At 54.0% G+C, this 69,276-nt stretch overlaps 3 protein-coding genes across 5 annotated transcripts in view; 1 reads left to right on the plus strand and 2 right to left on the minus strand.

The window, feature by feature from the left end:
• Nucleotides 1-9,593, plus strand: part of CHRNA5 (cholinergic receptor nicotinic alpha 5 subunit) — an 11,470-nt gene extending 1,877 nt beyond the window's left edge. The window contains exons 2-5 of one of the 2 annotated variants that reach the window (XM_040969331.1): nucleotides 3,285-3,329; nucleotides 4,406-4,515; nucleotides 5,255-6,086; nucleotides 9,432-9,593. In XM_040969331.1, coding sequence (XP_040825265.1) covers nucleotides 3,285-3,329; nucleotides 4,406-4,515; nucleotides 5,255-6,086; nucleotides 9,432-9,593 — 1,149 coding nt within the window. The remainder of the gene's footprint in view (nucleotides 1-3,284; nucleotides 3,330-4,405; nucleotides 4,516-5,254; nucleotides 6,087-9,431) is intronic. The other variant, XM_040969330.1, reaches the window with a different exon arrangement.
• A 3,191-nt stretch (nucleotides 9,594-12,784) lies between these two features.
• On the minus strand, nucleotides 12,785-29,366 carry CHRNA3 (cholinergic receptor nicotinic alpha 3 subunit). 2 transcript variants are annotated; one of them, XM_040969189.1, is made up of 6 exons: nucleotides 29,300-29,366; nucleotides 27,983-28,122; nucleotides 27,775-27,819; nucleotides 27,349-27,458; nucleotides 20,341-21,358; nucleotides 12,785-12,913 (listed from the first exon to the last, which is right to left on the minus strand). In XM_040969189.1, the coding sequence occupies exons 1-6, from the start codon at nucleotides 29,364-29,366 to the stop codon at nucleotides 12,785-12,787; spliced, it is 1,509 nt and encodes a 502-aa protein (XP_040825123.1). The 2 variants fall into 2 exon arrangements, with proteins under 2 accessions (XP_040825123.1, XP_040825124.1); XM_040969190.1 differs by lacking the exon at nucleotides 29,300-29,366 and having other exon boundaries at nucleotides 20,341-20,482; nucleotides 20,528-21,358; nucleotides 27,983-28,119.
• A 2,388-nt stretch (nucleotides 29,367-31,754) lies between these two features.
• On the minus strand, nucleotides 31,755-44,674 carry CHRNB4 (cholinergic receptor nicotinic beta 4 subunit). The gene is made up of 6 exons (XM_040969372.1): nucleotides 44,620-44,674; nucleotides 40,650-40,798; nucleotides 37,025-37,069; nucleotides 36,720-36,829; nucleotides 35,285-36,269; nucleotides 31,755-31,877 (listed from the first exon to the last, which is right to left on the minus strand). The coding sequence occupies exons 1-6, from the start codon at nucleotides 44,672-44,674 to the stop codon at nucleotides 31,755-31,757; spliced, it is 1,467 nt and encodes a 488-aa protein (XP_040825306.1).
• Nucleotides 44,675-69,276: the final 24,602 nt, after the last annotated feature.

Here is a 69,276-nt window from a genome sequence, read left to right on the forward strand (position 1 = left end):
GCATCTGTGCTGGCAGGAAGTTAGAGTTCAGGGCTGAAGCCGGGAACCCAAGTCACACACCCTGACGTGGAGTGTGTGGTCTCAGCTGGGGTTGTCAGTCACTGTAATTTCTTCATGCAGCCTGCTTATTGTTGGCAGAAGATTGTCCCCAGTCTTCTTACTCTGAGTGACAAAAATGTTGTCACTGTGTGCCTGGATGTCTGTATTTGTCCTTTCCATGAACCCAAGAGCCTGTGGAACTCCACTGATGTGTCACTTTGTTGCTTCCAGAAAGGCCGCTGAAAATCCTTGGGCCCTTGCCCAGCCCTGTGCTGGACACCATAAACACAAATGGGTAAGTAGAAGTCAGGGCCATGGCTCTTGCCCTTACAATTGGGGCTGTTGGCACCTATGTGACCATGCCCCAAGGAACTGCGAATTCAGCTTTGAGGACTGAGACAGTCTAAGTGGGCAGCAACTGCAGAGGGGGCACCTGAGCTGGCCTCGTAGGCAGCATAGGGCTTGATAACACACAGAGGAACAGTTCTTGAATATGATGCAGCCGTGTGATCTGGAGCCTTTTGGTGGAGCCCCACAGCACTAGGGGCAGTCTGGCAATGGCGCCTGCCCTGCCACTCACCATGCCCTCGTGCCAGTCTTTTTCTTGTACTTGGAGAGCCTTCCTGTATTCTAAAAGGCCAACTTCATTTACCAGATAAAGACTTCCCAGACTCCCTAAGACAGCAACTCCTCAGCCTTATTCTCTTGCACAGTGCCTGGGGCCCAGGCACTCTGGCCTGGCATCTGCCACGCAACACAGGCAGCTTCTCACCCTCATGTTCTGTCCCAGAGCCTGGCGCAGTGTCTGGCTTGTTGTTTGTTTTTTTAACTGGGCATTCGGGAAGTGATCTAATTGGGAAAAGCAGCACTGGAGGACTGGTGGTAATATACCTAGCGTGGAGTGGTGGTAAGTCAGGGTTCAGCGGGGGCAGGAGGTACAGTGGCTTAAGAGGCGAGTTGGACGACCACACAACAGGGACAGGACTTGCTCCAGGGGATGGATGGAGGGAGTGTTGAATCCTGAGTGACAAGCAGCGAGGTACAGCAGACATTGGGAACATGGTCAGTGGTTACATGAGCTCTCGGTGGTGAGCTTCAAGGTGACCATTCTGGAGACCTCAGAAAGTCAAGGCGGCGCTGAGCTAAGAGGGCAGGAAGTCAAGGTCGGCGTGTTAGGGCTTTGTAAAGCCAGGAAGGAGAGGAAGAAGAGAGGGACAGACTGTCCAGGAGGTCAGGGGCTGAGGCCCCTGGAGAGCGGGGATGGAGCACTCACTGCAGTGCTTCTGCAGTGTTTGATCTCTGTATCACTGAAGTCGGTACCCTCTACTCTGTCATCATTTTGGATGGGTTTTCCTTGAATCTTCCTCAGATCTCTACCTTGTTCCCTTGAGGTCACATGGTATGAGGTCATGGCCAACTGCTATGTCTTCAGAGGAATTTGAAAACTTAGCTGTTTTTCCTTGATTTCTGTTGCTTTTTGAACTGTAAACATTGCCTGGCCCTCAACCCACGGAGCAAATGTTATATGCTTTCACATTATTTCCTGGGGGAGGAGCCCGTGATTTTCATTAGATTCTCAAAATTGACCTCTTGCCCGACCATCTCGTGGTGATGGGCTCACCAGGACTTTCTGAGCTGTGAAGGCCTCTGCCTAGAACCTGGCCTCTAATGGGCAGATTCTGACAGAGGGGTTGTTAGCTGCTTGGCGTGACAGGTGGCTGGGGTTGACTGGTAGAGCAGGTGCTGTAAGGTTTTTTTAGGAGTTGGTGTGGTTCTAGGCAAGTCGCCTCCCTGAGTCTGTTTCTGGATCTGTGGAATGAAGAAATCGCTAAGACGTCAGAGTCCTCGCCAGCTCAGGGTTATCATCAAGGACGACTGCCTTGTGGGCTCCAGCGGAGGGGAGATGGCCTTGCCAGGTGTCTAAGCACACATTCTCCCCCTGCTCCGAGGGAGCCCTCCCAGGACTGGAGTCCTGTGCCCTGTGTCACCACCACTTAGCTGAGCTGGCTGCCCCCATCCTCCTGCCCCATGCTGTGCCCACACTGTGTCATCCTGCATGAGGGGTGTGTGTGTGTATGTGTGGTGGGGTGACCATGACAGACTATCACTGGATCCCTGGGTTCCACGAGACTCCAATAAGATTTCATGGAAGAAATGTCACTCCACTTAGGCCTTGACCATCTGGGAAACTGTGGGTATAGCATTGATCGGGAAAGGATAGGTGACACATCTCAGTGGTTCTGGAAATGGAGAAAAGCTGCATGAGGGCTCAGATTGGTTACTCGTTCTCTTATAAGCTCCGGGATCCCATATGAGTACCAGTATATATCCCGGCTGTTCCACTTCCCATCCAGCTCCCTGCCTGTGTCCTGAGAAAGCAACAGAGGATGACCCAAGTGCTTGAGTCCCTGCCATTCACTTGGGAAACCCCAGTGGACTTCCGGGTTATGGCTTTAGCCCTGGCTGTTGTGGGAGTAGAATGGATGGTCTCTGTCTCTTCCTCTCTCTGTATCACTTTGCCTTCAAACAAACAAACAAACGAACAAACCAGTAAACAAATACATCTTTTACAGATGTCCTGTATTTAAGGCTAGTTCACAGTTCATTGGCAAGCTCTCTCCCCCTTGCGGTGTTAAACACATAAGATTGTGCTACCCTCCTATCTGGAATTGCCTCTTAGGTTTGAGAAAATGTAGTAGTTTGCACCGTGAATGACAAATCTGAAACTGACCCCAGAGTGGGTTGGAAGGAAGCAGCTGGGCTGGGAAAGGATCCTGCCTTTCTCGCAAACCAGACTGGATGCAGAGTGTGGGCATCATGGCACAGAGCTGTTTGCGGAACACGTGGGCATTCTAATGTAGAGGACTGTGTAGGGCCCGGCACTGTGGCCTAGCGGTTAAAGTCCTTGCCTTAAACACGCCGGGATCTCATATTGATGCTGGCCTAATCCCGACAGCTCCACTTCCCATCCAGCTCCCTGCTTGTGGCTTGCAGCTGAGGACGGCCCAAAGTCCTGGGACCCTGCACCCACGTGGGAGACCTGGAGGAAGTTCCTGGCTCCTGGCTTCGGATTGGCTCAGCACTGGCCATTGTGGTCACTTGGGTAGTGAATCATCGGATGGAAGATCTTCCTCTCTGTCTCTCCTCCTCTCTCTATAAAAATAAATAAATCTTTAAAAAATAAAAAAGAAGGTCTGTATTTTTCACGGGCATCAGCAACTCTATTTATAATTTTTATCTTTCAGGATGAAAAAAACCAACTAATGACAACGAATGTCTGGTTGAAGCAAGTATGTATGAAGTTCCCATGGGTCCTCAACTGGTGACAGGCACGACTGGTGACTACAGGGAGGGCAGCCCCAAGCAGCTGAGCTATGTAGTCTGGGTGGGCTGATGGGATGCAGACGGGGTGGGGGTGGATGTGGCTCTTTAGTCTGAGTGCCAGCTACCCTGCCAGGGCAGGGGATGGACATAGAGGTGAGCTACGGGGAGGAGTCTAGGATACAGGGAACAGGAAGCTGAGGAGTGGGGGCTGCAGAGTCTCCGTGGGAGTTCCAGCTTTTCTGAGTGACAGGGGCATGAGCATGGCTATAAGCGAACACTGGGCTGTCCTGAGTCCCTTTTCTATGAAGTGCTTTCTGTGAGGGACCAACATACATGAGTCCACCACTGTTGTCGGGTGTTCCTCTGTTCTGTCATCATCCCTGATCGTCAGACCTGCTGCTGCCAGTTCCCTAACCCAACTCCTCAAAGGCAGGTGGACTGGCCAGGTGCGGAGGGGACAACTCTTTTTTGACAAAGCACCCATCCACTGATCCACTCTCTGAATGCCTGCAACAGCCAGTACTGGGCCAGGCCAAAGCTGGAAGCCAGGAACTCCATCCTGGTGGGCATTCCCCATGCATATCAGGGATCCACCCACTTGAACCATCACCCAGTGCCTTCTCAGGGGTACATTAAGAAGGAAGCCAGAGTTGGGGGGCAGAAGCAGGACTTGGGCCCAGATGCTGTGCTGTGGGAAGCATGTATCTCCAACAGCATCTTAACTGCTGGGCCACAAGCCCTGCCCTGGGTGCAGCTCCTCCCGTGGTCCTTGTACTTACACGCAGATTGAACAGGAGGTTAAATATATGGAATGTGTAAGAAATCTAGCTCCCCCTTTCCTGAACCATTCCAGCCCACTAGGGTGGAAAAGAGAAATATTGTGCTTGAACCTGGGCTAGAGGGTCCTGTGGCTTCAAGGCCATGGACACACCCAGCTGTGTGCCCAGGACCATGGCCAGCATCCCTGCAGAAGGAGACAGGGCTTTGCTCTCTGGCCATCAGAAGGACATTGGCCACTGAGGCCAACTTCTGTGTCTTAAAGCAATGGATAGATGCCAAGCTCCGGTGGAACCCCGAAGACTATGGAGGGATCAAGATGATCCGGGTGCCCTCGGATTCCCTCTGGACCCCAGACATCGTGCTGTTTGACAAGTAAGTTCCACTGTGAGCATACCCCGTGCGTACAACTTGCCCTGCAGACGGCAGATGAAGCCAACTCAGGGAGCAGGAATGCCTCCTCTCTTTTGGAAACGCCAGACCTGATACAGGCATTTCGTGTCATGAACCTGCCAGTGGGATCCATGGCTTTTCTCTTCCTTCTTGGTGTCCTGTTTGCAGTTCACAAAAATGATTGCTGATTTCTGAAAGCAGCAAGAGATGCGGGGAGTACAGAAAGACGTAAGGAAGTTGGGAGGAATGGAGGAGGAAGTGGAGGAATGGAGGAGGTGTCACCTGTGATGAACCCCTCACCCCCTCACCCTGAGTCACACAGCTGACCCAAGCGGCCGACTCGTGTCGTGGCTGGCCTCAGGTGCTCATGTCCTCCTTACAGCCATGTCGTGGACTGAGCGTAACCACGTGTTTTCCAGTAAGGAGACAGAGGCCAAGCTCACATTACTGGCAGGCGGGTAAGGAGGGCTTCACACCACAGCCTCGGATAGCCTATGGACCTTCTTAGGGACAAACACCCACTTCCAGGTCTGGCGAGGGTATTTTTCAAAGCTCTCCGTTCTGGTAGAGGGAGATGTTTAAAGAAGATGTTGCTAGGTAAGAATTTTAAAAATGATGCCATCTGTTACAGAATCTGTTACATGAAGCTTGTAAAATGCAAACTTCGGCTTATTAACTTTCTCCATTGTTATGTGTGTGTGTGTGCATGTGTGTGTTTTAGTGCAGATGGACGTTTTGAAGCGGCCAGCACAAAAACCGTGGTCAGGTACAACGGCACCGTCACCTGGACGCCACCAGCCAACTACAAGAGCTCCTGCACCATCGATGTCACCTTCTTCCCGTTCGACCTGCAGAACTGCTCCATGAAGTTTGGCTCGTGGACCTATGACGGCTCGCAGGTGGACATCGTCCTGGAGGACCAGCATGTGGACAAGAGGGATTTCTTTGACAACGGAGAATGGGAGATCGTGAGCGCCACGGGGAGCAGGGGCAACCGAAGCGACAGCTGCTGCTGGTACCCGTATGTCACCTACTCCTTCGTGATCAAGCGTCTGCCCCTCTTCTACACCCTCTTCCTCATCATCCCGTGCATCGGCCTCTCGTTCCTCACCGTGCTCGTCTTCTACCTGCCCTCGAACGAGGGCGAGAAGATCTCCCTCTGCACCTCCGTGCTCGTCTCGCTCACCGTCTTCCTGCTGGTCATCGAGGAGATCATCCCATCCTCATCCAAAGTCATCCCGCTCATCGGCGAGTACCTGGTGTTCACCATGATCTTCGTGACCCTGTCCATCATGGTGACCGTCTTCGCCATCAACATCCACCATCGCTCGTCCTCCACGCACGACGCCATGGCGCCCTGGGTCCGCAGGCTCTTTCTCCACCAGCTGCCCAGGCTGCTGTGCATGAGGAGTCACGCCGACCGCTACCGCGCACAGAGGGAGGAAGCCGAGAGCAGGGCCGCGCCCCGGGCGCCCAGGAACACCCTGGAGGCCGCGCTCGACTCTGTCCGCTACATTGCCAGACATGTCACCAAGGAGAACGACATCCGGGAGGTAAGTGGCGTGTGTCTCTCACAGCTGACCTCCTGTGTCCACGCTAGACTGCACAGTGCCACCCTAGGAGCTAAGCATATAGCTAGGACCTGTGGACCCGCTTGGCTTGGCTTCCTTCCTTGTTTTTCAAATTTATTTGTCTGGAGGGAGGGAGAGACCGTCTTGCTTGGTTCACTCCCCAGATGGCTACAATGCCCAGGGTTGGTAACTTGTTGTGGGTCTTCCACGTGGGTGTAGGGACCCAAGCACTTGGGGCATCTTTCACTACTCCCCCAGACTCAGCAGGGAGCTGGATCGGAAGTGGAGCGGCATCGCATATAGTGGCTTAACGTTCTGTGCCACCATGCTGCTCCTAGGCTGCTTTCTAGAAAAGTCTTTTTATCAAAAAGTGTCTTATTAAGACCTCTACACAACAGGGCTTTCTCACACACCCCCTCCCTTCTCCCATCAGCATCTTGCCTGGCTCTGAGGAAAGTTTGGCATTGGCATTCTCAGGAACAGCATCTTGTCATGTTTTGGGTTGTGACAATAAGGAACTGATTTATCTTTGCCTTTTTTTCTGAACCTCACCAGTAATCTGCAGGCACAGCTAACTGCATTATAATTTATCAAACATTCTTTTCTAAAGAATGGCCCGAATGCAGGCTCTGTAAAATAAAGCTAATAAAGTTTTCTAAAATAAATCACTTTACCGTTCATCTGCAAGTGAATATGAGGCAAGTGAAGGGGAGTGGGTGCTGTCACGCACTGCGTCATGAGAAGCTTAGTAACACGCTTCACTTGCTTACAGAGCAGAAATTTGCAGGACCTGTGTTGTGGCTTAGCAGGTAAAACCTTTTGCCTGTAATGCCAACATCTCATGTGGGCACTGGTTCAAGTCCCAGCCTCTCCACTTCCAGTCCAGCTCCCAGCTAATGAATCTAGGAAAGCAGCAGAGGATGACTCAAGCGCTCAGGCCCCTGCCACCTACACAGGAGACACAGAAGAAGCTCTTGGCTTTGGACCTCCCCAGACCTAGCCATTGCAGTCATTGGAAGAGTGATGCATTTTCAGAACACTTGAAAGCCATGTTTCCTGGCCCTTCAATTCTGAGTAGCACCATGCCTTTGGGCCTAGTTGTTTTGGGGAACCTGTCCTTGGAGGCTCGGGCAGGGGAAGCCTTGGTTGGGGCAGGGTGCTGGTAGGAAGGGAAGCTGCTGGCACCCAGTTGCTAGGCTCCGCCCACCTCTCCCTGCGGGGAACCTGCTGAGTCAACCTCTGTGAATGTTGCCTCCAGGGCCAGCTGTTCTGTCCCCATGAGTTCAGATGAAAATGGTGCCCAGGAAACCCAAACACAGGTCAGGGGAGAAAAGCAGAGTAATAGGCTTCTCATGCGAATTGTTCTGAGCCAGCATTTCACGTGGCATGAAGTTAACCTTAGCCAGAGTCTCTTAAAAAGTTACCACCCCTGGGTGCTGCACAGTGGCCTAGTGGCTAAAGTCCAGGCCTTACACACGCCGGTTCTAATCCCAGCGGCCCCACTTCCCATCCAGCTCCCTGCTTGTGGCCTGGGGAAGCAGTCGAGGATGGTCCAAAGCCTTGGGACCCTGCACCAATGTGGGAAAACTGGAAGAAGCTCCTGGCTCCTGGCTTTGGATCGGCGCAATTCTGGCTATTGCGGCCGTTTGAGGAGTGAATCAACATACAGAAGATCATCATCTCTGTTCCTATCTGTATATCTGCCTTTAATAAATCTTTAAAGAAAATTACCACCACTGAGTGTAAGTCACATAAACAGCTGTAATTTATTATCACCTTGTATTATTAGAAAAGATCCAAATAGTAACTTTATCTTTTTTTAAAGATTTATTTATTTTTATTGAAAAGTCAGATCTACAGAGAGGAAGAAAGAGAGGAAGATCTTCCGCCCATGATTCACTCCCCAAGTGACCGCAACGGCCAGTGCTGAGCCAATCCAAAGCCAGGAGCCAGGAACTTCCTCCAGGTCTCCCACATGGGTGCAGGGTCCCAAGGCTTTGGGCCGTCCTCAATTGCTTTCCCAGGCCACAAGCAGGGAGCTGGATGGGAAGTAGAGCTGCCAGGATTAGAACTGGTGCCCATATGGGGATTCCAGCGTGTTCAAGGCGAGGACTTTAGCTGCTAGGCCACAGTGCCGGGCCCCCAAGTAATAACTTTATTAAAAACATATTAAGACCAACCATACCACCTGTACTACAAGTTGATGTGTACATAAGCAAATCTCATAGTATCTTTTTAGATGTACTTTTTAAAGATTTATTCTATTTGAAAGAGAGAGAGGAAAAAAGAGGTATCTTCCATCCTTTGGTTCATTTCCCAAATGGCCACAGTGACCAGAATGAGGCTGATCCAAAGCCAGGAGCCAACAGCTCCCTGCAGGTCTCCCACGTGGATGTAGGGTCCAAAGCCTTGGACCATCATCTGCTGATTTCCCAAGCCATAAGCAGGGAGCTGGATGGGAATAGAACAGCTGGGACTCGAACTAGTGTCCTTATGTGATCCTGACATTGCAGGCAGTGGCTTTCTTGCGAAGCCACAAACTCTGGCCCTGCAAATATCTGCTTAAGCAAGTTAAGCATATTACTAAGCTTGGTATGACCCTGTGATGCAGACAGAGGATTAGCAGGCTATACCACTGTTACCCCTTACACCTGTACACCATCGCTACACCCTTAAGATTTATTAATTGGAAAGGTGACACAGAAAAAGAGGTGTTTCACCCCCGGGTCCACTCCCCAAGTGGCCACCATAGCCAGGGTTGGACCAGGTTGAAGTCAGGAGCCAGGGTCTCCCAAGTGGGTACAGGAGCCCAAACCCTTGGGCCGTTCTCTGCTGCTATCACAGGCTCATTAGCAGGGAGCTGGAGGGAAGCTTGAGGAGGCTGTATATGTATATATTGAAGATTTGTTTTCATCTGAGTTACAGAAAGAGACGAAAAGACATTTTCCATCTACTTGTTCACTCCCCAAATGGCTGCTATGGTCAAGAGCTGAGCCAATCCAAAGCCAGGAGATTTTTTCGGGTCTCCCATATGGGTACCAGGGCCCAGGGACTCAAGCCATCCTGTGCTGCCTTTCCAGATCCAACAGGGAGCTGGATCTGCTACGTCACCCAGGAGGCTGCATTTGTAACGTCCTTTCTTCCTGAACACAGCTCAGGCATTTATTGTCGGGAGACAGGGATTTGGCCTTCAGCTCAATGAGCTATAAAATATATACATATATATGTGTGTATATATGTATATATATGTATATATGTATATATGTATATATATACAGTTGCCACTTGTGTACTTAACGCACGTGCTTTCTTTCTCTTTGGTAACAGGTGGTGGAAGACTGGAAGTTCATTGCCCAGGTGCTGGATCGGGTATTCCTGTGGATGTTCCTTCTAGTCTCGGTGGTTGGTTCCCTTGGCCTTTTTGTTCCTGTTATTTATAAATGGGCCAATATCATCATACCAGTTCACATTGGAAATGTGAATAAGTGACACTTGGCTGAGGAGTTGTTGTCTGAATTTTGTTAGCAAGCATAGTGCTTGTGGCTCCTAGGAAATGATGAAAAATGTAAATTGTGCTTAAAACTTTTTAACAATTGTTTTTGAGAGGAAGACAGAGAGCTCCCATTCACTTGCTGATGCCCCAAATGCCTACAATAACCAAGGTTGGACAAGGCCAAAACCAGGAGCCAGGAGCTCCATCTGGGTCTCCCCTGTGGGTGGCAGAAACCCAACCACTTAAAACAAGCACCTGCTACCTCCCGGGGTGTGCATTTGTAATAAACTGGAATTGGGAGTGGATCTGGGACTTGAACCCAGGTACCCTAATAGGGGATGGGCGGTGTCCAGGGTGGCTTCCTTTTATCCACAAGGCCAATAGCCTGTCCCCATGTTTAAAAGTTAATGCAAGCCTTAGCTGACTGGCAATAGCCAGCATTGGTCTGTCCTAATGGTCCTAAACACCATCCCTTAGGACACCTGCTAGGATGACTGCAGAGATGCTCAGAGCTGATGCTGAGAACAGCAGCCAAGTGCTCTCTCAGCACAGCTCAGGGGCTACAGGCAGCAGGGAGGTGTCTCACTGTGCTCCAAAGCTCCAGGTATATGTGAAGGGTCAGTCAGAAATGTTCCCTGTATTTTGTAACAATGCTAGAATTCTTTGTCCTGGATTCAGAGGAATAGCTCAATCTTTAGCTTACTATTATACTGTTCTATGAAAGCAGCTACTTGCTATAAAAATAACTCAATGGGATGTTTTTCTGTCCTTTTCTTTTTTCTTGAAAGTTTATTTACTTATCTGAAAGGCAGAGCCACAGGGATATTCCACCTGCTGATTCACTCCCCAAGTGGTTGCAATGGCCGAAGCTGGGCCAGGCAAAACCGGGCACCAACAGCTTCATCCAGGTCTCCCACATGAGTGTAGGGTCCCAAGCACCTGGGCCTGCCTTGGCTGCTTTCTCAGGTGCACTAGCAGAAAGCTGGATGGGAAGCAGAGGAGCCAGGCCTGGGAGGAAGCATCTCAACCACTGACTTGAGTTCTGCATCAGACTCCTGCCCTTGCGGCAACTGCCTTTGTCACTGGCCTTCCATTGCAGCATCCCCGGCCACAGATCCTTAGCATTCATTTCAGTCTCCTTGACTCACCAGCGAATCCCCGTTTCCCAGTTAATAGAACCATCCCCAGCAATGGAGCGGTCTTAGAGGAGTCCACTGCAGTGACATGAATCCCATTCTAAAAACAGGACTATGTTTAAGTCACCCTGGGGAAAAGCCAGCTTGTTAGATTCCATGTCAGCATGTTGTTGCCTACCAAGGATTTTTGTTTTCCCTTTCATTCCAACCATTATACAAATAGAATCTTAGAGTTGCAAGGGCCTTTAAGATCTAATTTCATCTTATAAAAGATAATTTCATCTTATTAAAGATGATGACTGTTCAATTTTGGGGGCCAGCATTGTGGCACAGTGGGCTAAGCCGCAGCTTGCAATGGGGTGTGTCCCCCAGCTGCTTCATTTCCTGGCCAGCTCCCTGCTAATGAACTAGGGAAAGCAGAAAATGGCTTCAGTGCTTGGGCCTCTGCTACCCACGTGGGAAACCTGGGAAGAAACTCCTCGCCTAGCTCTGGTCGATGTGGCCATTTGGGGGAGTGAACCTGCAGATGAAAAGATCTAACTCTGCCTTTCAAATAAATTTAAAATTTTAAAAGTTCAGCTTCATCTCTTAGACCCTAATTCAGCAAAAAAAAGAAAAAAAAAAAACCAGGGAGAAAATACCAGTGGAAACCTTATACCCTCGATGGAGAACGCTTAGCTAGCGAGGGGACAGGTAAGGTAAGCCACCTAGCGTCACTGGAAGGTGGGGGGCGCTGCGTCTCACCTGTCATGTGCCATGCCGAGTTGTTTATTGCCTTCTAATGAGTGGAAGTCTGGCTGATGCGTTTGAACTGCCCGCTAGCTGTCGTAGCTTGTGCACACCCCGTTGCCTTTGATGTCTGTACATAAAGAGATTGCCTAGAACAAAGCTTCCTGTGGCTTTTTGAAACACGAGTCAGCGGTGGGGTTTTCAAATTATATATTTATTTTTTGCACAGGAAAAGCGCTGCCTAGCGAGAAAGTGCAAGGGGGCTTTTGTCTTCTCCATCAGTGACTGTGAGTCATGCGTATAACACAGGGTGCTGTTTCGCTAACGGTCACCTACCGGGGGGACGGTTAATAATGGACAGGTTCTTGGTTGTCACAGGTGGCAGGTAGATCCAGGGTGCTGCGGAAGATCCCACAGTGCCCATGAAACAAATCCTCCCCTAACCCTCAGGGGCACTGAGGTTAAAAACGCCAGTCCCAAATTCATGCAGGGACACCTGATCCCCACGGGATTGTGTTGGGGTGGGGCCTTAGGGAAGCGGTCAGGAGTGGGATTCAAGCTTTATCCAAGACCCTGGAGAGCTGGCAGGCTGGCTGGCCCCTCTGGCCATGTAGGGACACAGCTAGCAGCAGCCCCTTGCCAGCCTCTGTGTCTTGCTGGCACCATGAGCTCAGGGACCTCCGAGCTTCCTCCACTGTGGTCAGTTAGCCGTGAGCATGCAGACTGTGTCTTGGGAGAGCAACCCCAAGGGGACACAAAATCCTGTTATCAGCAAACAGGTGCCCAGGCAGCGTTTCCCCCTGTTTGGAGAAAGTCAAGGACCCTCTGGGACAGAGGCCAGGGCCGTGACACTGAGAAAACGGTTACATAAAGACGTGCACGGTCAGACATGGGGCGTGAGGCACATGACCGAAGCCACGGGAACCTCAAAGGAGATTTCAGGCTAACTACAAAACACCGCTGTGAAATCCACAGTTCTGAGCTGGGAAGGCCTTGGCTGCGAGCGTTTCTCAACAGCAAGTGGTCTCTCCATTCCAGCTCAGCCGCTGAAGATGCAGGGCACACTTACAGGCCCCCCGGTGCCGTGCGAGACTGTCAGCATTTCATCACCAAAAAGGCTCCAGGTCAGTGTTCTTGTAACCGCGTGCAATGCTCTGGGCGTTTTTTTCTCACATCATTTTTTTCTTTTTTTTGGACAAAAACACAAGACACCAGGAAGATAAGGAAATCTTGAATCTGCCCCCAAACCAAACCTGGTAGGTGGGGAACAGGAAATACGTCACCATTCAGAGATGGCCCCTCCCCTGCTCATGCCCAGGTGCTCAGGCGTCATCCCGGGCCATGAGAGGCTGCAGAAACAATCCTGCTGTCCCCAAGATACACACGAGGATGAAGACCCACAGGAAGATACGGTCGATCACCATGGCCACATACTTCCAGTCATCTTGAATCTGAAAAACAAAGAAGAGACAAACAAAAGCCATGAGCAGAAAGGCCAGGAAGACATGGTCCCAAAGAGCAAATACTGATTGGCTACATTGCAGATGTAGGAGCTGTGACATCTCCAACCTGCAAGACGCCCATCTTTCCCATGCATTTGCAAGTGGAGTGTGGTGGAACTGAGCCAGCCGACGATCAGTGAGCGGAGGCAGGAGGCCAGGGCCAGGCTGATGGTCCGTCCTGTGGCTGCAATCGAGGCCCAGCCCAGGAAGGAGAACCGTGTAGCCATTACCCTCTGAGACAGTTCCGTTAGCCAGGGCCCCGTAATTGGATTGAGAGGGGAGAAGGCCCGTCGATCTGCTGCTGGGAGAGCAGTAATCACATCACCGAGCGGCAGCCTGTGGGCTCCTAATTTCATTTGGGGCACCGAAACAGGGCTGCCGGATGACCACATTCTGCCCTTGTGAACTTGAGGCCCTGTGACCTCTTGGCAACACGAGCGGGGCCCACGGAGAGTGAACAGACTGCCTAGGACTGAGGCTCGTCTCCCTACCACCTGCAGATGCCCGCAGGTGGAAGGGGCAGAGAGGGGGAGGCACACTGACCTTAGGCCCAGCTCTGCTGCTCCCGGCTGGGGGAGCTTGGGTCTGTGACAGCTGAGGATGCAGGCAGTGTCTACCCCCGAGGGCTACTGAGTACCTGTGGCCACCCGCAGGGATCTGTGTGGCTTACCCTCGTGAAGAGGTGGCACTAAACAGGAGGACACTTCAAGAAGGATGTATAAAGTGAAACAAAAGGTTTAGATGCAAAAAAAAAAAAAAGTCCTGATCCATGCATACAAAGGTCTCCAGAAAGGTCAGGAACAGGCTGAAATTGTAGTGTAGCTGGTTAAGTGGCCACCTGCGATGCTGGCCTCCCATTGTGGGTGATGGCTTGAGTCCTGGCTACTCCACTTCCACTGCTGAGAAGCAACTGAAGGTGTCCCAAAGTGCCTAGGCCCCTCCACCCACAGAGGAGACCAGGAGGGAGATTCCGTTCCTGGCCTGGGCCTGACCCAGCCCCGCTGTGTCCCTGTCTCTGCAATTCTGCCTCTCCAATATTTTTTAAAGGTTGTAAACAAATTTTCTGAAGAGGGCACAGAAGTCACATTTTTAAAGCTCATGAAATTGTCCCCTTAGAAAAACTGCACACATTTTTTTCCTACACCAAAATAAACTTTTAATTTTTTACCATGATTTTTTTCCTGCATTAGAATAAATTTTTAAATTTCATTTTACCATTTTTTTTAAAGAGTCATTTATTCAGGGGGCAGAATGATAGAGGAGGAGACACAGGGAGGGACCTTGCATCTGCTGATTCACTCTCCAAGTGCCCACGGGTCCAGGGCTGGACCAGGCTTAAAGCCAGGAGCTTGGAACTCCTTCGGGGTCTCCCACATGAGTAAAGGGGATTGGACCAGAAGTGGAGGAGCCAGGACTTGAACCAGCCCTCACAGGGGCTTCGGGCATTGAAGGTGGCAGTGCCACCACACGGAGATGTTCCTCAAATGTTTTGGAGTACTCTCTTACAAACAGTGCTGCTAAAACAGCCGAGAGGGTGTAAGTTTTCCTTCTGTTGCTGGAGTTGTCCAGCACAGAGGCTCTGGCCATCTTCCAGATCTGGGAATCCAGGGTGAGTTGCAAATGAACTCAGGCCAGCTCCTGGCTGCCTCCTGGAAGGGGCCTGGGGAACATGACTGTCTGTGGGTGCAGGAGAGCTTGGGGTACACAGGGGTGGTGGGAGACAGTTGGCTGCAGCTGACAGTGGAGACCAGGAGGGGCCCAGGGGCCAGTGGAGCTGGAGGTATCCCCCCTGCTCCCCATACCCAGCGGCACTCAGCTTCGGCAGAGGAGATCAGGGCTGAGTAGTTAGCCAGCTGTCCCTGGAGGGACAAGGTCACCTGCAGAGAACACAGAGCCCTTGAAAGGGGACCTGGAGCAGGAGTGGCCAGCTGGGCCCGCCAGCCATTCAGTAAAGACAATGTACCCCCACCTCCTTCAACCCCTTTCCGCCCCCGGAACAGGAGTTCACAGCTCTGAGTACACCAGCTAGGCTATCCAAGGGCACAGGAAGACGGCTGACAGGTGGGCTTGACGTACACACAAGCAGATATGGGAGACATGAAGCAGCAAGCACAGTTTGCCGGAAGAACCAAGAGTGAAAAGTGTGAAAGAGAGCAGGTGTGAGCGAGCAGGTGCGAGAAATAAAGGTCAGAGAGAGCTCAGAGATGGGGAAGACAGCCCAGGATGGAGACAGAGTGAAGAGACCAGGAGGGCAGAAGCGGAAGACATGGGGCAGATACAGCCATCACCAGCTGGCATCTCCCAGATGGACACCACACGATGAACTGCCTCCCAGGATGGTCTGCTGTGGACACAAGCTTGAGGTCTTCGTAGCTCCTGGGCAAATAGAAAACTCGGAGCTTTGGGACAGAATGAGCACCAGCGATGAACCACACTCAGGTGCAATTCCAGCAACGCTGAGGCAAAATGACCATGCAGCAATGCTTGTGGGGGACGTGAGCTGCCGAAGCCCCTGCCGGGTGACGGCACAACAGCAGCCACCTTCCAGAAGGCAGCAAATGATGGCTCAAGTGGTTTAGTTGCTGTCCCCACCCCCCAGATTGAATTAGAAATTCCAGGCTGTGGCCTGGCCCGGTCTTGGTCAGCGTGGGCATCTGGGGAATGAACCAGCGTGTGGGACCATGCAACACTCTGCCTTTAAAACCAAATTAATCGATAAAACTAAGCATCAATTTCAAGTTTTCCCCACCAAAATAACCTGGGTTTTTGATGCCACATTCTGTGAAACTGGCTTCAGCCTTCTTGGCATCTAACAGAAAATGTCTCAGAATTCCTGGTCCAAAACCACACAGCTGTTACCGCATGCACCTGCCAGACCTACACAGCGGCTTGGACCATGGACCAGGTATGGCTGGCCATCAAGGCTACTTGGCCCACACCAGGCACTTCCCCCAGCCCTTGGAGAGCCCCAACCTCGATTCCTGGTGCCCTGCTCCTACTCTGAGCTGCAGAACCGTTGGTCATCACTCTCATTGCTAATAGGGCCAAATGTGAGCTCACAGAGTTGACCAATGAGAATGTCACCATGCTGGCCTGCCCTCGGGAGCCGGCCCTAGGAACACAGCCTGTGCTGCTGGCTCAGCCCCTAGGAGCTGAGCACAGGGAAAAGCAGCCAACCTGAGGGACTGAAGATTCAGAAAATCCCAACATTCGGGAACATGGTGTGGCTGCAACATCCATGATTTGGGAGGAAGGAAGCATTCAGAAGGCTCGACTCTGTCCCTTGTCATTTCAGTGGCCTGCGGGACCCACCTCTGCTTTCTCTGGAAAACCTGGCGTGCTCTACAATACGAGGGCTCACACTCTTTCTCTCACCCCGACAGTAACAGAAGACAGGGCCGAGTGGAGGGTAGACCAGCAGAGGCCCTAGAGGCCCCCCTCTCCCACAGTCACATTCTCACCCGCATCCTGTGGAGGTCTGTGGCCTCCCCTTTGCCAACTGCCTTTTCATGACCACCTGCATGTCCTAGAGGGCTTGATGTGTCCAGTACATAACAGAACAGGGTGGCAGTTGCCCTTGGGACCAGGAGCCTTCTCCCCCATCACCACCAGATTCTGGAGATGCGTACGCCCTCTGCAGAAAGCGGTGGGATAGTTACACCTAACTAGGCACACACAGGCGCGTGCTTTCTGGATGGCTGATGTAGTGCTCTGTCTCACATGTGAACTAAGCTCCCTGGCAGAGGGAGGGCCCCGGGGGCCAGGTGGGCTGGCTCCTCCACACGGTGTGTCTGCAGTGCCGCAACGGGTCCATCACAGGGACCCCGGAGACCGCAGTCCCATTCAGGTCCACGTACCAAAGGACGAAAAACGCACTGGGTCTTGGCAACGGTGGAAGAGTATACCTGTATGTTCTTCCTAACCCAACTTACAGTCCCGATGCCACGTAAATGCTGGGTAGACCATTATTCTGCAAGGACCAGAGAATGACAAGAAAACAATTTTCCCCGAGTATCTGCGGTTGCAGAACTGGCAGGTGCAGAGCCGGCTGAGGTGCCTGACAGCCTGACAAAGACTGGAAAATGTGCAGACCTCTGCCTGGACCCAAATCAGCGCTGAGTTCACACTAGCCATTCACAGCATGAGAGGGGCTCTGCACAGCTTCTATCAACCATGCCTTGGGAACTGAAATCACCTGTCAGCTCTCTGCTGAAGAATGACTTTGAGGGCCCAGCACGGTAGCCTAACAGCTAAAGTCTTCGCCTTGTTTGTGACGGGATCCCATATGGGTGCTGGTTTTAATCCCAGCAGCTCCACTTCCCATCCAGCTCCTTGCCTGTGGCCTGGGAAAAGAGTGGAGAATGGCTCAAAGCCTTGGGATCCAGACCTGCGTGGGAGACCCAGAAGAAGCTCCTGGCTCCTGGCTTCAGATAGGTTCAGCTCCGGCCATTGTGCCATCTGGGGGAGTGAACCAATAACTTTTATTATTTTTATTGGAAAGGTAGATTTAGAGAAACAGAAAGACAGAAAGATCCTCCATACCTGCCCTGGTTCACTCCCCAAGTGGCTACAATGGCCAGAACTGAGTTGATCCAAAGTTAGGATCCTCCTCCATGTCCCCCACTTGGGTGCAGGGTCCCACAGCTTTGGCCGCCCTTGACTGCTTTCCCAGGCCACAAGCAGCGAGCTGGTTGGGAAGTAGAGCAGCCAAGAGTCAAACCAGCAACCATGTGGGATCCTGACACATGAAAGGCAAGGACCCCGCTATTAGTCCATCATACTAAGCCCAAATAATTTTAAAAAATAAATCTAATACACACACTACCAAGACAGAAGCAGTTCATCTCAAAGCAGAGTTTTTCCTAAGATGACTGAGTATGATACTGGTGGCCCTGGAGTCAACAGGGCCAGGCCTGTGACATCATCTATATAAACTTCCCTCTTCCTGGCACCTGACCTTGATCCGAACAGTTATTTAAAGGAAGCAGAACTAAGTACACTCACTTTTAAAAATAGACAAAAAGATGTGAATAAAACCTCATCTCATGAAAAGATATATCTGAACTGCCGCTCAGCATAGAAAAAGAGCCCCAGTAATGACACTAAGGGAGAAGTTCATTAAAGAAACAAGATGGTTGCCTGCTGGGTGGCTGCCAGCTGCAATGCCAGCATCCCATAGAGGCACTGGTTCAAGTCCCAGCTGCTCCACCTGTGATCCAGCTCCCTGCTTGTGGCCTGGGAAAGCAGTGGAAGATGGCCCAAGTCCTTGGAACCCTGCACCTGTGTGGGGAAGATGCCCCTGGCTCCTGGCTTTAGCCTCACACAGCCCCAGCCATTGTGGCCATCGTGGGAGTGAACCAGCTGAAGGAAGACCTCTCCCTCTGTGTAACTCTTTCAAACCAAAACTAAAAACAAACACACGGCAGTGTGACAGTACCTCACACATGGGATAGAGGGCATGGGGCAAATGACACTGTCACACGAGGCTGGGGGCTATGGATGGGTTCTGGCACCTGGGACACCCTCACAGTACCCACTCAACGTAAACAGCTTTCCAGTGGTCTGGCAGTTCCATCCCTACTGTATACATCCAGGAGACACACGTACAAGTGTTCCCCAGATCAGAATGTGGGCAGCAGCTTCAGCCCCAGCTTTTCACGGCTCCTCTGAAACATCTGAGCAAGGACTTAAGTGGCTGCCAGCACTGGAGGCTCAGGTTCAAGACCAGGCAGCCCTTTACTTCTGCTAATGAAGGTGGCAGTGACCACGTGACAGGGCAGGAAATACCACAAGTGGCTGGGTCCAGCCCCGGATTTCACAACCAGCACTCTGGTGACACCACCTCCTCAGGATGCACTGCCAATGACCCCAGGACCCCCTGGGAGGCCCCAGCACCTGGACCCCATAACCACATTGTCACACTCTCTTAGCTGTTAATAGGAGTTCACAATGCCCCATAAGTTTTGGAATTAAATCCCATTCAAACTGTAACATAATCAAAGGCCCAGTGGCCCAAAATTGCAAAAATCAACACAAGAATTCTCATCATGGGAAGCTACACATAGAAAGTATATCTCAGGCATTAGGCTAATGAAAGAACCTGGTTAGAGTTTGCACTGTGCGGGGTTGACATTGTAGCACAGTGGCTTAAGCTACCACCTGTGGTGCCGGCATGCCATATGAGCACTGGTTCAAGTCCTGGCTGCTCCATTTCCCATCTGTATCCCTGCCTTTGTGTCTGGGAAAGCAGCAGAGCATGGTCCAAGCAGTTGGGCCCCTGAACCCCACATGGGAGACCTGGTGAAGTTACAGGCTCTTGGCTTCAGCCTGGTCCAGTCCTGGCTATTGTGGGCATTTAGAAAGTAGTGGATCAATGATATCTCCTTAACATTGCCTTTCAGACAAATAGAGTTTATGGGCCAGCACCATGGCATAGTACACTCAACCTCCAGTTGTGGTGCTGGCATCCCATATGGGTGCCGGTTCAAGTCCAGCTGCTCCACTGCTGATCCAGCTCCTTGCTAATGCACCTGGGAAAGCAGCAGAGGACAGCTCAAGTCCTTGGGCCTTTACACCCGTATGGGAGAACTGGAAGAAGCTCCTGGCTCCTGGCTTCAGCTCAGCTCAGCTCAGCTCAGCTCTGGTCACTGCAGCCATTTGGGGAGTGAACCAGTAGTTGAAGATCTTTCTTTCCTCTCTCCATAAATGTGCCTTTCAAATAAATAAATAAATAAATAAATAAATAAAAAGAGTTTGTACTATGTGATTTTGTGTGTGCAAAGTTTAAGACAAAACTAATCAACACAGCAGAGGTCAGGTCTGAAGTGGAGGAGGGGGCAGTGGGCCGCTGCCTGGAGCCCTGGCATTGCTGTCCGTCTACAGGGGGCCTGGGAACAGGAGGTCAGATCCACCCATCTGCATGCTTGGGAGGCACGCTCTGCCCTCCCTGGGGTTCAGCTACAGCAAGAAGACACGGGCACGGTGATCTCCAAGCCCACGCTCCGCCAGAAACACTGAGAGCGGGTGTCGGGCATCCTGCCGTCTCCAGCCTCCCTTCAGGCTCCCTCTTGCTCCACAGCACTTCTGGGGGCTACCACCTGCTGCAGCAACCCATTTCACAGACAGGTAAACAAAGCAACCAACCCAGCCTGGCTGTGCGGGATACCTTACTAATCCACAGTCAGAGTCCAAGTCACGAGGTCCAGGGACTGATTCCTTATGAACCCCCATACTGGACCTGGCCCCACAAGAAGCCCCTAAAAGCAGAAGAAGTAGGGGACCCTTTCTCTGCCACAGACCTATGTCCCCCAGCGGTGAGGGTGTGTGCAATGAATTTGTGACGAACCAACCCACGGGAGCACCGGGTGTTTCCTTACCTCCTTGGCCTCGTTCTGCGCCTTCAAGTTCTCAGCGATGTACTTGACACTCTGAATGGCCTCCCTGATCTCTGGCGACAGGGTGGAGAGGGACAGCACCGCGTCCACAGACTCAGAGCTGGAGCTGCGCGTCAGGTTGGCGCTGAAGTTGGAGATCTTGATGCGCCGGTGGCGGCAGTACCCGCACACGCCGCCCCCTTCCTGGCAGGGGTGGCCCTCCTTGCAGGCTTTGGGTTCCGTGCGGCTGAAGCAGTTGAGGTTGGAGAGCTCGGCCCCGGCGAGGACTCTCGGTTTCGGCGTGCCGCCCTCGTCGCCGGCCGGCCTGGTCATGAACATGACCCTGGGTAGCAAGTCCAGGAAGACGGTCTTGACCCAGGCAGGCATGGTGTGCGTGGTGGGCGTCCTGTAGTGCACGTTGAGCACAAAGACGGTGATGACGATGGACAGGGTGACGAAGATCATGGTGAAGAGCAGGTACTCGCCGATGAGCGGGATGACGAGCGAGGTGGACGGGATGGTCTCGGTGATGACCAGCAGGAAGACGGTGAGCGAGAGCAGCACGGAGATGCAGAGCGTCACCTTCTCGCCGCAGTCGGACGGCAGGTAGAAGACGAGCACGGTGAGGAAGGAGATGAGCAGGCAGGGGATGATGAGGTTGATGGTGTAGAAGAGGGGCAGGCGGCGGATGTAGAGCGAGTAGGTGATGTCGGTGTAGATCTCCTCGCAGCAGTTGTACTTGATGTCGTGCTTGTAGCCGGGGGCTTTGATGATGGCCCACTCGCCGCTCTCCCAGTAGTCCCGCAGGTTCATGGAGGAGCCGATTTGCACCAGGTCGATCTTGGCCTTGTCGTAGGACCACGAGCCGAACTTCATGGTGCAGTTCTGGTAGTCGAATGGGAAGTAGGTGACATCGATCCTGCAGGAACTCTTGAAGATGGCCGGAGGGATCCAGGTCACTTCGCCCGTGTATTTGAGCAAGGCCTTGGTCTTGTCGTCCACCTGGAAGTCCCCAACGGCGCTGGGGAGACAGGCAAAGGTCAGGGGTCACACATGGTCATCACCACACGGTCACAGGGCCAGCTTCTCAGGGTGGCAGGGATGGACAATTTGTAAAACAGGAGGCAGGCAGAGCTAAGCCACGACCAGTTGTCTTCCCCCCACACCTTCCCCCGTGTCACTGCCCTGTTTGACACTGGGGACACGGAGGCTCCCAGTCCCCCCAGCAGCCCAACTCATCCCCCACCCTCAGGGACATACAACTCCCTCGCAGACACCACAGTTGGTTTTGTTTTTTCCCCCTCTTTTATTTAAATGACATGGACGTTGTCTTGAAGACAGGGGTGCTTTGCATCCTGCAGGGGAGTGTCTGCCACCTGCTGTCCCCAAGCCCTGGGCCTTGCTATGTCCCTCATTTGGGCTCCACTGGGCAACCCATGTGCACACAAGACCAGATTGGCAGGGGCCGCACAGGCCACCCCAACCCCATGGAGCCACGGGCAGAGGGTTTGGTTCTAAACAGCCCTTTGGCACCTGAGCCCACCAGCTCCCACACTCCCCCACCCTGTGAATAAGTGCATGTTCTCACCCCCACCTCACAGGGTCCCTCTCCCCTCAGCATCCCACCTGTCCTTCCTCTGTCCCCTGTTGAGTTCCGTGGCCTGTGCACTAGTGTGGCTCCCCCCACCCCATTTCCTGAGCCTGTTCCGCTGAGCCATGCCAGAGCTGCTGCTGCAGAGCCTGCTGCCTTGGCAGTGACCATGCCCCAGCCCTTCCCCTCCCTCCAGACAATCCCCATGGGCCTCGCACTGGTCCTGCCCAGGTCCCAAGGCACCCACATCCTTCCACAAGGAACAGTGCTACCCCGCCCCATGCCCTGAGAGCTGAGCGACCTGCTATAAGACCTCCAGGGTCGTCACGTGGCTCTTGCTGGGGAGGGACGTGGGGCAGCAGGAGCAAAAACTCTCGGTGCAGGCCTTCCTCGCCCCTCCCCGCCTTGATCCCGCTGGACTGGCACCCCACAAGTGAAGCCCTTGTACACGTCACTCCTCAGGAGCCCCCGATTCCCTGCAGGATAGCCAGCTGCTGAGGGGAGGGGAAGTGGGAGAGTGGGGATGAAGGGGGAGGGATGGAGAGGGAGGGGATGAGGAGGGAGGGGAGAGAGGGGGAGACAGAGGACAGGATCCACACAGCCCCTAGGTGGGCTCAGCCTACAAAGATCCCCGCACAGACAGAGCCTCCCGGGTACTTCCTCAGCTCCCTTCCCAGGCACGTTAGCAGGAAGCGGTGCTGGAAGTGGAGCAGCCAGAACTCAGATCAGCAGGGGTGCTCACACTGTAGGCAGGGACTTAACCAGACTGCACCACAATACCAGCCCTGGCTCTGTTGAAAAAAAAAAATTTTAAGGGTTTATTTATTTTTATTGCAAAGTCAGATAATATAGAGGAGGAGAGATAAAGATCTTCTGTCTGATGATGCACTCCCCAAGCGGCTGCAACAGCCGGAGCTGAGCCAATCCAAAGCTGGGAGCCCAGAACCTCTTCCAAGTCTCCCACAGTGGTGCAGGGTCCCAAGGCTTTGGACTGTTCTCCACTGCTTTCCCAGGCCACAGGCAGGGAGCTGGATGGAAAGTGGGACTGCTGGGATTAGAACTGGCCACCATATGGGATCCCGGTGCCTTCAAGGTGAGGACTTTATCTGCTAGGCTACTGTGCTGGGCTCTCTGTTAATTTTTTAGAAAGATGTGAAAGGCACAGTTACAAAGACCACGCACGCACACACACATTTTCTATCTGCTCGTTCACTCCCCAAATGGCAACAACAGCCATAGCTGAACCGATCTGAAGCTAGGAGCCAGGAGCTTCTTCTGGGTCTCCCACATGGGTGCAGGAACCCAAGGCTGTGGACCGTCCTTACTGCTTTCCCAGGTCACAAGCAGGGAGCTGGATGGAAAGTGGAGCAGCCGGGACTTGAGCCAGTGTCCATGAGATGCTAGCACTACAGGTAGCTGCTTTACTCACTGTGCCACAACGCTGGCCCCTTGGCTCCATTTCTGATCCAGCTTCTTGCTAACATGCAATCTTGGGAGCAGCTGAGCGAGCAAACATGGGATGCCTTGCATGGGTTCTAGCCTCCTGGCTTTAGCCCGGCCCAGTCCTGGGTGTTGTAGGCACTTGGGAGAAGTGGACCAGCGGAAGGACGAGCTCTCTTACCCTTCGTATTAATAAAAATAAGTAAATAAATATGTAAAGAGAAAAGTCTGCTGACCTTGCTCCAGTCCCATGCCTTCCTTGTACCAGACAGGAAACCGAGGGGCATAGGACAGAAGCAGGTGTGGAAGAGCAATGGGCTTGGGTCAAGAGTGACCACACACGGGCCCTGCGCGGTGGCACAGTGGTTAAGGTCCTTGCCTTGCACGCCCGGGATCCCATATGGGTGCCGGTTCTAATCCCGGCAGCCCCGCTTCCCTTCCAGCTCCCTGCCCGTGGCCTGGGAAAGCAGTCGAGGACGGCCCAAAGCTTTGGGACCCTGCACCCATGTGGGAGACCCGGAGGAGGCTCCTGGCTTTGGATCGGCATAGCATCAGCCATTGCGCTCACTTGGGGAGTGAATCATCGGACGGAAGATCTTCCTCTCTGTCTCTCCTCTCTGTATATCTGCCTTTCCAATAAAAAAATAATAAAAATAAATCTTTTAAAAAAAAAAAAAGAGTGACCACACACACCCTCCCCTCTACTCCCAGCTTAGCCTGTGTCATTGTGGCTTTCCCAGGCACGGCACCCCTGAACCCCCTTAAGGCACCCCGCTTGGCCCAGAGAAGACAACAGCAAGGGCAGGACAGCAGCGCCCTGGCTGTGGAAGCTGCTGAGCGGCGGCATTCTGAAGCCTTCCCCACGGGAAGCTAGGGTTCTCTGCCCAGCTGCCGGAGCCAGCCATGTCTGCTCAGAGGCCATTGCGAGCCACGGAGCTGCAGGAACCCAGGGCACCTTGCGTCTGCACACAGGATTCCACGTGTCAACGTCACAGAGTGAGAAGTATAGGCGCTTTATCCTCCGCCTGCATCCCATGGGGCACTGGTTCAAGTTCTGGCTGCTCCACTTCCCATCCAAGCTTCCTATTCATGGCTGGGAAAGCAGTGGAGGACGGCCCAAAGCCTTGGGACCCTGCGCCATGTGGGAGACCAGGAAGAGGCTCTTTTTTTCTCCTCCTGTAAATCTACCTTTCAAAATAAGTAACTCTTCAGAGAAATAGAGTGAAATATGGTGTCAGAACGACAAAGGTGTTTCTCTGGGGTGTGCCAACATGAGGAACGCTCCGCCAGACAGGGCCGATCTGAGACACCTAAGTCCTGGTTCAGAACACAGCTCAGTGCATCTCTCCACGGGCTGTTTCCAGCTGCACATTCCAAGGAAGCTCCCCAAGACACTTGCTCCCGTCCACCTGCGAGCTATGGCACTAGCTGCCACTCTCGCCACTGCCAAAATCCCATGTCCCAGGTACTGCTGCCGCTCACGCAAGGAAGCGGCCGCAGAGCAGCACAGGGGGCCAGCGTCAGGCACAGCTGGCCGAGATGCTGCTTGCAACACAGGCATCCCCCAGGAGGGCATCAGTTCGAGTCCCAGCTCCCTGAGGGCCCCCAGACCTTGACATGTCTGACAGCTTACAGAAGAGAGTCAGCAAACCCAGACGCATTATCTTGTTCCTGTTTTTTTGTTTTTAATTGACTGGAAAGGCAGAATTACAGAAAAAAAGGAGACTGACAGATCTTCCATCTGCTCCTTTGCTCCCCAAATGGCTGCAGCACCCAAGGCTGTTCCAGTCAGAAGCCTCGAACTCCATCTGGGTCTCCCACGTGGGTGACAGGGGCCCAAGCACTTGGGCCATCCTCTGCTGCTTTCCTAGGTGCAAGAGCGGGGAGCTGGATCAGAAGTAGAACAGCCGGGACACGAACCAGCATCCATATGGGATGCCAGCGGCTGAACACAGTGGCTTGACTCACTGTGCCATGATGCCAAGGCCTATGTCCAGTTCTTCAGGGACCGATTTACAAATACAAGTGGCAAGGGTACCACATTGGCTTGTTCCAAATCCTCCGGGGGCTCAAGTGAACACAGGTTGTCTTCGGAGTGAGACTCGAGACCCCAGTTGGCTTTTAGCAGGGACCAAAGCGAGACTCACCGAACTCCACCAGTGGCCAAAGCAATGTAAAGCTGGCAGTGGGGGGGCTCATGGTAAAACGACTGTCCACCCTAAGACACTCCGGAAACCCAGCAACTGCAGCAGGGCAAATTAAACTAATTCCAAGGGAAATGTTTTCCCTGGAAAACAGCCTCATGGTTAAACTTCTGCCCCTGTCCTCCCGCCCTCCCGGGGAGGAGGTGGCACTGTGGTACAGCATGTTAAGCTGCCACCTGTAACGCTGGCATCCCACCTGCAAGCCGGTTCTATAGTCTCCGACCAATGGCTAATGTACCTGGGAAGGCAACGGAAGATGGGCCAACTGCGGGGGCCCTTGCACTGTGTGAGTGAGTCAGGCAGAGCTCCTGGCTCCCGACTTCAGCCTGGCCCAGCCCTGGCCATCGCTGCTACTTGGGGAGTGAACCAGTGGATGGAAGCTCTCTCTCCCTCTGCAATTCTGCCTTTCAAATAAATAATAGATAAATCTTAGGGGGCCAGCATTGTAGCGTAGCACATAAAGCTGCCATCTGCATCATTGGCATCCCATTTGGACACAGGTTCATGTCCCCACTGCTCCACTTCCCTTCCAGTTCCCTGCCTGTGGCCTGGGAAAGCAGTCGAGGATGGCCCAAAGCCTGGGGACCCTGCACCTGCGTGGGAGACCTGGAAGAGTTTCTGGCTCCTGGCTTTGGATCAGCTTCAGCTCTGGCCATTGCAGCCATTTGGGGAGTGGAGGGACACATTCTTTCTCCTTTTCTCTATAAATTTGCCTCTCAGATAAAAATAATCTTTAAAATAGTAATAAAAGAAAACTCAGAGGGTAGAGAGGATATTTTTTAATACCTGGAGTGCGAACTAGCCAGGACCACAAGGTACCAGTGGAAACCTGTCACTGGGTTAGGGGACGCAGGGTGGAAAGTGATTGTTCCGGGTTTGGGAGAGTTGTCCCTGAAAGATGGGGTTTGGAGGTGCCAAGGCTGGCACATCAAGAAGCTTTGAATGTGGACCCGGCGCGATAGCGTAGTGGTTAAAGTCTTTGCCTTGCATGCGCCAGGATCCCATATGGGCGCCAGTTCTAATCCCAGCTGCCCTGCTTCCCATCCAGCTCCCTGCTTGTGGTCTGGGAAGGCAGTCAAGGACGGCCCAAAACCTTGGGACCCTGCACTCCCGTGGGAGACCTGGAAGAAGAGCTCCTGGCTCCGGATTGGTTCAGATCCAGCCATTGCGGCCGCTTGGGGAGTGACCCATCGGACGGAAGATCTTCCTCTCTGTATAACCGCCTTTCCAATAAATAAATAAATATTTTTTTTTTTTTAAAAAAAAGAAGCTTTGAATGCAAGTGAGCCCAGGAGGCTCCACGCTATCTCCAATCTAACAGCCCTTCTCAGACACCAACGGGGTGGGCCGCACCCCAGGGCACAGGGAGAGCAGCCCACTCTGTCCATGGTCACCTCCTGGGTGGCCAACAGTCCCATCCTGGAGAGAGCCAGCCTCCTCCCACAGCTGCTGGGGATGGCAAGACCAGAGGCATGCGGAGCTACCCAGCCAGGCCCCTGGGCACAACCTGGCCTGGCCCAGCCCAGCCCAGCCCAGCCCAGCCTTAGGTGCCCCAGTTCAGCAGCAGGACCCAGCTGCCCACGACACAGGCCAGTGCCTGCCCAGGCACTCCTGCTCCTGGCCCCTGCCCTACACCCACTTCCCTGCCTCGGTTTCCCTGGGTCTCTGATGCCACCCACCCATAGTGCCACGAGAAGTCACTGGTTCAAACAGCAGGTGTCTGTGTTGAGGCCACAGGTGGAGGCCCCTAAGCCCCACCCCCAGCCAGCGCCTCACTTGTTGTACAGTACAATGTCTGGCTTCCAGATCTTCTGCGCAGGCACCCGCATGAACTCAGCCCCGTTGTAGTCAGACGGGTTCCACTTCAGCTTGTAGTCGTTCCAGATCTGGGGGACGGGTGAGGGGGAGGCCACAGCACATTTGAATACTGCCTCTTGGAAAACCAACCCCCTCCTCCAGATACCGGTGAGGGGCTCACTGAGCTGCCTCTGGGCCCCACCCACCTCCCGGCAGATGCAGCAGAGAATAGGGAGAGCGCCCTACACTGCTGGCCACCTCGGCGATTGGTCCGCACACCCCAAGAAAGCCCCACAGGACCCCAAGCCCTGCAAGAGACCATCAGTGAATTCCCCCAAACCTGCACCTGCCTTCTAGGTTCACTGGCGACAACCCCAGCAGGCACCGCCAGGGGGCAGCACTTACTTGCTTGAGCCACAGGTTGGTCTCCATGATCTGGTTGACTTCGTCCTGGAGGAAGAGGGGAGTGAGGAAGAGGGGAGTGAGGAAGAGGGGAGTGAGGAAGAGGGGAGTGAGGAAGAGGGGGCTGGCTTTCAGGGAGGGATCCCAGGGAAGGCCCGCACCCCATGGCCCGCACCCCCCACCGCCCCGGACTCTGGCTTCAGGCGCTCACCACTTTGACGAGCTGTGACATGGACACCTCGAAGTGGATGATGACCGGATCGGACACGTTGGCCACGGGGCGGATGATCTCGTTGTAGTCTTCAAACAGTCGCTCGAACAGGCGGTGCTCAGCCTCTGAGGCGCTGACCACTGAGGCGAGAGGCCAGTCAGTCCCTGTCCCTACCCCAGGATCATCACCCGTCACCAGCTGGGGTTCAGACCCAGCTCCCTGCTAATGCGCCTGGGGAAGCACTGGAAGATGGTTGAAGCCTTGGGCCCCTGCACCCACATCAGAGATGCAGAAGGAGCCCTTGGCCTTGAACCGGCCCAGCCGCAGCCATCGTGGCCATGTGGGGAACGGGCCAGTGTATGGAAGATCCTCGACTCTCCTGCCCTCTAACTCTTTCAAAACCAGATCGATTTTTTAAGTGGGTGTGGCATGTGGCTAAGCCCTCAAGAACTATTAGCTGTGGGCAAAGCTGGGTGTGTTACACAGGAGTGCATTCAAGGAAAGATTTAAAGGAGCGAAAGGAACTCAACAACACCAAATGCACTGACACTTAGCCAACACAGGGCCACTCGGGCACAGGAGCTCAGACTCGCGGCCAGTGGGGCCCCTTTTCCCAGACCAGAGCAGGGGTGGTGGGGGGCCACGGACGCACACACCCCACCCCATTCCCACACTCAGTGTGACTGACAGTTGCTATGGTCGGTCGGTCGTTGCCCTCACATCCAGGTCAGACCTGTGCCACACCCGGCTGCCTTCGCTCCCCTCACCCCTTCCCGCCCAACCCCATGCCCTGGCAAGGAATACCCGGCAGCGTTAGGGATACTCCGGCAGGGACACGGGTCCTGGGGACTGTGACCAACTTCAGGTCTGCCCGGAGCGGGATTCTAAGCCTTCTGCCACCTCCCCGCCCCACACGCCACCCCAGAACCGCAGAAGGGGCGCAGACGGGGCTCCCCGGGCGGCGAAGGGCGCGCACCCACCGCCCGGCCCGCAAGGACCTGCTGGTGGCCCTGCCCAGTCCAGGTCCCTTCGCGTCGCCCGCCCCCGCCTTCCGCCTGTCCAGGGCCGGCTCTCCGCCTGCCCCCAACCCCATGCGCCCCCGGAACGCAGGCAGACTCTCCGTAGAGTCTGGCAGGGCGCAGGGCAGGGCGCGCTCCGGGTCCCTGCTGTCCCAAGCGCGCAGGGGAGACCGCGCGGCCACCCAGCCCCGCGTGCGGCCCGGGGAGGTGTCCGAGGGACAAAGGCGTCGCCAGCAGCGCGCGGGGGCAGCCGCTCGGCGCCCGGCGTCCCCGCCGACCCCGCAGCCCGCGCGCGCACCTGGGAGCAGGAGCAGCAGGAACAGAAGCAGCAGCGACGGCGACAGCGACGGCTGCGAAGCACCCATGGCTCTCCGGGGGCTCCGGTCTCTCCCCACGACGCTCCCGGCGCAGAACTCGGGCTCGGGGCGCGCGGGCGCGGGGACGCGCGAGGCTCCTCCCGCCCGGCGGCTGCAGGCGGAGCGAGCCCGGAGGACGCGGGACCCCGCGGCCGCCACAACCACCGTCCCCAGACCTTGGCAGGTGCGCAACCCGCAACCGAGAAGAAGCCGGGCGGCGGCGTCTCTGTCCCTACCCGGCCCGGACACCCCAGGGAGCAGCTGAACCATTAGCTGCTCAGGGCTTGGGGGCTGGTGGCTGCCTCGCCTTTAAAATCCCGGAGGTTTAGGGGAGGGTGGGCGGAGTAATCGTAAACAGGATCCGCTGTAAAGTGATGCCAGCTGCAAGTTTCTCGCCACTTTGTAGCAGGTGCTTGAAATGTTCCTTAATAAAACCAAATGAGAAAATCCAGGCCTTGGAGATGCAGCCGCCCTCCCGCAGCCTCTGGCACCCTGGGGTCTCTGTGGCTTCGCTGAGCTGCCAGCCGAATTGTGGGAGGCCCCCTCTCCTCCCGCCTTCCCCGCCAAGGCTGCCTTACCATCCCCTTCCTGCCCCTTTAGGCACCGGCCGAAGGAGTTGTGGCATTCAGCTCAGAGGAGGCGCTGTTCTGATTTCCACATCTGCTGCTCCCGCTATGAAACCCAAGGAGACTTTTTGGAAATATAATTTACTTATTTATTTGGGGGGGGAGAGAATCTTCATCTATTGATTCACTCCCCAAATAGTCACACCATAACCAGGATTGAGGCAAACAAAAGCCAGGGGCAGGAGCTTCCTCCAGGTCTCCCACATAGGCAGCAGGGGCCCGAGCCCTGTACCATCCTCCACTGCTTTCCCAGGTGTGTTAGCAGAGAGCTGGATGGGAAGTGGAGCAGCCAGGACTGGAACCCGCACGCTGATGCGGGGCAGCAGGGTGGCGGTGTGGCACACGTTGGCATCATGCTTTTCAGAAGCCGTATGAGAGTGGGGCTCTACCTCCCCAGCTCCCATCTGGAGCAACCTCATGCCTCTGGCAGAAAATCTTTCAGGTGCCGAATATTTGTGTCACTTATCCAACCGGGGGCACACGGCTGGGACACATGGAACCCACACAGCCCAACCGTTGGTATAGATGGGTGTGAGAGAGCGTTTGGGGTGAGGCAGATGTTCTGAAACCTGTAACTTGATTGTGCTGATAAACTTAGTTGCACTTAAAACCGGTGATGTTAGTGGAATGTGAATTATACTTCAAGGCAGCTCATTAAAATAAATAAATAAAGCAGTAAGAATAGTAACAACCCATTTTTTTGTTTTTTTGAATGAGCAAGAATTTAGCAGACATTTCAATTGAGGCTAGACAGCAAACAAAAAGGCACATGAAAAAAATGTTCAATATCACCAGCCCTTGTAAGGAACACAAATTAAAACCCCAGGAGGCTGTTCCTGTCCATGTTCACCAGGACAGCTGAAATTTAACGCTGCTAATAACACGTGTGGGCATGGACAGAGAGCAGCCCAAGTCCTTGCTGGCTACAGCGGTACATGGTTTGACCATTCGTACAAGCTAACCTTCCCCCTGAGGCACCAACATCCCATATGGGAACCGGTGCATGTCCCGGCTGCTCCACTTCCCATCCAGCTCCCTGCCTGTGGCCTGGGAAAGCAGTCGAGGACGGCCCAAAGCCTTGGGACCCTGCACCCACGTGGGAGACCCAGAAGAAGCTCTGGCTAGTGGCTTCAGATCAGCACAGCTCTGACCATTGTGGCCATTTGGGAATGAACCAGTAGATGGAAGATCTTTCTGTTTCTCCTTCTCTCTGTAAACCTGCCTTTAAAATAATAATAACAAAAATAAAAGGAAGAGTAGGACTCATGCATTCATTCAACAATTTATTGAGCCCAGGCCCTGTGGATTCTGCTTTCACGGAGTTCATTCTCCGTGGGTGACCAAGGAGGGCCGCTCAGAGGAGGCGGCAGGGGAGCACGGCCACAGGTAAGGGCTCTGAGACCAGGAGGATCCCCGGAGCGGGGGGGATGCCAGGGATGCAGAGGTGGGCCGGGGCATGGGCGGATGTGCACACGACGGAGGTGCTGCGGCCAGATGTGTCCTCCCCACCGCTGCTGCAGGAAGCCCGGTCTGCGGGAAGTTCTCCATGGCCATGTCCACCTGCAGGGGCTCTCTCCAAGGCACTCCGAAGAGACAGTGTCGCTGCCGGCATGGCTGCAGTGATGGTGGGACCGTGGCCGATGTCACTTGTCCACTGAGGGCCTCACCAGCCCTGACCTAGCTGGAGACGGCCTCCGTGTCCACGCTCAGCTCTCACCTCTCTCCCCCAGGGGACCATGGGCATGTCAGCAGCCTAGGCCCACTCGGAAGGCTAGTGGGTCTGGAAGAGGGGGGGCAGGAAGAGCCCCACGGTGCCCAGGACACACACAAACACGAAGACCCACAGGAACAGCCGGTCGACCACCATGGCCACATACTTCCAGTCTTCAACCACCTGCAGGCAGACAGCAAGCTGGTTATGGGTGCACAGTTCTGCCTCTGCCCATGCCACGCACACACTCCCCCACACCTCCTGGCACCCCTCTCCCCCCATGCCATTCCGGGGAGCTTGGGCTGAAAGATGGCAGGGATGTGAGGTGCCGTTCAGGCCACATTCGGGAGCCCTGAGAAGTCTATGGAAACAGCAGGTGCATGCCATGATGGGAAGGCTGCACAGATTATTTTAAAAAAGAAAAACCTCAGAACAAACTTGTCTTCTGACATCATTTTTCCTCATGCACTTTTTGGGGGTCCCCTGCCTGTGCCACCTGGTGACAAATAAAGGGATTGAGGCCTGAAGGTCATGAGGCTGCTGCTTCTTTGCGTTCACCCCAAACCCTCTCTACCTGGAGAGACTTGGGGTGCACCCAGCCCAGGGCAGCGGTCCAGAGGCAGGGGAGCTTGAAGAACATCCATCCCTTCGTTCCCTTGCATTCAGTTTCCGCTAAGACTTTCCTGCTGTCTCAGCTGAGCCATTCCTCTCCCTAGTCTTCTGAGACTTGCCCGTGGCTGTGGCTTCCAGAGGTGTTACACCTGCCCACCTCCTTGCCCCTCGCAGCCTGCATAGCCCTGACCTGGTGTGGTCCCCAGGATGCAGAAGTATGGGCAGCAGCTGGCAAGCTGACGTCAGTGACCTGATTTACCAGGGCCCTGTTAGAGGGGCCTCCAGGATAATCGGGTACCAGGCCAACAGCCCCCATGGCTCCAGCCGCACACCGCTGCTGCCTGCCTCCCTTCAGGGCTTGGTGGGGACACTTCCCAGTTATTCTGAGTTGCTTTGTGCCAGCCCTAATTACAAATGGCTTTTGTTTTCCTTTTGGGGGGGTGTGTGTATGCTCCCCCCACCTCTTTTTGGATGTTGAGGTTATTAATAGCAACCTGGTAATCACTGGGGAAGGCGCAAGTGCTGGGGAAAGCAGGCTGGGCACAGACTGGCCCTGGCACAAAGAAAGTCCAGCACGTGCTCAGGGCAAGTGGGCGGGGTAGGCGGAGGGGGTTACCTCAGAGCCTGGCTCTGCCTTGGGCCAGCTGTGTGTCCTCGGCAAGTCAGAGAACCTCTCTGAGCCTTGCCTCCCTCCAAGTGCACTGGGGCCTCTTTGCAGGCTTGGGGAGGGTTAGCGGGAGCGTGCCTGTGTGAGGGGCTGGGGCTTCATGGATGCAAGTACTGACAAAAGCAGCCGGTCCCGCCTGGCCTGGAGCCCAACGAGGCTGGCCGTGAATGCAGCTCTGGGTGCCCACGGGTTGGGGAGGCCGCCAGAAGCGTGAGCTCAGCATGCCTGCCAGCTGGCCATGTGGGGTGGGCAGACCAGCAGCACTTCTACCTCTGCTGCGGGCTCACCAGCCTCAGGGTCTCTCGCCTGATAAGGCAGGCTCCTGGACATCCCCCCCAGAGACCCTGGCTCCTGCCCCAAAGCTGGAACTCTGAAGTTGCCCAAGTGGTTCTCTTGCAGTCATGGGGTAAGGGCGGGTCGCCTATTAATGTTTGGGAGCCAATGACTGCACCAGGGGAGGCAGAGCTTCTGAGGACTAAACTGCAGGCTGGCACGGTCACATCCATCTTCTAGAAGTTTCTTCTGGTGGTCCTGTGGAGCCGCACTTTCCAACTTAAGATGCTTAAGGCTCTCTTGGGGGGTGGGAGTGGGGTGGGAGTGGGGTGGGAGTTGGGGGTAAAATGCTGACTCAGCAGGGGGAGGTGGTGGGGACTCTGCACTCCTAAACATGTTCCCAGGAGCTGCCAGCCCACGCCCAGACTCTGCAAATGATGCTTTTATGACAGACAGAGCCTCGACAGGTTCTGGAGGGCCTGGCACTATGGCGTAGCCTGTAATGCCAGCAACCTGTATGAATACTGGTTCCTGTCCTGGATGCTCCATTTCGGATCCAGCTCCCTGCTACTGTGCCTGGCCCCAAGTGTTAGAGTCCCTGCCATCCCACATGGGAGACTTGCTGTAGCCACCTGGGGAGTGACCCAGCAGATGGAAGGTCTGCCTCTCTCGTTCTCTCTCCCTGTAAATGATTTTTTTTTTTAGAAAAAAACAAGTTGATGAAAGGGGGCTGGGGGCTGTGAGTTTATTTTGGTGCAAAATCCAATTGTGAAGCTCAACAGGTATTTTCATCCTACTCCATGTATGATGCAAACAACAGCAACTCCTGCTTCTGAACTGTACCAGGCAGTCTCTCGCCTGACAGCCCAAGTGTCTACACTTCATTTCTCTCCTCTGCACACGGCACACTGGGAGTTCGCAGGTCTGCTCTCTGTGTGTGCTTCCCAGCAGGGGAAGCTGTGGACAGAAACCCCCCTGCACACATGCCCACAGCCCTGCCATGCTCTGCTGGGTCGCTAAAACATGTTCACACTGTCTGATCTGGTTAAAGTGTTGAACCGAGCAGGGAGCTCACACTGCCCCGTGTCTGCAGCAACTGCTCTGTCACCTGTACAAGTCGCCAGCAATCCGGATTACCCTGGGGCCGTAACAGTGTCAAGGGGCGTTTCTAGACCGCTGGGGCCCCGGTCAGGAGCAGATGTCCTGGTGCCCCAGCTCTGCCCCTCCGTCCCACTGTGCTCCCCCGTGCCCTCCAGCGTCCCAGCGGGTGCCTGCCTGACCATTGCGTCCGAAGGCTTTCTCCAGCCCTGAGGGTGCCTGTGCTCAAGGCCCGGGCACGGGAGCTGGTGATGGCTGGTCGTGAGGCTTGGGTGGCAGCGCAGGTGACGCCTGGACAGCCACACTGCAGCCCGTCGCCAGTGCGCCATCCCCTGCCTCGCTTTCCCCCCTTCCTTCCTAGGCTAGATAGGAAGCCCTTTCCCCTAATAACCCACCAACACCCAGCTTCCCATCTCAGGGTCTGCTTTCGGGGAGACCCGAGTGGTGCACAGTAAGGCTGCTGGTGCGCCCACCACGCCCGCAGCTGCCACCGCTCCCATTTCCCTCTTGCATTCCAGTGCAGGGAGCTGCAGCAGCTCCATCTCCTGGGCGGGGCCAGACAGGGGCGGGGCTAAGGTGGGGTCTGGTCAGGCGTGGCCGGGCTGGAAGGGGGCGGGGCCTGAGAGTGGTCTGGGCGGGGCCTGAGTGTGGTAGGGGATGGAGTGTGGTCTAGTCAGGAGGGCGGGGCCAGCTTTGCGACGGGGCGTGGCATGGGTGTGGCCGTGTGGGGTCTGAGTGTGGTGGGGGGGAATAGGGTGTGGGTTAGCGAGGAGGGCGGGGCCAGGTCATTCCCGGGGGTGGGGAGGAGGCGGGGCCTGACAGGGCTGGGGCGCGGCCTGCATGAGGCTAGGGGCCTGTGGTAGGGGAATGGGGCGTGGTCCAGCCTGGGGGCGGGGCCGTGCGGTGAAGGGGCGTGTCCGGGGCGGGGCCTGCCACTTACACTCTGGGCCTGGTCGTCGCTCCTCATGTGGTGCGCTATGAAGCTGACGCCCTCCAGGGCGTCCTGCACGTCCTGCCGGAGCCTCCCGGACGCACGGGGCCTGCACTCCCGGGAGAGCCCCGCGGCGGAGTCGGAGCCTGGAGGAGACTTGGGCGCGGGGTTGACGAAGTACATGGGGTTCCCGAAGAGGTTGGAGGGGCCGCCGGCGGAGGCGGCCTGGGGCGCACGGCGGCCGCGGGCTGAGGGGGCCCGCGTGGGGCCACCGTGGTGGTCACCGGCGCTGTCGGGGCCGGCGGGCCGGGTCATGAAGAGGAAGGCGGGCAGCTTGTGCAGGAAGCAGCGCTGGACCCAGGGCGCCATGGTGTGCGTGCTGGGCGAGCGGTGGTGCACGTTGAGCACGCACACGCTGGTGACGATGGAGAAGGTGACCAGCACCATGGTGAACATGAGGTACTTGCCGATGAGGGGCACGTCCAGCGAGGTGGGCGGCACGATCTTGGAGATGAGCAGCAGGAAGACGGTGAGGGCCAGCAGCACCGAGATGCACAGCGTCATCTTCTCGCCGCAGTCGGACGGCAGGTAGAAGACCAGGATGGCCAGCGAGGTGATGAGCACGCACGGCACGATGAGGTTGATGGTGTAGAAGAGCGGCTTGCGGCGGATGATGAAGTCATAGGACACGTCCACGTAGGTGGGGTCGTGCGGGTCCACCGTCCGGCGCCCTGGGAGGGCCACGATGTCCCACTCGCCGCTCGGCGTGAAGTCGTCCACCCTGGCCCAGGGTGACATGAGCAGAATGTCGATCTCCGTGTGGTCGTAGGTCCAGGAGCGGAACTTGAGCGTGCAGTTCTGCTGGTCGAAGGGGAAGTGCCGTACCTCGATCTTGCAGGCGCTCTTGTAGATGGCCGGCGGCAGCCACTGGATGCTACCATTGGAGCGCACCACCACGTTGGTGTAGACCGACACCTCGTAGGTCCCGTCGGCGCTGGGGGGTGACGGGGTGGGAGACACAGGGCAGAGGGTGGGGCAGGTGCAGGTGGGGAACTCTGCACCCCAAAAGGAGGTCTGCTCTAAAGGGTTCATTGTGCCCACTTTGCAGGGAGGAAAATAAAGACTTCCATGTAGTTAAGTGACCACTTCCAGAGGCAAAGCCTTAGAGGAAGAGCTGACAAGCTCAAAATCTCTTTTCACCTCCTTAGGGTCCCTGTGCACCTGCAGGTCAGTGGTCCCCAGGCAGCCCCCACCAAACAACTGAAGCTTCAGTGGAAAGGACAGGACAGGGCGCAGTTCGGCTGAGTCCGGGGGACTTGGACCAGGCCCCTTCCCCTCCCGGTTTGGGCTTCTGATCCCTGCCCCCCATCCCCAACCAAGGACGGTGGCTTCCGCTCACTCCATTCCCCACATCGCAGCGCTCCGCCCTCACCCCGCCACTCACTTGTTGTAAAGCACGATGTCCGGCAGCCAAACGCGCTTGGCCGGTATCCTCAGGATGTTGACGCCCTCGTAGCGGGAGCTGTCCCAGGCCAGGCGGTAGTCAGTCCATTCCTGGAGCACAGAGAAGGCCCTTCCCCGTCACGGGGGAAGCTTGGGGCCAGGGACCCTCGCAGCGGGGACCTGTCACTGGCGGGGGCGGGGGGCTTGGGGCCAGGGACCCTCGCAGCGGGGACCTGTCACTGGCGGGGGCGGGGGGCTTTGGGGCCAGGGACCCTCGCAGGGGGTGGGAGCGAGTGCGGCGCTCACCTGTTTCAGCCAGACGTTGGTGGTCATGATCTGTTCTCGCTCATTCTGCAGAGGCAAGTGGGAACTATGAATCAGTAGGGAAGGAGCAGCCCTCCCAGATGGGGCCAGCCAGCATCATACAAAAGGCTGTTTTGGGCTCCTGACTTCCTGTAGGCCCAGCTCTGCCTGTTACATCCATCTGGGACATGAATCAGCATATGGAAGCTCCTCTCCTCCCTTAATTGCTTCTCAAGTAAATAAATAAATATTTTAGAAGAAATAGAAAAAAGAAAATATAAAATAAAAAGAGGTGGTTGGGCCCAGCATGCTGGGGCAATTGGCTACTCCTCTATTTGCAAGCACTGGGGTCCCAGGTGGATGCCTGGGAAAGCAGTCGAGGACAGCCCAAAGCCTTGGGACCCTGCACCTGCGTGGGAGACCTGAAAGAAGCTCCTGGCTCCTGGCTTTAGATCACCTTAGCTCCAGCTGTTGCAGCCACTTGGGGAGTGAACCAGTGGGTGAAAGCTCTGTCTCTCCTCTCTGTAAATCTGCCCTTCCAATAAAAATAAATCAATCTTAAGAAAAAAATAGGAGACTCTGGGGGGGTGGGGGTCAAGACTGTTAAAACAGGTCTGACAGCCTGGTTATAATTTGCACTGAGACCTGCACAGATCTCTTGTATAACAAAGGTATCATAAACCTCGTCTCAAGATATCACCCAACACATTCTCTCATGCCTCATCCTGTCCCCAACTCTCCTTCACGCCCCCTAGCAGCTGCTGAATGTGTCTGAGGTTCAGGGCTACGGGTCCCAGCCCCTCTCCCAAAAGCTGCTCCCAGGCCTGCTTCCCTCACCCAGCACTGGGCCTGATCTCTAGAAATTTCCACCTGTAACTGTGTAAACAAGGAAGATAAGCACCCAGACCGAGTTCCAAGCTTTCAACAACATGACAGCACCCAGCGGAAGAAGCGAGTGGGAGCGAGTGGGGGCAAAAGGAGCAGGGCTGGTAGCTGTGTCCCTGCCTCCTCTGGTGGCATCTTTCCCTGCTCCCCCAGGGGACTGGCATGGGCAGCAGCGTGAGCCTGCCCCCTCCCTGGGTGGTACCAGCTGGGGTCATCTTGTTAAGCAAACAGCCCTTGGCCGGTTTCAGATGCCTTGGGCTGGCCTGGCTGGGAGCTCTTCCTCCTGGTCTAACTCGCAAAGGACAGAGACGGAGCTTTGGGCTGTGCTTCCTTGTTGGGGACAGTGAGGCCAGCTGCTAACCTGGCCACAATCTTCTCGCGTGGGGACTGGGTTTGTGGAGGTCAGCGGTGCCGGGGGCAGAGGCTGGGAGTGGGGTGGGGAGGGAAGGAGGCAGCCGTCCAACCAGAAGAGGCTCAGACTGTGCTTGCCCTGACCTCTCTGCTAGGTGGACACTGTCCTCAGAGCTGTTGCCAGGGGCCAGGCTGTAATCCTAGGGGTGGGGGAAGGACGGCAGTGGGCCACGGGCTGGTGTACCCCCAACTCAGAGACAGCTGAGGGCAGAAGGGGATCCCATGGCACCCCACTCCACACACATGGACCTAACAGCCTGTTATCAACTTCCGCTCACTTACTAAAATACTTGAAGTAAGTTTACCCAGGAGGGAGGGAGGCTGACCTTGGCCTGTGGTCGGTGGGGCCCCTGGAAGTGGCATTCCTGCTGGCAGAGTGCTGGGGTGAGAGGGAACAGGTGTGTGTCTGCCCAGTCTCTGTGGTCTTACTCATGGGCGCTGTGTCCTGATGACCCTGTCCATTAGATCTCATCACCTCCCAGAAGCCCTGCCTCCCACGCCAAGAGCCAATGAGGTTTCTGTCTTCTTCGTTCCATTTATATAAACCTTTAATCCAGAGGCCTCCTGAAGGATGTTTCTCATTCAAACTCACAACCAATTGGCAGCACAGCCCAACCTGTTTCTCCCACAATGCATGCCTCGCCTGCACCTGCCACCACTGGTTATCCAGCCTTCCAACCACCTGCTTAACAGGTACAGCCTGTGCTCTTGACCCTGCTCCTACAACCAGGCCTCTGCCTCCGTGGACCCACCAACCTGGTTCCTATTTGCCCTTCAAGAAGTAGGAGGGACGAGAGTTATCTTTTGGGGCTGGGGACCAGAAGGAAATGCTTGCAGCCACACTGGATGGAGATGTGGCTGAGCAGGCTCTCCAGTGGACCTCTGGGCCACCTACTCAGCTGGGCACCCTGCCTGACCCTCCCATTGCTTCCTCCACAGTCCATGGCCTCATGAGACACCAGAAACCCACGCGCCCCTTCTTCACCCCTTGTTGGTGAGTCTAGCCTGTCTCCATCCAATGATTAGTTCTGACTTTGGGGGCCCAAGTGCCGGCATCCCATATGGGCACTGGTTCAAATTCTAGCTGCTCCCCTTCCCATCCAGCTCCCTGCTAATGCCCCCAGGAAAGCAGCAGAGGATGGCTCAAGTGCTTGAGCCCCTGCACCCACATGGGAGACCCAGAAGAAACTCCTGACTCTTGACTCCCGGCTTCAGTTAGGCCAGCCCTGTTGTAGTGGGGTTCCTTAGGGCCATTTAGGGAGTAACCAGTGGATAGAAGATTCTCTTTCTAGCTCTGCCTTACAAATAATTAAAATAAACATTGATATATAAAAAGAATCATTAAGATTTGGACATGAACCGCAGCCCTGGCTAATGAGAGGGACTGCCAAGGTCAGAGTCTGGTGTGCTTGGTGTACTGGTTAAGACTCTCTGTTTATGAGGCCCAAGTCCGATACCAGAGTGAGTGTCTGGTCCAAGCCCCAGCTCCCTCACCTTCAAGCCAGCTCCCTGCGAGGGCGCATCTTAGAAGGTAGCAGGTAATGACACCAATGCTTGGGTCCCTGTCGCCTACATGAGACACCTGGATGGAGTTTCAGGCCCCTAAACTTGCCCTGTCCTATCTCCTGGCTGTTGTAGATACTCAGGAAGCAAACTAGCAAATGGAAGGGCTCCATGTGGTCTCTCCCATCTGTCCACCTTTTGAATAAAACAAACACACACATATAATTAAAAAAAAATTCTTTTTTAAAGAAACCCAGAGAAAATGATTTGTCATTTCCAGCCACAGGTCATTCATGCTTGTAGCTACGACTGCCATCCTGTGGTTGGGAGGGACATAAAGGAGACGTGTGGGTGTGACACGGCTGGCTTCCCAACAAGACAAAACAGGTGAATTCAGAAGTAACACCCCCCCCCCCCGGAATCACTGATCTCTCTCGTTTCGCATGTTCACTGTCGAGCCACACCTCGGTCTCAGTGCATGCTCCGTGACCTGAAGCAGCCACATTTCAGTCCTTGACTGAGAGCCTGGATTGCAGGGCCTGCAGGCACAAGTGCCCCCCGCCCCCCATGGGCAGGGCCTCCCAGAGCAGAGAGCCCAGCACTCTCGGATCAAAGGGCTCAACACTCAGGGGACCAAGGGCAAGGCTGTCAACCATCAGGCCGACTCCTTCACTCCACTGCCCAGTGCCAAGATCCAGGGATACATCCAGGGTTTGGCCTCTCAGTCTGATCGTCCAGGAAAGCTTGAATCACCTGGCTCTGGGCCCTGCATGCTCCAACAGCCATGCATGCTCTCTCTCTGTATATCCCTCCTGCCCACATCACCTACCACGCTGATAAGCTGAGCCAGCAAGAGCTGCAGGTGGATGGAGATGAGCTGCGAGGAGCTGGTGGCTGGGCGGATCAGGTTGTTGTAGCGTGTCTTGTTCAGGAGGTCGTCCATCAGCTTCTCCTCGGCATTGGCCAAGCGGCCATCCCCTGGGAACACACACACACACACACACACACACACACACACACACACAAGAGTCAGACGACTAGGGCTGGGTAGCCTTGAGAGCCAGACTGTCCACACCCTCAGGGGAGCGGCCGGCTGGAGCCTGGCAGCCTCTCCTTAGAGGCTTCAAATTGAATACAAGGGGATTACCCCCACCCCCTAAGAATTTCTTTGAATGGCAGAGTTACAGAGAGGGAGATGGAGAGCTCTTCCATCTGCTGGTCTGCTCCCCCAAATGGCCACATTAGCCAGGACTAGGCCAGGATGAAACCAGCAGTTAGGAACCTATTCTAGGTTTCCCACACAGTGCAAGGCCCCAAGCACCAGACCATGAGCAGGGAACTGGATTGGAAGTGGAGCAGCCAGAACTTGAACTGGTGCCCATATGAGATGTTGTCATGTAGGCAGCAGCTTAACACACTGTGTCACAACGCTGGCCCTGGAGAAAAAAAAAATTTTTTTTGTTCAAAATTTATTTTTATGTGTTTGATAGGCAGTTACAGAGAGTGGATGAGCAGAAGTGGAGTGAGGGAGAAGAAGAGAGGGAGAGAGAGAGATTTCACTGACTGGTTCATCTCCCAAATGGTCACAATGACTGGGGCTAGGGCAGGCTGAAGCCCGGAGCCAGGAGCTCCATCTTGGCCTTCCATGTGGATGGTCCCAAGTAGGGACACCCCCCCCTCCGATTCATGCCAACACCTGCTGCCTCCCAGGGGCTCCTAACCAGAAAACTAAGATAAGAATGCAACTAGAACCTTGGACCCTGCCACCCTAGAGGTGAGCACCCACGTAACATCTGGAGTTTTATTCTTTGAAAGGCAGAATGACAGAAGGCTTTTCTATGCACTGGTTCTGCCTCTCCCAGATGCTCGCACCAGCCAGGGCTCCGTCAGGTCAAAGTTAGGAAGCTGGAACTCCATCCGGGTTTCCCACGTGGAGGGTGGGGGAGGGGTGGGAGCCCTTGACTGCTCCCACACTGCCTCCCAGGATGTGCACAGTGGGAGCAGCCCCTCAGCCCAGGCACTCCCATGCAGCATGTGTGTGTCCCAAGGGACAGCTGTGAGCCGCTATGACCACGTGGGGTCATCGTCACTAGACCAAACACCTCTCCAACATCCCACAAACCAGAGCTCAGCTACTGTCCGAGACTGTACCTCTTCCCTCCCTCGCTCCTTCTGGCCATAAACCCCTCCTCGCTCTGAGCATCTCCTCCAGCTGGGGGCACCGACTCCTCATCCCTCCCTTGGTTCATCAGAGAGGCCACCCCAGGCCAGCTGTTGTGCTTTTCATGTCCCTTGGGATTCTTCATGAGAGACCTGCAGAACGCATGGTCCCTGTGAGCCGCCAGGTGCAGGGACCCAGCCCTGGTGCAGCCTCCTTGGGCGGGGGACCTAGGACCGCCATCCCCCCATAGACTCAGGGCTGTCCCCATTCTCTTCCCACGTGGACTTTATCTCTTCTCCCTTGGGTGTCTGAGGGTACAGGTCAGGTTCACCTTGTGAGCTCTGAGGTCGGCAGAGAAGATGTGTGTGGGGAGAGGATGGAGAAGGGTTGCACCTTGGAAAGAGGAAGATTTTGGGAAAGGCCAGGCCCTCCAAATGGGAAAGCCCAGCAGTAAGGAAAAAGAGACAGAGGAAGCAGTGCTGAGCGGAAGAGCAGGTTGGCAGAGGGAGAAAAAAAGTAAGACAGGGATGCTGGCCAGGGCAGTGCCTGGGTCACCAGGCCCCGGTGCTCTGGTCACATCCCCCCACCCATGGCCATCTGTGAGTCCCACCCAGTCTCCACCTCTGAAAAGGGCCAGGGAGCCCAGGGTTCTTCCTGGACACTAGGCCCAGTCTGGGAGCAGCAGCCACTGCCCCACTGCCTGCAAGCAGGGGCTTTCCAACTCGCTGCCCATCTGGAGCAGATGCAATATTTAGCGCCTTGCAAGACACTCCCCATGGACCCATGCACCTGCTGCCAGCCGCCCCTCCCCCACACTGCCCCGGGGGGCTCTGCAGAGGGGAGTCCTGGGGAAGCTTGGCCTAGATTCTCAGCCTCTCATAGCCAGAACCCCTCTCCGGGAGGCCAGCTGCTTCAGTACCCGGCCAGGCTGGCCTAGCCTTGGAGCTCTACCAGGCCGCCCCCTGCAGGATTGCTTTAGTATAGCATCTAGGCTGGCCACCACCTCTGACCCTCCCTGCTCCACAGGGCAGTGTCCAGGCCTGACCAGGCTCTGTCATGATGACCAGCCATGGGGTCCTGTCAGAAGTCCCCAAACCGCAGGTCATCTTCCCCCTGCCCCGCTCCACTTACCAGCTGTGGAAACTGATCCCCAAGAGAACAGGAGGGCATTGAAGGACACCCCCACAAAGCAAGTCAGAGGCAGAGTCAGGCCTGGGAGCTGCCTCCACACACAGCCCTCTTAGACCGTGTTTCTGCTTGTGACTGTGTGTGGGGGTGGGGGCAGGAAGAGAGGGGCTGCTGTGACAATTGAGACATACTCCTCTCACCCCAAGAGTGTGTGTTGGAGGGGATGGACCCAGAGCAGCACGTGTGGGGGTTGAGTGGAGCTCACAAGACCAGGGGGCGACCCTTCACCATCACACCTGGTCCCGAAGAGGACTAACACAGGAATCTCAGCCCAGCCCTCATACTCACAGGCCACCACTAGGGGCCAGTCTCCACCTGCAATTCTGATGAGGAGTGGGCGCCCCTAGTCGGGGTCGGCGAGGGGGTACTTTTCCTGAAAAACTTGCTCTTCCAGCAGTCAGACAGGAGGGTTCAGCAAGGGATGCATCTCCCATTGCAAACCTGGACTTAGACACAGCGTCTCCGGGGCGTGTAAGCCTTTGAAGGGGTGAGTTGGACAACCCCAGTGGGTGTGTGCCTTTAGCTGGCAAGTCAATCAAGAAACAAATGCCTGAGTCCTATGTGTGAAAAGGCAGCTCCCGGAGTTACCTGGATGTCGGGACCCGTGTAGATTCCCAGGCACCATTTCCTGAAATCCCACACCCCTGAGCTTACAGTGGGGTTCAGGAGTCTGCACGGAGGACCACACTTTAATAAGCCCTGCAGGGCTGGAGCTGTGACAAAGTTGGTTAAGTCCCCACCTGTAGGGTCAGCATCCCCCGTCAGAGCCCAGCTCCTCCACTTCCGATTCAGCTCCCTGTCAATGCACATGGGAAAGCAGCAGAGGATGACCCACGTGTTTTTGGCCCCTGCATCCACGTGGGGAGACCCAGAAGAAGCTCCTGGCTTCAGCCTGCCCCAGCTCTGGCCATTGGGACCATTGGAGGGTGAATCAGCGGATGGAAAATCTGTCTCTCCTTTTCTCTCTGTAACTCTGCCTTTCAAATAAAAATTAAATTATTACTATTTTTTTTTAAAGAAACCTTGTCATGACCCCCACGCACACCTAAGTCCCCCAGGACATAGGTCTACCATCGCTGTAGAACTGATGGGGAAACTGAGGCAGTAGGCAGGGAAGAAAGGCACGGGCGCAGGGTGGCCCAGCAGGAAGGGGCACCCGCCGTGTGTCCCTGGATGCGGAGCGCACCCTTCACCGGTGGAGGTGCTGACCCTGCCGGGCTGCTCAAGACTCTGCCCCGCACCGCAGGATCAGGGCGGGTCGGTGGCCGCAGCCGCCCTGCGCGCGCGCAGCTCAGTGCAGACCCGAGCGAGGAGGGCCCAGGGTCCCACACCTCCCACGCCACGGCCCCGCCCGCGCCCCCTCCCTCCATCCGGACCACCTGGGGCCACTCCTCCCCATCCACCCTCCACCTGTAGCCGGATCTGCCCTGCTCCCGGCCAGAGCACTCACCGCGCCCACCCAGGGCGAGCAGGGAGAGGAGGAGCAGGGGGTGCACGGCCCGCATGGCAGCCGCCAGCTCCGCCGTCGGGCCCCGCGCGCCCCGAGCCGCGCCAGCCGCCGAGTGCCGCTCGGCCGGGTTCTGGAGCGCGAGCGGCGCGGCAGCAAGCGCTGGGATTCCGCGCAGGGCCCCGCCGGCAGCCCCTCCTCCTGGGGATGGGCGTGGCCACCCCGGGGTGGGGTGGGGGGCGCCCCAGGGCTGCTTGGGTGATGACTGGGGGCAGGGTGGGTTAGCTGTGGAGGTCCAGGGGTGTGCCGCTGCTGAGCGCAAGGGTCGGGGCTGCACCCCTGGAGTCTGGGGACCTGGCAGGGTCTGGCAGGGCAGCTCCCTTCTCCTGCAGATCTGGACCCCCGTTCGCAGCAGCCCTGACCCCTGCAGACCAGGGCAAGGAAGGGCAGGAACAGGGGGCAGAGAGGGGCCCCTCCAAAGGCCGCCTAGCACCTCCCTTTTCGGGCCTTTCCGCCCATGCCTTCCCTCTGGTCCTCCCCAAACCTTTCTTGCTGGCATCTGATGTTCTGTCTGTCACATGACGTTGAAACAGCCACCATGTGGGTGCCAGGGAGCTGGCCTTGTCTTTGCAGTGGGTCAGAGGATCTGGGGCTCTTCGCCAAGAAAAGGCTTGACAGGACGAGTAAATTCTCAGAGGCAGTGTGGGCTTGAGCAATCAGCTCATTCAAAACCCGAAGCGAAATCCTGGCCGCTCAGGCAGGGCCAGGTCTTCTTGCGGGAAGAGGGCCTGGCAAGCCCTCGGCTGCAGGCTGGCAGTTCGAAGGCACCTGCCTCTAGGAAAGGGGTGGTGGGGCGTGGGGAACAGTGCTAAAGAAACAGGGAGGGAGGGGAGGTCTGCTGCTCTGGTTTGTCACCTCTGCATCCTCCCCTAAGTGTCACCCAGCGCACAGGAACCTGAAAGAGCCATGCGCACGGTCCGGAGTTCAGCCAGCCAAGGTGGGCGGGGAGGAAGAGGATGGAGCTGCCACTGGGCAAGAAGGGTAGGACAAAGAAGCCGCCTTTGGGGCACGTTGAGCTTGGAAATCAATACTGTACTGGCATCAATCCTGGCAGGTGCTGGCATCCCCTATGGATGCCAGTTCAAGTCGCTGAGTCTCCACTTCTGCTTCGGCTCCCTGCTAAAGCGCCTAGGAAATCAGTGGGAGACAGCCCAAGTGCTTGGACCCCTGCACCCTTGTGAGAGACCCAGAAGAAGCTCCTGGCTTTAGACCCGCCTTCGTGGTCATCTGGGGGAGTGAACCAGAGAGAACACTCTTTGTCTTTCTGCTTCCCTCCTCCCCCTGCCCCGCTGCCATGCTGCCTTTCAGATAAATCCTTTCTGACAGTGATGAATCACGACTGGTCGAGTTCAACAGACACTAGGAGTCGATACTGGAGGAGATGAGCAATCGATTGGGAAGCTTGGTGAGAAAGGGGTCACTTGAGGATACTCACTGATTGTTAACGGAGGGAGCATGAACTGTTCAGAGGAGAAGCTGGGCAAGATTCCACCTGTGGATGACCGCAGGATGCCCTATCTCCGTGCTCCATTGTGGTCTAGAAGCTGTGACAGTGACCTGGTGAGGGTACGGCAAAGGAACTTTTGCAGGTGCAATGGTGCTAAGGATGCTGGGATGGGAAATGCCGGGTGTGGTCCCAGAGTCCCAACGAGAAGGACAGGGGAGCAAAGCATAGTGACGGGGAGAAGGAATTGGGGGTGATGCAGCTATCAGCCAGAGAGGGCCAGGGCTGCCTCTAGAAGCAGAGGTCTGAAACAGATGATTTTTTTTCCTGGACCTGCCCCTGGCAACACCTTTGGGTTAAGACTGATCTGAGATTTTTTAACTTCAGAAGGTGAGAGTGAAAGAAAGAGAGAGAAAGAGAAAGAAAGAAAGAAAAGAAAAGAAAAAAGAAAAGAATGAAAGTAAGTTTCTGGTCATTTGTTATGGAAACTAGCAGGACACCTTAGCAAAGGCATGGAAACAAACAACCCAAGGGTAAATCAAACTGCACCGCCTCCAGGATGCAATGTAAACAAAACAAGGCATTTTTGTCACGTTCCTTGCAAAGGTCCTTGCGGGAAGGTGGGCGGTTGGCATGGGTGTGTGATGAGTACCGCTCCTTGCTTAGCAAGGCTGCGAGGAGTTTCTGACTGCGTGGCAAGGCCGGCAGAATGTCTCTGGTCACCTCATTGCTGCCTCACCCCATTGTATGGACACTCAATCACCTCTCTGATGTTTCGTAGAATTCTCCTGAGGGTGTCGTTGTTGTTTTTCTGCAAATGTGAAATGATTCCTGTAACTGGTATAATAACACCTCAAACCAATCAATCAATCAAGTTATGGTAAAAGTGTCTTTAGCAACTTAAGGCAATGACACACAGTTTAAAAGCATACAAAAGTACAATTGAGCCCACAATGTCTCCAAACATCCTGTTATGTGCCCACCTTTGTCCTGAAGCTTGCCGTACCGTAAGTAATGTTTTCCTTAAGAAATGGCTTGATAATACCTTGAAACAGATGGCGATCATGGAGGTACAAAGAGTTTGTGCCTCAAACTGTTACAACACATTGAATAAAGCATTTTGGTTTCTCACTACAGAACACAGAAAATATATGGGGCATCTTCTAAAGGGAATCAAATGTGAACCACCTCCCCAAATGGCTTAAACTGTCAACCTTATATTGGCACTCATATTTAGGGAAAGAAAACAGCTTATAAAGACAAAAAGAAGTTTCTTGTAAAGGCCCTCTGTTTTAGAATGGCTGAGTTGCCCTGATCCCTCTCACTGCCCTTTAACAAAAGAACAAAAAACGGTTGAATCAGCACTAGGTGAAGGTGATGGTAATTAATGCATGATTGATTATAAGATTTAATAAAAAAAATGATGATATATGCTTTTATACATTCCTTTTACTTATGATCTTTTAACTTTGTACTCTTGATATTTTAAGTAATATTAGTTAGTTTAGGATTAGTGAAAATTGATTTTGGATCTAAGTTAACCACTTGTCACTATGTAACTGCATGTGCTGCCAACCGTGGAGTTCTGGCTTCAGCCAGGTCACTGCAGGTTTGAGTGAGTAATAGCTTGCTGAAAATATTTTCTCTGAAGTAAAATAATAATAATGATTTTTTAGCATTGATTTTGTAATCATTCTTTTATAATGAAGTAAAAATGATACAATTGGATGTTGTGCAAAAGCTTGCAATGATTTCTGTATAAATAAAGAAGGCAACTTTTCTGAGTTGTCCATTATGAGCATCACGCTGTAATGGTCCACGTTTCGTCTCCTCTTTTTCTTGCCAATCCACGCAAGCTCTCAAGTCAGCCGGAGTTGGTCTCCAGGAAGTCCTGTGGGAGCTTGATGCTCTCATGAAGATATGCTGGGCAATCGCAGGTCGAACAATGCCTGGTAAAACAGCTGCTTATCTTCCACAGTGTCTGTATCGTGGCCCACCCGGGAGCCAATCTGTGTTCGCAGGTAAAGCCTACTGTAGGATTCAGAGGTGATGAAAATGTTCTTTGTATGGTCTTGGCAATTCTTCCTTTGAATTTGACATTTGGAAATACATTGAGGCGACTGAAGGCTAGGAGAGCAAGGGTGGCCTTAGGATTCCAGTCCAGCTTTGAGTCCCAGCTGCATCTCCCAACTCCAGCTTCCTGCTGAGGTAGCAGGCATGGCACACGTGATTGTGTTGTGCTGTGCAAATGGGGGATTTGAGCTGAGTTTCTAGCTCTCAGCTGTAGCCCTGGCCCAGTCCTGGCTGCTGCAAGAAATCAGGCAGTGAACCTGTAAGATAGGGAATCTTGGGCCCGGCGCGGTGGCACAGTGGTTAAGGTCCTCGCCTTGCACACCCGGGATCCCATATGGGCGCCGGTTCTAATCCCAGCAGCCCCGCTTCCCTTCCAGCTCCCTGCCTTTGACCCGGGAAAGCAGTCGAGGACAGCCCAAGGCTTTGGGACCCTGCACCCGCGTGGGAAGAGTCTCCCGGCTTCAGATTGGCATAGCATCGGCCGTTGCGCTCACTTGGGGAGTGAATCATCGGACGGAAGATCTTCCTCTCTGTCTCTCCTCTCTGTATATCCGCCTTTCCAATACAAAAATAATAAAAATAAATCTTTAAAAAAAAGATAGGGAATCTCAGAGATCCTTGCCTCTCAAAGAAAGGGCAAGCCAATAAAATAAGTGGCAAATTCATTCCAGTTGAAATAAGTTAAAAAAAAAAAAAAGATTTCTTTTTACTGTTATTTGAAAGGTAAGTTTACAGAGAGGATGGGTGACAGAGAGGGTTTCCATATGCTGGCTCACTTTCCACATGGCCACAATGACTGGAATTGGACCAGCACAAAGCCAGAACTCAGGGGCTTCTTCCAGGTCTCCCGCATGGGTGCAGGAGCCCAAGGACTTGAGCCATCCTCTGTCTGTTTCCCAGATCATAAGCAGGGAGTTGGATGGAAACTGGAGCATCTAGGACATTAACTGATCCCCCATTTGGAACACCAGCACTGCAGGCAGAGGCTTAGCCAACTATGCCACAGCAACGACCCTGAAACGAGTTTTATAGGAGTTTGACTTTTTTTTTTTTTTTGAGATTTTAATTCTTTTTATTGGAAAGGCAGATTTACAGAGAGGGAAACAGAAGGAAGTGGAGCAGCCGGAACATGGACCTGGGCCCTTATGGGATCCTGGTGTATGCAAAGCAAGGACTTCAACCTAGTGGCTACCATGCCAGGCCCGAGTCTGACATATTTTATAAGATAAAAAAGAAGAGAAGAAGGTTATTCAGTTAATTACTGAGGTTAGCGTAAGTTGGCACCAAGTTGAAATAAAGATATACAAAACACAACTAAAGATCTGATCAGAGTGCGGGGTGTTAGTGCCAGCACTGTGACGTGGGGATATCGTCAGGGGCCATCTGGTACCACCCACCATTTGCACATCCCTTCTGTGACTTCTAGGAAGTGACCTGAGTTCTTAGTGACCCAATTCCCTTACATATGAAAGGAGAAAAGTCACCTTCACAATAACTTTTCTATGGTGAAATCAAGTTAATTAATGAAAAGCATCTTAGCAGCCTCCAGCGCACAGCAAACCTAATGAATGTTAGCCATTAGAACGTAGACCACAAAAGCACCGATAATATAATGCCACCTGAAACACAACAACGGCCCCACAAAAACCAGTGCATCATGGCAAAAGTAGGCTCGACTCCACAACGCAGGGACGAGCCGCTGTTGGCTAATTCACCGATGCACTATCCTGTCTGCATCAATCAAACGGTAATTCAATGCACGCTATCCACAAGCTAGCCTCCTTAACCTTACAAACCTGAGGCCATTGTCATACTAAATGCTGCAGCCATAGACTCGGTGTCCATCAAAGTCAAGATTAGACCAGAATGTCTCCTGCTGTCCTGTCTGCTCAACCAGGCGCTGACAGCCTCGGGCGGTCTTGGACTGAAACCTATGAAATTATGTTATCAAATCACAGGCTGCCCAAGCTGTAAGATTCTGCCTGGAGTAGAAGACAGAAAAAAGAACATAAAAAAATAGGAAGGAGAATGTGAACAATATGATGGTGTGTGTAGAAAATAACTCAGGATAGAGAGGAAAGCGTTGAGACTGATAGGAGAATTAGCGGTGTTACTGAAGTCAAGGTCAACTTCAAGAAAGATGACTAACTTTTCTCTATACCAGATTGGAAAATACAATGGCAAATCAGAAAACATAATTAGAGCGATGAAGTGGGGCTATCGGTGGTAAGTGGCAAGGAGAGAGGCCTATGAATGTGGCACCACATAGGGTGAGACTGGGTCTGGCACCCTGGCTCAATGGCTAAATCCTCATCTTGCATGCTCCAGGATTCCATATGGGTACCAGTTTCTATCCTGGCTGCTCCAGTTTCCATCCAGCTCCCTGCCTGTGGCTTGGGAAAGCAATGGAGGATGGCCCAAAGCCTTGGGACCCTGCACCTACTTGAGAAGCTCCCAGGTTCTGGCTTCAGATCAGCCCAGCTCTGGCAGTTGTGGCCATTTGGGGAGTGAACCAGCAGATGAAAGATCTTTCTATCTCTCTGTCACTCCTTCTCTCTGCAGATCTGATCTGCCTCACCAGTAAAAATAAAGAAATCTTAAAAAAAAAAAAAAACAGGGGTGAAGCTGGGACTAAGCTAACCCCTTCTGTCCTATATGATCATAAGGTTTGTGCTCTGCACAGAAAACAATATTCAGACCCTCGCCAGACATGGAAGCTGCCAGAATCTTGATCTGGCGTTTCCCAGCCAGCAGAACCAGGAGGGAAGGAACATCTGCACTCCACAGATTCCTGAGACTCAGGCATTTTGTTACAGCGTCACAATGAGTTAAAACCTACTGGGGTCCGTGCAGTGGGTGTGGATGACATGAGGGTGTGACGAGAACAGCTCCCCTGTTTGACAGGACACAGCGGATTTCTCTTTGACCACCTTGATGCGATCTCACCCCCTTTTTTGCCTGGACACTCTAGCACCCCACTAGGAATTCTGTAATCTATTGAGCCATTGTTGTTTGCCCCTGTGAGATGTAACTAATGTGAGCTTAGGAGTTAATGTTATTGCTAATATTCTGGTGAGTGGGCCTTTAACTGTGCACAGGAGTACAATTAAGCCCATGCCGTTTCTGGACACTTTATTGTGTGCCTGCCCATTGCCCTGGAATCTGGCCCAGACATGCAGCATGGCTTCTGGGAAATGGCTTGATAAGAATCTTACAAACTAATGGAAGTGATGAGAGTATGAGCTGAAACTGCTATGGCAAAAAATATAGTTACTGTGACCCTAAGGGCTAGCCTGTCCTTGCAACTCTTTAGAGCATAGAAAATGTAGCTGTTTTAGCCACTTTTATAATTTTTGAACTAAAGGAATTATAGGGTGATTTTATTAATATCATAGAGATGCTTTTGATGATTGATTATTTATGGGGATTATAAAACATGTAATTGTAGGGGGATTTAATATTTGAAACTTTTGTCTTGGATTTTTATGTTTTTTCCCTTGTAACATATTTCTTCCATTAAATGATGGGCAAGTTGTGGAACTAGAAATGCAGGAATGTTTTACTGATTAGTAGGTAACCGCATGTGCCTCGGCCTTGGAGAACTGGCTGTCACCCAGTGGCCACGACTGAAGAATGAGTAACGGCTTGCTTTTAAAAACACTGATGATAGTAACTTACAGAATTATCTTTAAGAGCACCTGGTTGGCCATGAAGTAAAAAGTAAAACAACCAGACATCTGTGCATACCCACTTAGTCATAAAATAAAAACAGAACCATCAAACGATTGTACAGCGGCTTGTAATGTGTCTGAGTAAATCAAAGGACAGCTTCTTGAGCTGTTGTAAGAGGGCACCAAGTGACAGTGTCCGTGTCTTTTCGCCGACGCCACACACCCTTCTCGAGCTCCGAACTCGGCTGGAGCTGGCCTCCGGCAAAGACCAACAGAAAAATTCTCAGGGGCATAATGCAAGAGTTGACGCTTACCATTTTTCTCAAAGTGAATCCACAAGCTCAAGGAAATCCTTGCACGAATCCCAATAGAATTTTTCACAGGATTTGACAGGCTGATCCTAAAGTTCCTGGAAAGTCAAGGGCAGTAGAGCACCTATAGGTGTGCTACCACACCCTTTCCTTGGCATCACCAACTCTGTACATGCCAGGGCAATTCCTAATGATGGTGAAGGACTACAGTGTGGCTTTTCTGTGTGACAGCCAGCTTCTCATGACTAGAATGCAACACTCGAGATGAGCTGCTCATGCAGAGGGAGGCTAACCTCAGCTCACGCTTTGGCACCTGCAGATTGCATAACCACTAAGATCTGGTTTACTCCCCCAGATGGCCACAATGGCCGGAACCGAGTCGCTCTGAAGCCAGGAGCCAGGAGTCTCTTCCGGGTCTCTCATGTGGGTGCAGGGTCCCAAGGCTTTGGCTGTCCTCGACCGCTTTCCCAGGCCACAAGCAGGGAGCTGGATAGGAAGTGGAAAAGCCGGGATCAGAACCAGCTCCATTATGGGATCCCAGTACATGCAAGGCAAGGACTTTAGCCATTAGGCTACCACACTGAGCCCAGTGTTATTTTTTTTTAATGCATTTATTTACTTGAAAAAGATTTGAACCAGTGCTCATATGGGATGCTGGCATTGCAGAGGGTGGTTTAATGTGATATACCACAAGCCAGCCCCTGCACATTTTTTTTTAAAGATTTATTTATGTTTCTTATTGCAAAGGCAGATACACAGAGAGGAGAAGAGACAGAGAGGAAGATTTTCCATCCGATGATTCACTCCCCAAGTGAGCGCAACAGCCAGTGCTCAGCCGATCCAAAGCCAGGAGCCAGGAACTTCCTCCAGGTCTCCCACACGGGTGCAGGGTCCCAAGGCTTTGAGCTGTCCTCGACTGCCTTTCCAGGCCACAAGCAGGGAGCTGGCTGGGAAGCGGGGTCTCTGGGATTAGAACCAGCACCCATATGGGATCCCAGTGTGTTCAAGGCGAGGACTTTAGCCGCTGGGCCACCACGCCTGGCTCGTCCCTGCACATTATTAAAGAACTGAGAAATACAACATAAACCAACAAGAAGCACGAAACAAAGATTGTGCCCCAGAGACCACACGGGTTTCAACACCTCAAATATTGACTCTGAGCGAAGTCATGGAATGATACAGATTGCTGCAGGAGGGGTCAGCCCAGAGCCAGGGTTAGCTCAGGGACGGGAACAGAAATGAGCTTGGAGAGAGGCTTGGCAATTGCACTTGCATTGAAAATGCTTTATTTCACAAAACATGAGCAAAAAAAAAAGACTCCTTGTCATTTCTGGGTTCATTGATTACATTCCCAGGTGTTTGATTCATGATTTGCTACAGATTTATACAGGTTTGGAATATTTGTAATAATTAATTCTTGTGTAAAGGAGTGTCTGTTGATGACCATGTCCGGAGGAATGGTGACTGGGGCTGTGTGTGCCTGGCCCGGCCCCACCTGCAGGCTGAGCATTGCCCACAGGCCAGACAACTGCCTGGTGTTCAGCTGGAGCTCTGCCCGTGGCTGCCACGTGGGTGGCCGTGAGAGGGAGGCAGGCTGGCTCACCAGCTGAGGTTAGGTTGCCACGGCGCAGGCCAGAGAGGACAGAGCATCAGCTTGGGACCCACCCCAGGATACCGCTAGGGTTCAGGGCCCCACTCTCCGTCTGTGCACCTGCAGTGCAAGATGGTGCGCTGTGTGGTCTCCCAGGACCCCCAATTCTGTCTGGACCCAGGGTTGGTTGCAAAGGCCTGTGGTTTATGCCCACTAGGCTCGGGCCCGTTTCACCAGAATCAGAGGGTTGTACTTAAGGTGGTATTCAGATTCCAGGCTGTTTTTAACTCCATCCAGGCTTCTCCAGCAGTGCTGGTGCTGTGCAGGAGAACCCCAGAGGGGAAGGGTCCATGGGAAGAGGAATTTCCATGTGGTCTGCAGGGCAGAGGTCAAGTGCGGAGTGACAGGCTGGAAGCCGTCATGGTCATGCGTGTGGCTTCACTCACTCCTACTTGCTATCCTGAGTCCAGTCCTTCATCCCATCTGTGACCCACCTCACCCATACTGGCCCCATGCCCACCTCAGGCATGCCACGTCAGCCCCACAGTGATGGGAGCTCCAGGATCCCACCCTTGGCCTTGGTGGCCCCAGCTCGGGTGCTGCGCTTGTGCAGGCCCCGGAACTGACAATCACTGATCCTCCCAACATACTCTCCCTGATGTGTGAGTCCCAGGGTCTGCTCCCTCCCTGCTCCAGTTGGACCCTTCTTTTAGGGTGGCCTCCAGAGGCCAGTGGCCAACTGGGCTCTGGGAACACACACACGTTGTTATCCACACTTTTTAAATACATAAGAATACTCCCTTTCTCTGTCCCCCAAAGCAACTAAACCAGACTAAAAGGAGTCTTGGTCCGTGGCTGCAGGCAGTAGTTTTAGTCTCTTTTCTCATGTCTGGCGCAGACGACTTGGGTCACTTCGGCGTTGGGGCAGAGCAGTTAGTTGCGAAGTGGAAAGGGCGGAAGGGCTCTAAGTGACAGAGGGGAGCTGATCTGGGAGGAGCATGGTGTCTCTCGTCCCGTCCGTGTCTGTGTCTCGACTCGCCCTCAGAGTCGGTGCTGCAGCTTCTGCCTGGCCTGCTCCATGCACCGTCTTGCGGCGCCGCTGCCTGGCTTCCGACCCTTCGCGAGCCTTGTCGCGTCCTGGTTGTCTCCCATCTCCGCATGTCGGGACAGGTTCCACCAAGTCTTTAGGACATCAACTGTGCTCCGTTCAATGCACTTCTTCAGGTGGGACGTGGTCATGGTCTTGGCATTTCGCGACTGGTAACCGGCAGGCCTTCCCAGAGGGATTCAGGAACCGGCGCCCATATGGGATCCCGGGGTGTGCAGCACGGCCGCCACCCCGATCTCTCCGTTTGCAACCTACTTGTGCGCGCGCACTCCGAGTCCAGGGGACGCTTGTCTGCTGCAGGCAGTATTTTTTAAAGATTTATTTTATCTTTGGGTTGAAAGGCAGAGTTTTACACACAGAGAGAGAGAGATGAAGAGAGAGGAAGGGAGAGAGAGAATTATTCACCCCCTGGTTCGTTCCCCAAATGGCCACAACAGGTGGGAGCTGGGATGGTCTGAAGCCAGGAGCCAGGAGCCTCCTTGTGGTGCAGGGGCCCAAGCACTCAGGGCATTTTCTGTTGCTTTCCCTGGCACATTAGCAGGAAGCTGGATCGAAAGTGGAGCAGCCAGGACTTGAACCGGCACCCATATGGGATGCCAGCACTGAAGGTAGAGGCTTAGCGGGCTACGTCATGGCACTGGCCCTAGGTGTTTTTTTGTTTTTGTTTTTTGTTTTTTTAGATTTATTTTTAGTTATTTGAAAAACAGAGTTACAGAGAGGGGGACAGAGGGAAAGAGAAAGAGGAAGAGACAGAGACAGAGAGAGAGATCCTCCATCAACGAATTCACTCCCTAAATGGCTGCAATGGCTGGAGCTGGGCTATTCTAAAATAAGTAAGCAGAAACTTTTTCCTGGTCTTCTACGGGAGCACATGAGTCCAAGCACTTGGGCCATTCTCTACTGCTTTTCCTGGCTCATTTAATAGGGATCTGCTTGAACCAGCATCCTTATGGGATGCCAGCCCTGTAAGCTTAATGTATGCCACAATGCCAGCCCTGTCGCTGAAAGAATAGGGCCCCAGATCACCCAGGGCAGGTGTAGAATAGCCGTGCTATCCCAGCATCTCCAAGAGTTGGCTAACAGCGCTGCTAATCCTCTTGCTTTATCCTCGCAAGAATTCACTCTCTCCGTCTGCTGGCCCACTGTACCATGGAAAGAGGGGTTTGAACCCACGATCCCAGATACCAAAGCCCCAGGCCCCTTCTCGTGGCCACAGCTGGTGTGTGACACGCGGCAGTGAGTCCTACTGCATCCCACCCCAGCTGGGTCCCAGAGCCTTCCCCCTGGGCCCCGTCACTCTTCCTCTCTGCTGTCTTTCTCCTCCACACAGCTTGGCTCACTTGGATGCTCTCAGGCATTCGGGCCACACACCAGCTGAGGCCATGGAGTCAGCTGCAGGTGGGGCTTGGGGATGTGTGTGCCTCAGGGCTGACTGCAGCCTCCAGCCTGAGGGGCTGGGGACAGGCAGCAGCTGCTCCCCGCCTCTGGCCAGTGCCACCAGGGGGCAATTTTGAGGCCTCTGCCCATCACAGTGCCTGCTGCTAACCTAGACGCCTCACTGGGTTTCCAACCCTCCTACCCAGCACACGGGGCATGGGAACGAGTCTTTTCTATGTTCCATCCTGCCCTACAAGCCCAGGACTGCCCACTGGCAGAGGCAGCCGAGGCCTGGAGGCGAGGGGCAGGGGTTCTAATCATAGCCCCGCCCCTCTGAACCTCTTAATTCTCCTTATTCACCAGAGGACTTCAAAAAGTTCACAGAAACCCAGAATTTAAATTATGGGTTTATTTGGCACTCCCCCCCCCCCAACAAACAATGTTTTATTTTATAGTACGTAAAAATGTGCTATGAAAAAACTCTACATGGATTTTGAAAAACTGAGATAAATGGACACCCCTTTCCCCCTTTTCTCATAGTGGTATAGTGGCTTAGCAAGCCAAGCCTCCACCTCCAGGCCCTGGCATCCCATATGGGCACCAATTTGAGGCCCAGCTGCACCATTTCTGATCCTCTCCCTGCCAATAGCCTGGGAGAGCAGCAGAGGATGGTCAAGGTCTCGGGCCTGTGCACCCACCTAGGAGTCAGGGAAGAAACTCCTGACTCCCCATTTTGGATCAGCTCTGGCTATCACAGCTGTTTGGCGAATGATGACACACCTCTCAGAGCAATCTGGATTCTCCTGTTTTTCAACTTTGCCTTGACCTGAGATGGGGCTACCTGGGGGGGTCTCTCCCACTGCTGTGAGCTCCATGCAAGCAGGTGGGTCTCAGGTCCTGTACCTCCTCCCCTTCACTCCCCTGCACCTGTGCACGCTTCTCAGCTTTCCACGTGTACCTGAATCACCTGGAATTCTATCAAGATGTGGATCCCAACTAAGCAGGACCAAGTCACTCGTTTCCGACCAGCTCTGAGGTCTGGCTCGGTCCCCAAATGCTCGCCACAGCCAGAGCTGAGCCAGCTTGAGCCAGGAGCTCAGAGCTCCAGCAGCATCTCCCACGAGGAAGTCAGGAACTTGAGCCCTCACTTGCTGCCTCCCAAAGTGCCTAGGAGCGGGAAGCTGGATCGAAGGCAGAACCGGGCCTGCCCCCAAGGCCCTCGGATAGTGCATGTGGGGACCCAAGCAACACCTGAACTGCTGCAACCCAATGCCCACCCGTCTACCACCCTGAAGCGAGGGCTGTGGAGGTGGGGTGGGGTGGACACGGAAGAGGGACGCCAAGGGCTGCAGAGCTGTGCTGTACCATCTTTTAAAATTTTATTTTATTTTTATTTTATGGTTCAGTGCCATAGGCTCTGGGGTTTCCTGTTCCTCTCCCCAAATCCTCTCCCCTCACTACCGATTTCCCCTCTAGTATTACAGTGGGTAGTCCTTCATGAACAGTGGTAAGTCCATCATGTTGCTGTCCGAGTGTTCCTGACATTGTGGGCATGGACAGTGTCGGAGAGTCCAGCATCCTACTGTCAGGATATTTTCAACCATTTCAGTGGGAGTCCATCTCTGGTCTGGATGCAGAGAGACATACTGCACTCCTTCCCCATATCTGGACATATCAGTATCCGCCACACTTCTATTACACATCCTCTTAAATGCACAACAGGGAGAAAAACAAAAAATTTCACATCAACATTAAGTTAAACAACATACTACAGAATGACCAATATATTACTAAAGTAAAGAAAAAGAAAATCAAAAACCTTGTAGAAATTGACAATTCTGGGCCCAATGATTCACTCCCCAAGTGAGCGCAACGGCCGATGCTATGCCGATCCGAAGCCAGGAGCCTCTTCCACGTCTCCCACGTGGGTGTGCAGGGTCCCAAAGCTTTGGGCCGTCCTCGACTGCCTTCCCGGGCCACAGGCAGGGAGCTGGATGGGAAGCGGGGTCGCCGGAATTAGAACCGGCGCCCATACGGGATCCCGGGCATGCAAGGCAAGGATCTTAACCACTGCGCCACCGCGCCGGGCCCACAAGTGTTGTTTTGACAATCTTTTCTTTTCCCTTTAGAAATTTTCTTTGTAGCTATACATCCATGTACGTGGAAACATTAGTGGCAAAAATAAGAGGGTATGGGCCCAGCACGGTGACCTAGCGGCTAAAGTCCTCACCTTGCACATGCCAGGATCCCATATGGGCGCCGGTTCTAATCCCGGAGGCCCTGCTTCCCATCCAGCTCCCTGCTTGTGACCTGGGAAAGCAGTCGAGGACGGCCCAAAGCCTTGGGACCCTGCACCCACATGGAAGACTAAGAAGAGGCTCCAGGCTCCTGGCTTTGGATCTCCTCAGCTCTGGCTGTTGCAGTCACTTGGGGAGTGAATCATCAGACAGAGAATCTTCCTCTCCGTTTCTCCTCCTCTCTGTGTCTCCTCCTCTCTGTATATCTGCCTTTCCAATAAATAAATAAACCTTAAAAAAAAAAAAAAAAACAAGAGGAGATAGCCCATCAACAGATGAGCAGAGAAATGAGATGTGGTGCATCCACACGGTGGGATGTTACTCACACTGAAACAGGATTCCCACTTCCCACTGAGGCTACAAGTGCAGTGAAACCTGAAGACAGTTAAGCCGAGTGGGGTCAGTTTCACTCGAATGAGGAAGTGATAAAATTCAGACAGAAAACACCATGGTGGTTGTTGGGGGGTGAGGGCAGGTAATGCAGGAGTCACTGATGGGGGCCGAGTTTCAGGTTTGCAAGATGAACCCAGTCTTAGAGCGAGCTGGTCATCCCAGTGTTTTGTTTTGTTTTTTTAAGACTTATTTTTATTGGAAAGGCAGATCAGATTTACAGAAAGGAAGTCTTCCATCCATGGTTCATTCTCCAAGTGGCCACAGTGGTCAGTCAGGGCTGAGCTGCCTGAAGCCAGGAGCTTCTTCCGGGTCTCCCACATGGGTGCCGGGTCCCAAGGCTTTGGGCTGTCCTTGACTGCTTTTCTATGCACATTCACGCAGAGTTGGCTCAAAAGTGAAGCATTCAAGACTTGAACCCGTGTCCACATGGGATGACAGCACTGCAGGTGGAGGCTGAGGCTGTTATACCATGGCGGAGGCCCCTTTTGTTTCTCCTTTCCGTCTTCCTGGAGGTCTCTGCTGCTCTTGTCCCTGTGCTGGAAGCTATTCAACCTTCAGCCCCTTCTGCCTTGAACAATGATCGGGGATCTGTGTGCAGAGGGCCGGCAGCCTGCTAGCAGGCAGGTGAGCACCCATTGGCCCACCAGGAAGCCCTTCAGGCTGCCACAAGGAAGGGGTTGACCCCAACACCTGCAGCCCCCTCTCTCACCTGCAGTGTGCCTCCACTCTCTTCAGAGAGAACGCCTGACCTTTCCCGTGAGGCGAGCCAGCTGCTTCCGTGATTGGGGGAAGTGAATGCAGGGCCCCATCTGTACCCTCACCGGCTCTGTCTGTGGCAGCCCCGCCCCTCACTCTGCTCCCTGGAGTGTGTGATGAGATGGTGGTGGGGCGGGGGGGGGGGGGTCCTTGAGTTTCCGCAGGAGTGGGGCAGCCCCGTTCTGGTGTGTTCTGGGCTCTGGCTCCTTCCTTCTGTCCCCATGGTCACTTTCCCATTTGTGTTGAAGTCACCCGTCCGCCATGATGCCCTCTGCCCCGTTCACTGTTGGAGGCTCAGTCTTCTCGCCATGACTGACTCATCCCTAGGATGGAGGGAGAACATAACCCAGGGGCCTTCTGCCTCCCTCCCTCGGATTGAACCCTGCTAGTCTTGATCTCCTACCCATTGCTCGTGCAGCTCTCTTGGGGCAGGCCGCCCAGTCTGTTGTGAACGCTTGGAAATGTGACTGTGGGAACAAGCTTAGGGGCCTCTCTGCTGCTGACGGCCCCCCAACACACGCAGACATATACACCCGCACACATATATACACATGTATAAATGCACAGCATGCTCTTACATGGACATAACTCATATACATGCATACACCCATATATCCAAATACTCATACATAACCAAACGGATACACACATGGCACACGCATACTTGCACACACATGCTCCCACACATGACCCACAACTGTACACACATATAGTCATGCACACATCGACAGCGCTCCCACGAGCACAGATGCGCACACACACACACACACACACACACACACGCACACTGCTTCTCTGAGCGTCTTTCTCCCCAGTGGTGGCCCTGGCCTCCTGCCATCCACTCCTTGCCTGGGAATACCTAGGCTCTCCACAGTCACTGCACTGGCTTGGCTGGCTCAGCGAGGCCCCAGCATCCCCAGCCAGAGCCAGGCCTCTGGAGGCCCAGATCCGAGCCAGGGCTGCCCTGCTGGAGCTCTCTGGTGACCTCTGGAGCCAGCAGGGCCAAACCCGCCCCCAGAGAGTGACATTTTCGAAACCTTTTGTGAGCTGGGTCCTGCCTCTGCCTGCAGCCCCGACTCTTTGTAGTTTCTCAGAAACCCCATGGTGTGCTCCTGTGGTCCCTCTGCTCAGAGCACCCAGGGCCCCTGCCGTTCCTAGATATCCAGAGCCATCTGACGGGAGCAGGAAGCTGTGTGCCCTGCTCTGGTTCTGCAGCGTGTGGAGGGACATCACCACTGAAGCACCCTTGGATCCTCACCACCTCCTCGCATTCAGATCCCTTGGAGCGCTTCCAGAAAGTTCCTGTGACTTCCCCCATGGTGGCTGGTTCCCTGTTCTGTCCTCTACAATCCTCCTGTAGGAAGCACACAATTTAAAAAATATATATTTTATAACTACTTTAAAAATGTTTATTATTGGGCCTGGCGCCATAGCCTATGGCTAAATCCTCGTTTAGCATGCGCCGGGATCCCATATGGGCACTGGGTCTAGTCACAACAGCCCTGGCTTCCCATCCAGCTCCCTGCTTGTGGCCTGGGAAAGCAGTTGAGGACGGCCCAAAGCCTTGGGACCCTGCACCCTCAGAGACCCGGAGGAGGCTCCGGGCTCCTGGCTTCAGATTGGTGCAGCTCTGGCTGTTGCAACCACTTGGGGAGTGATTTAACAGACAGGAGATCTTCCTCTATGTCTCTCCTCCTCTCTGTATATCTGACTTTACAATAAAAATAAATAAAAATCTTTCAAAAATATTTATTATTTGTTTGAAAGGCAAAGAGAAGGGGAGAGAAAGAAGGGAAAATGTCATTTGTTGCAAAAGTCAGGGCCAAACATCAAAACCAGCAACACCACCTAGGTCTTCCATGAGGGTGGCAGGCATGGAAGCCCTTGAGCCAATGCCTGCTGCTTCTCAGGGCCACCATGAACACACAGCTGGGATGTAAAGTGGAGTCAGGACTCCAATCCCGGGATCTGACATGGAGTGCAAAGAGCTTAACTAGTGCACTAAACGCTCACCCCTTTCTCTTAAAATGAATGCCTCCAGGGGTCCCTCGCTGGTTTTGGGGAAGGTCCCAAGCATCGGGTATGGAATACCCATCCCACACTCTGGGAAGGGACAGGGCTGGGGACCCAGCTCACACTGTGCGCAGGCCTGGGCTCTGAGCTGCCTGTCAGGAGGCGGCCGTGCGGATCTTCAGGCAGCGACCAAGATCTGCTACCTCCTCCTGCCTTCACCCTGTCCCAGCTGGGCTAACGAAGGCCAGTTAACCACAGTCCCCCCTGGTGGACTTTTGTCCCCAAGCTCCCGCATAGGGAGTAAGATTACCAGAGTTGAGGAATTCCTGGACTTCCCCCCAGACCCCCGCCCGCCAGCCCTTCATGACCCCTGTTTTGGAATCTGTGTGCAGCATGAGCTCTGAGGCTTTGTTTGCATTGCTCTCCCAGCAACACTTCCCCCAACACACACACACACACACACACACACACACACACACACACACACACACACGTTGTCTTTTCCAGAATGTTCTTGGTGGCCTTGACCGTGGCCTCTGGACACCTCTTAGAAAGGGGGCATAGAATTCATCCTCATGGAGGCTTGATAAGAAAAAGGCCTTCAGACTGTATGTGTTTTGATGGTGTGTGGTTGTAATCATCTGGCAAGAACAAAACCAGACCTGGCATTCTGAGCGTGGCATGGCCGTATCTTCCGGTGAAGCTGGCCCTGACCACTCCCACAGAGACACGGGGAGGGGGGAAGGGGGAAGGTGGAAAGTCAGAGCAAAGCTGGCCTGAGAGGAAGAGGCAGGAGGAGGGAGAAGAAGGTCAGCTCTGGCCCTTGGCAGCCTCGCTGGACTCCCACGTAGGATCCTGGGCCCAATAGGACACCCTGAGGGCCTGAGTGTTGTCCAAGTTCTGCCCCAAGTCTAGCTTCTTGCTAACCTGGGCCCCAGAGGGGCCTCTAAGACTTGTGGACTTTTCTGACGGGGTCTGTGACAATATTAATGAATATAACTTTTAAAGATTTCGTTATTTGAAGGCTGAAAGAGAGAGATTGTTCATCAGCTGCTGCTGGTTCCCTCCCCGCCCCTGTCAAATGTTGGCAACAGCCAAGGCTGGGACAGGCTGAAGCCAGGAGCCTGAAGCTCCATCTGGGTGGCATGGTCCCAAGTTCTTAGGCCGTCCACTGCTGCCTTCGTAGGCGCAGGAAGCTGGATAGGAAGTGGAGCAGCTGGGACTTGAACCAGCGGTCCAATGTGGGATACCAGAGCCGCAGACAGTGGCTTAGCTGCACCCCAATGACAGTTGCTGAATGTGATTTTTAAAGACATTTTATAGGATCATGTGTCAATGTCTGAAAGGTCTAAATGCATGTTTTCCAAATGGCCGTTGCATGCAGTTACAAAATCATGCAATGTGCATAACACAACAAAGCTTTCCTGAGACTGTTTCCAATTCCACATCACAACAAGCCTTTAAGAAGTACCACAGGGGCCTGTTTGAGTGCTGGCTGCTCCACTTCCAATCCAGCTCCCCGCGAATGCACCTGGGAAAGCAGCAGCAGGTGGCCCAAGCACTTGGACTGCTGTCAACCACATGGGAAACCAAGACCAAACTCAGCTTCAGCCCATTGTAGCTACCTGGGGAGTGAACTAGCAAATGGAAGATATTTCTCTCTCTCTCTCTATATATATATATGTGTGTGTGTGTGTGTGTGTATAAAATTTGAAAACAAATAAGACTTTTACAAATTATTTTTATTAGAAAGTCAGATTTTTACAGAGAGGAGAGACAGAAAGATCTTCCACCCACTGGTTTACTCCCCAAATGGCAGCAAGAGCCAGAGTTGAGCCAATCTGAAGCCAGGAGCCTCTTTCCAGATCTCCCACGTGGGTGGACCATCCTCGCTGCTTTTCCAAACCATAAGCAGGAATTGGAAGTGAAGCAGCCAGGACACAAACCAGTGCCCATATGGGATGCTGGCACTTGAAGATAGAGGGTTAGCCTGTTGAGCTACAGTGCTAGCCCCCAAATAAGTAAGTCTTAAACAAAGAAAAATACCCACCAAGTTCCAAAAAGACTGCTAACATGTCTCTCTCTTCCCCCAAGTGGGTGGGGCTGTGGTTCCCTTTGCTTCCCTTGGGTTCTGGAAAACAGGACTGGGCCATGAGTGGGGCACAGGCACCTGCAGCTTCAAGTGCTTAATACTTTGATAAGTACAGCTGACACTAGCCGGGGCAGGTGCTGCTCCAGGGGAAAGCTGAGGACCATTGACATTAACTCAGCTCCTGCCAGTTATTTCTTCCTTTCCTAATCTCCGGGAAATCTGCTGCTGGCTAGGCAGGAGGGTTGGAGGGCCAAGGCCTCCCGGGAGTCCAGGGCTCAATTAAGCTTTGGCAAATTGGATTTCTGGCCGAGAGGCCATGGGAATGGGCTTGGCAGTGAGGCATGAGCTGCCAGATGGCATTAGGCTGAATAAGGGCTGGTCAGATGGGCTTGGCAGCTAATTCAATCTGGCTTCCCAGAAGCAAGGCTTGGAGGGAGTTGGAGGGCTGGTGCTCATGGCTGGGAGGGCAGGACCCCTGTGTAGAACACTCCAAGGGAGTCCAGCCCTCTGCTGACCCTGTGCTCATAGCCAGTGATGGGTGGCCGGCTAGTGCAAGGGAAAAAGGGGTGCCTTGGATATCTAGGGTCTGAGGCCGTGGTACCCACTTGGGCCTTATCCCGAAGTAGATTTGGCTGAGTCAGTGCATCAGTATGACTATGCCCTCCTCCACAGCTGTCAGAGTCAATTAGAAAGAATCAAAACAGGAGCCACAGGATGCAGAGACTGAAAGGAACAGAGAGGAGATAAAGAGGGTGAATCAGAGAGACGTGCTGGGTAGGGCGAGAGATAGCGAGAGGAACAGGGAAAGACACTTAGCAGGAGCAAGATGGACAGAAGGGAAGAGGAGACACACCAGCCCTTGGCAGGTGCAGGCAGGGCGAGAAGATGCAGCGAGGGCTGTAGTGGCTACAGGTGCAGTTCAGGTCTGGGAGGTGGGTGGGGTTCAGCTGCACCTGCGGGGTGCAGAGGTCACCTGTGTTCTTGGAGCAGTGGGAGGCAAGCGTAAGGCAGCAACCTGCCTTTTGCATGATGAATCCATTGTTAGGGACTGGTAAAGCCTCCAGGCAGTCCACAGACCCGGTTGAGTTATTGAGGGGCAGGGGTAAGGGCGGGAGATGTGCAGGAGGAGTACTGGGCCAGAAAGCAGACAGGATCGGAGAGGGTATAAGACTTGAGTTCATGCTCAGAACCAGAAATTTGCACAGAATGAAGTTCAGCTTAAAACAATATTTATTGGGAGCACTGTCGCACCCAGGGAACAGGAAATGTGAAGTGTTGTTTTTTATTAGGGGGCTGTAAAGGTAGGGCTTGGGGGACAGCCTTACATGGTGCTATAGAGTGCTATAGGTTCCTCTCAACCTTGGTAAACCTATAGGTCACTGCTCGGCTGAGGAGGGGGCTGCACTCTGATCAGCCATCCTTCTCTCCTGGGCTGTCCCTCACCCATCCCAGCTGGCGCTTTCAAGGGGCACTGGTGACAGACATGACCTGGCACTGCTCACCAGCAGGCCCTGGACTGGCCCTGTCCATGTTTCTGGCTCATGCAAAACCCGCGTCCAACTGGGCAGATTGGCAGGGTCAGGGAGGGGAGGAGGCTGACTCAGCTGGGATCCTTGAAGACAGGGCAGGCCTGGAGAGAGGCTGGTATGTGTGGGCAGGGGCAAGGCAGAGGGCATAGTAGGGGTGGCTGCTGAGAGGGTTTCCTGGGCCCCCCACAACCTCGCGGGGAGGGAAACAGCCCTGGGCTCAGCACAGTCCATGGAAGCAGGTGTGGTGAGGAAAGAACAACCACCAAGGATTTGTAGTTGCCCTGCCTTCTCCTGGGCAAAGGAAGTGTCCCTGTGCTCATGGGCTCTTGGCCATCTGGGCTGGGTGGCAGGAACGGGGGTTGGGGACATGAGTGGAACAATGGAAGATCCTGAGGTGTGGGAAGCACTGAGAAAGTGGGGATTTCTCAGGAGTGGCAAGTGGGAGGAGGGGTGGGCTTTGGAGATGGTAAGGGCAGTGAGGACTGGCGCTCTGGACCCCATGACTGTGGGAATGGAGCTTGCGTGCAGAGCAACACTCAGGGGCAGAGGCAGAACTCGCCTGCACACCACCAGGACTCTACCAGGGGTTGATTTATGTCATGGTCAGCATCTTAGCAGCCAGACTAAGTTGGGTTTTTTTTTTTTTTTAATGATGTGTTGGCTGAGCTCCATCTGAATTACTCAGAGAGGGATGTCTTAGCTAAATACTGCATCTCTGGTTTGTGGGCTGTCTTGCCTACTTTGTAAGCCCCATCTACAGTGGCAGGAGCCCCTCCAAGCTCTCTCCTCAGCCTGCAGAGCTGGATTCCCCCTGCCAAGGCGCCTGCACAGGTGGCCCCATTCAGAGGACAATCAGTGACCTCAATTCCTGACCCGGCCAGTGCTAGGGCCTCCCCATCTCCTCTCCCCACTCTCCTACAGGCCCCTCCTCCTCCTCCCTCAACCCCTGCGCCCACGCTGTCTCTCTCCCTGCCACCTGTTGCAAAGAGTTGGCAGGCCCAGTGGAGTCAAACTTCCTGGTGCATCAACTCCTTCCTTAGGGATGTCTCCAGCCACAGCCTGATGACCCCAGGAGCGGCATCCTGGGTGGTCATAAGTTTCTCTTTCACCCCATGGCCTTTTGCCGCATTTGTAAAGTGGGGCAAGAATGTTGTCCTCAGTGGGCTGCTGGGAGGCCAGGGGGAGGCCAGACCCAGCTCTGGCAGGGTCCCTAGTAGGACCATGCAGCCTGGGCAGGAATGTTCCCGCAGGATCCCAAGCTCTTAGTCCACCTTTTGCTGCTTTCCCCAGGCACATTAGTAGGGAACTTGGGGGGAAGTGGAGCAGCTGGAAGTGGAACCGGCTCCCACATGGAGTGCTGGTGTTGTAGGAAGTGACTTAAGTCACCATGCCATGGCACCTCCCTAACCATCTTCCTGGCTCCTGGCAGCATTCAGACACCTAGAAAAGAGCTGGGGTCAGTGTGGGGAGCCCAGACACAGAGGGGTAGAAGGCACCCCCCTTGCCTTCCCTCCACTTCCTTCCACCCTCTTCCCTGACCTCCAAGTCCCTTGCTTTGGAGCCAGTTAGCTGAGGACTATAATGGGATTTCACAGTGGGGGCTGCCCAGCCATATGGCCCAGATCCTCCCTGGGTGGGTAGGGGATGGCTTTGGGGGCAGGGGTCACAGATGGGCTTGGCGACATTCAGGAAACCACACAGACTTGCCCCGTGCTGCAGCCCTGACTCATGATGGCAGGGGTGGGGGAGGGAAGGCCCAGGTGAATCCGAGATCTAGGCCCTTTGAATCCAACAGGGAACAGGTGTGTTTCCACAGGATTCTCCCGCCTCCTCCCTCAGGCTGCTTCGCACAGGGAGCGTGGCTGCTCGGAGCTCCCCAAGCCGCAGGTCCCAGACAACAGGTGTGCACAATCACTCCGACTCGGCCTGGCACAGCCTCCGTGCTTACTAAATGCCGGCTGGGTATTATCCCACGGCCCTGGGCGCGTGCTCAGACCTCATTCCATTGCAGTGTCACCCTTTCTGTATCAAGAAAGACGAGCTCTGGCTCGGTGCTGCTCGTGGTGGTCCCGCTCTTTCTGCCATAGCACACGGCCCCTCCCTCATGTGTGTGCCCTGGCATCCCAGCCTGAGCCGGACCCTCCCAATGACAAGTCCCATTTTCTGTTTTTCCTTTCTCTCTAGTTAGGCCCACTCATGCGGGGTGCTCCTCAGGGCTGGGCAGGCCACACACCTGCCTGTGAACTCCCTCACTGCTAGCGAAACTTGCTAACCGCGCAGTCTCTGCCCGGTATTTCTATCCCTCCAGGAGGCAAGAAGCTGAGAAATTCATGCACTGATTCACCGCTATGAGCATGCGCAGATGTTATCCCAAAGGCCATGGGGACCACGGGGTGTGTAGCCTAATGAGACCTGCGGGGACTAGAAGCACAGACCTGGGAAGGCCGGGGAGAGAAATGGGGGTACTGAGGTGAGGCTGCAGGTGGAAAGGCTAGTCGTGTGGGTGGATGCAGGGGTGATGGAGTCTTAAGGCCTAGGGAGGTTACCAGGTTGATCTGAGGCCACACCGGACACAAAGATGTTCAAGTTTAGAGCCTGACAGACTGCTACGCCCAAGCCCCTAAAGCAAAGGTTTTTAAATTGCTTTAGCCCCATCCTGTTCCACACAATGTGTTACAGCTGGCCCTATTGATTGGTCATAAAAGGACTGAAGGGAGTTTTTGAGGCAACAAAAGGGATACAAAAGCAAAAGGCTTCGGTAAAAGGGAGGGATATATAACCAGCAGGAAAAACAATTGTAAATTCCGTAATCCGTAATCCGTTAACATGGCTCAGGGCAGTTCTCAGAAACCAAATGGGACTGGGGTCCCGGAGAGTGTGAGGATGCAGCTCTTGTCTTTCTGCAATGGGGTACCTGAGCTAGTGTTCCCTTCATCACAGGGACACCATGGACACCACAGCGGATGTGGCTGGAGAGTGGTCCAGAGTGGAGATCCAAGTAGCTAGCTGTTTAGGGAGCTGGGGTGGCATGAGGGGCAAGGGGGGATAGCAGCATGTGACACGGAGTTTCAAACCCCTGCCTCTGATGCTAACATCCAGTATGGCTGTCAAGTCGAGTCCCAATTGCTCCAGCTCCCTGCTCATGCGCATGGGAAAGCGGCAGAAGGAAACCCAATGTTTGGACTCCCTACCCCATGGGGGAGACCCAGATGAAGTTCCTGGCTCCTGCCTTTATCTTGGCCCAACCCTGGCCATGGAGTGGACTCCATTGGATGGAAGGACAAGTCGGGGGAGGAGGAAGCTGGAAGAACTGTTACAGAGTTAGGTATGGGGGTGGAAAGTATGTGGGCCAAGCAAGAAGGGGCTTGTGGAGGCAGTGGCCCTTCTGTGAGTCCAGATCCCATCAACAGTCCCAAGCTCCCCAGGCTGTGGAGTGGGCATCAACTCCAGGCTGTGGAGTGGGCATCAACTCCAGGCCCAACAGCTGCACCCCCTATCTTACATACTTGGTTCAAGGGCACCAAGAAGCCCAGGGTGCCTCTTCTATCCCACCCCAGATTACATGTTCTTGCTGGGGGCTGCTCTGGGGCTCTGCCCCCATGGCCACCACCCTACCAAGAAGTCAGGACTCATACCTCTGATTAAATTTTTCAAAGCCCTGGCCTTTCAAACCTCCACTTCCACTACATTTCCATTTTTAAAAAGTTAATTATAGATCAATTTGATCTTATATGGCGCTCAGTGATAAAAATCGGAGTTCAGTTTTTGATTTTCTCGCTTCTTGGCTAACGTGAGCCTTGGCAAGCCAGCAGTGGGCAGCTGTCCGAGGGTTCATGAGGTCTGGCCATGGGGGTTGTTTAGGGGTCTTCACTGGCATGACTGGAAGACGCAAGATGGCCTCTGCGGCCAGTTGAAGGTCAGCACCTGTAACTTGGGGGCTCGTTG

The sequence above is a fragment of the Ochotona curzoniae genome, unplaced genomic scaffold, assembly GCF_017591425.1.
Source record: "Ochotona curzoniae isolate NIBS_2020 unplaced genomic scaffold, NIBS_Ocur_1.0 scaffold_4701, whole genome shotgun sequence".
Classification (NCBI taxonomy): domain Eukaryota; kingdom Metazoa; phylum Chordata; class Mammalia; order Lagomorpha; family Ochotonidae; genus Ochotona; species Ochotona curzoniae.

What these genes read in the sequence shown, in the direction of transcription:
- CHRNA3 (XM_040969189.1), bottom strand. Translation starts at nt 29,366, where the DNA reads ATGGGTGCTTCGCAGCCGTCGCTGTCGCCGTCGCTGCTGCTTCTGTTC. An exon ending in GACATTGTACTGTACAACAA is followed by an intron (nt 21,359 to 27,348) that starts GTGAGGCGCTGG and finishes CTGTCTCCCCAG; the next exon opens with CGCCGTTGGGGACTTCCAGG. An exon ending in CGCAGAACGAGGCCAAGGAG is followed by an intron (nt 12,914 to 20,340) that starts GTAAGGAAACAC and finishes TTTGTTTTTCAG; the next exon opens with ATTCAAGATGACTGGAAGTA.
- CHRNB4 (XM_040969372.1), bottom strand. Translation starts at nt 44,674, where the DNA reads ATGCGGGCCGTGCACCCCCTGCTCCTCCTCTCCCTGCTCGCCCTGGGT. An exon ending in GCTCGCCCTGGGTGGGCGCG is followed by an intron (nt 40,799 to 44,619) that starts GTGAGTGCTCTG and finishes GTGTGTTCCCAG; the next exon opens with GGGATGGCCGCTTGGCCAAT. An exon ending in TGGCTCAGCTTATCAGCGTG is followed by an intron (nt 37,070 to 40,649) that starts GTAGGTGATGTG and finishes TTGCCTCTGCAG; the next exon opens with AATGAGCGAGAACAGATCAT.